This window comes from Mastacembelus armatus, chromosome 14, assembly GCF_900324485.2.
Source record: "Mastacembelus armatus chromosome 14, fMasArm1.2, whole genome shotgun sequence".
Taxonomy (NCBI): Eukaryota; Metazoa; Chordata; class Actinopteri; order Synbranchiformes; family Mastacembelidae; genus Mastacembelus; species Mastacembelus armatus.
In genome coordinates this window covers 8,231,639-8,303,727 of record NC_046646.1, presented here as the reverse complement: position 1 = coordinate 8,303,727, position 72,089 = coordinate 8,231,639, and the positions used below count along the sequence as shown (strand labels likewise).

The 72,089-nt window shown below is 39.1% G+C and overlaps 4 protein-coding genes across 8 annotated transcripts in view; all 4 read left to right on the top strand.

Annotated features, from left to right (window-relative positions):
• The first annotated feature begins 22,434 nt into the window (after positions 1-22,434).
• Positions 22,435-27,025, top strand: LOC113143005 (protocadherin beta-15-like). The gene is made up of 4 exons (XM_026328419.1): positions 22,435-24,966; positions 25,893-25,954; positions 26,312-26,415; positions 26,754-27,025. Exons 1-4 carry the CDS (start codon positions 22,435-22,437, stop codon positions 27,023-27,025), a joined length of 2,970 nt encoding a protein of 989 aa, XP_026184204.1.
• Positions 27,026-30,591: 3,566 nt separating this feature from the next.
• LOC113143469 (protocadherin alpha-C2-like) lies at positions 30,592-39,604 on the top strand. Of its 4 annotated transcripts, none has more exons than XM_026329109.1 (3): positions 30,592-33,189; positions 36,147-36,183; positions 37,156-39,604. In XM_026329109.1, the coding sequence occupies exons 1-2, from the start codon at positions 30,757-30,759 to the stop codon at positions 36,156-36,158; spliced, it is 2,445 nt and encodes an 814-aa protein (XP_026184894.1). In that variant the 5' UTR covers positions 30,592-30,756; the 3' UTR covers positions 36,159-36,183; positions 37,156-39,604. The 4 variants fall into 4 exon arrangements, with proteins under 4 accessions (XP_026184894.1, XP_026184893.1, XP_026184891.1 ...); XM_026329108.1 differs by having other exon boundaries at positions 37,153-39,604; XM_026329106.1 differs by lacking the exon at positions 36,147-36,183.
• Positions 39,605-45,346: 5,742 nt separating this feature from the next.
• LOC113142940 (protocadherin alpha-C2-like) lies at positions 45,347-63,644 on the top strand. The gene is made up of 4 exons (XM_026328323.2): positions 45,347-48,136; positions 50,519-50,577; positions 54,078-54,163; positions 59,337-63,644. Exons 1-4 carry the CDS (start codon positions 45,596-45,598, stop codon positions 59,648-59,650), a joined length of 3,000 nt encoding a protein of 999 aa, XP_026184108.1. The 5' UTR covers positions 45,347-45,595; the 3' UTR covers positions 59,651-63,644.
• A 5,069-nt stretch (positions 63,645-68,713) lies between these two features.
• LOC113143158 (serine-rich adhesin for platelets) overlaps positions 68,714-72,089 on the top strand; it is an 8,313-nt gene continuing 4,937 nt past the window's right edge. For both annotated transcript variants that reach the window (XM_026328632.1, XM_026328633.1), the window contains exons 1-2: positions 68,714-69,051; positions 70,203-72,089. The exon at positions 70,203-72,089 is cut by the window's right edge and continues 1,425 nt beyond it. In XM_026328632.1, coding sequence (XP_026184417.1) covers positions 70,273-72,089 — 1,817 coding nt within the window. In that variant the 5' untranslated portion in view covers positions 68,714-69,051; positions 70,203-70,272. The remainder of the gene's footprint in view (positions 69,052-70,202) is intronic.

The window sequence follows — 72,089 nt, the reverse complement described above, 5'->3', positions numbered from 1 at the left end:
TCTAAGTCCTCTTTAGGGTTACAGGCTCCCAACTCTCTTTGGGCATAAGGCAGGTGTACACCCTGGACAGGTTAAGTGTCACATTTAGATAGATTTAGTTACCAAGTCAGAATATCGACAAAGTATCTCATTATTTTCTATCCCAGTGGCGGAAACAGGCTTCCATATATGCCTAAGTGACTCATATGTTTTTTTCAACAGGGCTGTTTTTGCTAAAAGTGACTTATACTCTGGTGTGACTTATAGTCCAGAAAATACAGTACCAAGCTTTTTGCCTTGTTTACGTCAATCAGTGTGAAATGGTATTTTCTTTTTGAGTCAGAACTCAAATTATTTGGTCAAGTTGCTTTAAAATATTATTCCACTCATCTGGATGTGTACATCACTTTGTAAAAAATACTGCAGTCTCATTATTTAAATCCTTACCTTAGCACACATGCTGAACTATGCTACAGACTTATCAGTTGCTATGTGAAACTGGCTTGTTTTTTGTGAATACATAGGAACAATGGTCCAAAGACATTTTCATATATCTGATAAATCTACTGTATTTGTATATATGCTCTTTGTTTTTCAGCTGCCTGTTATCCAATCAGTGTGATAATACCATGCAATGTTCTACCAGAATTTACTAACAGACATGTGGTATAAGACAAATAATATGGGAGTTTGTGATAGTTTATAGCATTGTTTTAAGAGACAGTGGCTTTTGGTGTTTGACACCTTGACTGAAAGTGAATCGCAAAGGCAAAAATGTGAAAGCTATAAAAAGAACCAATTTATATAAGCCATGCTTAGTTACATAAATTCAATTAACGATAACTGGTGTCCAAGTGTATACTTTATGGGACACCTATTTTGTCCCACTATCTGTATTAGAGGTTCATACTTAAAGGTGCATTTTGGTACTAAAGGAAATGTTGGAACATTCACACAGTACAGTAAAAAAGTAAAAGGTGTGGGAGTCAGGGAGGTGGTTGGATTTATAGTCATTTGTTCTCAAATCTGACATCCCTGGTTTTTGTCCTTCTTATACTATTTGTCAGTGTTAAAAGTTGTTCTGGCATAATGCATACTCTGTTTATGTGTATGTCATCTCCCTTAGCATTCCCAGGAGCACTAGAGCCAATAAATGTGAAAATATAGTTCTATCTGCTTTCAGAGTAGCTTCTGACAGTGCAACAAACACAGGCAAAACACAGGCAAGAAAGAATAAGACTCAGTTGAAAGACAGCCTAAAAAAGCAGAGACAGTGAAGGTGTACCGCTGTTCCATGTCTATGTTATATAAGAACATTTTCTTTCCAGCCTTTCACCAAAATGATTCAAACTAAAGTTGACCTGTACACATTTACACTTGAAAGTGTGGTAATATAATAACCTTCTTAACACAGAGGCATGAGAAGAAAAAAAGACACAGACAAAGTGGGACACAGGCAACCTGGATTGGCGCTAAATTCAGCTGCTTTCTGTCAACAACCATGTCTGACTTAACGCTTTCAATAAGAAAGTAATGCAATATACGCTCCATGATATTGATAAGCTGTTCCAGAGAAGAAAGGAAAAGGCTGCTACAATACAAACTTTTGACAATGGTGGTGCTTCTGTTATCTGCAAGTAAGAAACAATATATTGATGAAACCCACATACGACTCAATAATACACAAGTCTATAGCCTTCTCTTGTGTAATGCACTACAACTTGAAAACTGAACTCAACAGCATATTTTTCTGCTGCTTTGCTCAATAAATGGTTCACAGGGTATGTGATTTTTTTTTTTGTTTGTTTGTTTTCACGCAATCCTACAATTGCTATGTTCCATCTCCATTGTGAGACCTGAACAATCACAGAGACAGGAGCATTATAAGAGTCCTAATTAGTTGCAGGAGGACAATCACTGAACCAGCAAATACATACAGTTTTCATGTGAAATTTGAAAGATCCATTTACTTGTGTACCTTTACAACATAGCCAATATTATTTATTTTTTAAGATAGCCTCGATATTCAGGCTATGCACAAAATACTCCACATAAAGAAATGTCTAGCAAAGAAATATGGATGGATGGAAGAAAAATGTTTCTACAATAAACCTTGTTTGAGAAAACTTTGCTTTCATATACAGAGCAACATCTCACTGACTTCATCCAATACCTAAAAGTCTATACAAACATTTACACATTTTAAAATCCAGTTCTTCTGCATTTCATTTCTTAAAACCTCGCTGCGCAAATCTGCAATAAAAACACTAAGGGGTTTTTTATAATGACTTTAAAGGAATTAAAATACAGTGAAGGATGTCTCGAGAGTCGATTTACCAGTTTGAACTAAAGTGGTATTAAATAAAAGTGTTATATCAAACTTTCTTGATGGCCAACTCAACTGAAAAGTGAAAATCTTGAAAATAAAAATTTGTCCCCACAATCCATTCCATGACATGTGGGCAATTATAAGGAAAAGCGCAGCCATTAGTCACAGCAACTGCACCTTCACCTCCCAGTCTCCAGCCTACACCTTACCAAGGTAAAGGTAGCTATCTATATTCTCCCCACAGTCACTCCCTTTTTAACTGTGGTTGCCTTTACTTTATGTTGGTCACAGGAAACATATTGAAAGACTGACGCACAAGGTGTAAATATGTTGTTTGATTTCAAAAGTTCTGTCCTACACCACCAAATTTCATTGATGCGGGTCACAAGGAGTCAAATTGGCGTTAAGTAATTTAAAAACAGGCAGGGGGTGATGAAATGGCAGATTCAAAACACTTCCTCCAGCTGGAAAGCTACTGGATAGAAACCCTCGGGGCAAATTTTTCTTTCAGGCTATATGGAGGAATTTAGTTTAGTCTTTTCTTCTTTGTTTCTGTTTTTAATATGTGACTATTTGGGTTTGTGAGTTATTCAAAGAAACTCATTAAAAAATGTTTGCTCCCATGTGCAGATATTTAGGGATGCTAACAAAAAAAAAAAAAAACACCAATAACAACAGAAATTAATACATAGATATACTTGTTCACATTATATTTCTCCACCTAACACATTATGGTAATGTATAAGATAATTTGTTGGTGACATGGTGGTTATTTCGCTCTATAAAAAAAAAATTCCATCATGTTAAGCCTTAGAAAATGTTGTTTTGTCTGGGACTTTCAGATGTCATCAAAAGTTATTTATTCACAATGCAATATCCCAGTCCAACTACCTCACCTTGTCATAAGTGTATAATAGAGACATTGTGATGCAACCTGCACTTCAGCCTGTTTCAGACTCCCACAGCTTGTGTGACATGTGACAAAATAAATCCCACAGCACTTCTTTCAAGTAAACTATATAAATGGATTTAGAGAGGAGAAAAAAGATTGCCTGATGATTGCCTGATGGGATGTTAACATCAGGCAGACAAGCGATTTATTGTACCGTGGGGGATTCATTGTGGGCCTCATGAGATAGGAGATATGCTGTTTGTTATTGCTTTGAGTTACAAAGCAAAGCTGCCAATGTCGTTTTCTCCAACTGTACCTCGGAAAAGCACAATGAATCAGCCATCACTGTCCCTTAGCTCAATCCAAGCAGTCACAGTTTATGAAAGAGTAAATGAGTTATAGGTATATAAGTAAGAGCAAGTATTGTGAAAGTAATAATCACTGGCCAAAGAACAATCTTTTGAAAAGAGACAGAAGTGTGATGTGTTGCCTTAGTCTAAAAAAATGTAGATTTAAAACAAACATTATGTAAGTTCCATATGCTTACTGTCTCAGCTATAGAGTTGTAGAGATAGAAGCATTAACAAGCAACCAAATGTTATTTAAATTGATGGAATATGGTGCCATACAATTACTTGATTAATATTTATGTGTATGATTATTGCAATGTTAATAATATAAAGGAATAAAAATGCTTATTTGTCATTTGTGTCCTATTCAAAAATATTTCTTTGGTTATTTTCAATTAACAGTGAAATAACTGGGACTTAACGAAATGTGACTTAATGAGATTTGACCTAATGAAATGACATACTGAGCTACTTATAATAAATATGTGCTACATGGACCTATACGGAAATTCACGGATTTGCTATGCACAGTAGGTGATCCAGGTGGTAATTCATGTCTGTCAGGTGTTGATCCAAAACCTTAACTGCATGTATCCCAACCTGCTGATCACAGGAATTATGGTTAAAGGAAAAACAGGGCAATAGGCCCCAGTGAAAAATCCTCACCCTCTGGCAGTGCCCCATGGAAATGCCACAAACATTGTACAGATTCAAACATATCAGGGATTATTAAGGGACCTGAGAACAAGGTCAAATACTTGCAGAAGAACACAGAGCAAGTTAAACTTAACTTCCACTTCATCCCAGAGGCTCTGAAAATACTTAGGAGATAGTTGAGGCAGGCTCTGTTGAAAGCTCCCCCGCCGGCACGCAAAGCTTTACTTTTGATGTTAATTCCTTGAAAGCTGTTTCTTTAGCTGGGGATTAGTGCATGAAGAGCTAGGCTTACCATGCTCTGGCTAATAAAGATGAAACATCTAACACAGGTGCTCGTACATACACTCGCCTGGGAACAGTGCCTATAAAGTTGCCTTAATTATAGGGAACTCACTTCGCTTCAGTAACTATAAGAATAGGACAACATTTGTACTTTGAAAATACTGTGGTATTAAATGTTGAAAATCCTCTGTATTCTTTAGACACAAGTCTTGAAGTAAAATAATGAGTATATAGGCACATCACTTTCTCAGCTCATGTGATCAAAGCCGTCTGCACTTCATAACATGCTCCCCAGCTTAGGTCTCCTTACCATACAGCAAAAGACTGACAATTATGAAGTGTGTCCATTACAGTTGCTGATTAGCCTCCATGCCTGTTCTAGTTTGGGCGACTGTAATAGCTAATGATTCTGTGGCAGCGTGCATAAAAAAGCAACACTACAATTCATCTGCTCGGCCAAAATGTCCATGATTAATAGGTGTTTCACAAGAACATTCGCCCCTTTGAATATTTGAAACGGTTCTCCCCAACACTGATTCCTCTGCTTTGACAGTTTAAGAAGTAAATTAATCAATCCAATCACTGCATCCATCCTGCTTTCAAATTGAATAAATGACTTTCCTTTCATCACTTATTTGGCTGTTTTACAATGATTAATACCAGCATGATTGATTTCAGTGACCTTTATTTTCTAAAAGCATAGGTATTATTGAGTATCACAGTATACTTATTGGCAAGAAGACAATATTAGATAATTACCTTAATCTAAGATTTATAAAACATGAACCACATATTAAATATGTAACACTGAACCAATATATATTAACCTCAAATCAAAACCTATTATCATAATTGAGCTTAGTGGAATTTCATGAGGAATTAGACCACACTGTTCTTCCACAGTCTGTTCATTCAATGATCATCCTTGCCTTTGCGTCCAGTGAAAACCTTTTTTCTAAGGTATATTTTGATTAGGGATAAATCTATGACCTAACTTGCTCTTATGGGAAATTCATTAATATACTGTGGTCATGGTTGTCAACTTACATAAAGTTATATCATGATGCAGGAAAGCACAATTATGTTAAATCCAATAAGGTCTGCAAGAGGGTGGTAAACCTTATCTATCTAATCTATAATGATTTGGCCTGAAAACACATTTGCCCCACTTGTCACCATGCACATTTTTGTCTAACTAAAAAAAAAAAAAAAAAACATTAAACAGCTGCATAAAAGACTCTGAGGGAAAATGGTCTCAGAATTCCTGTCAAGTTGTAAATATAAAACACTGTTAATTAAATCATTTATTTCTTTGTTTCATGGGGACAAACTGCCTCCCTGGCAAATATTCCCTTAGAGGTTCATAGTCTCTGTTGTAATTACTGATTGTCAACAATATTATCCTAGTATAATTGTCCCAAGTTTGCCTGTCTCTGCAAGAATTCTAACATCAGGCATCTTTCCTGAACGTTGCAATGGCATTTTACATTATACGCTGGACTGTTTCTGAATGCTTAAGCATATTGAACAAAAGGTGATTCACCTGTATAGAGATGACATTAGAGCCCATTTCCTGAGGGCACTGAAGAACAACATAAATCATCCCCCTTCTGTCACTATAAAATGGGTTTTTTGGTGCAATTTGACCATGGAAGTCAAGCACATTTAGCTGGTTTACTTAGTGCCCAAAGCCAAATTTAAGACTGAAAGCTCCTTCTGCCTCACTCAGGTTTTATCAGTCATTGTCACTTAAAATCTTAACATAATAACAATCTTACTGTACCATATACATTTCACCAGACTGGGAGCTACATTACCCATTAGTGTATCAAGGAATATGTCACTAGATAAACACAATCCAAAAGAAATGGTCAAATGCAAAAATCTGTAGATTAAGAGCTCTAGACTTAATGTCTAGTGATGCAGTGGGTGGATAGTCCAAAGCAAATCATGCGGCGTGTGAGAAAAAATATAGGAAAATATTTAATAAGTAACAGTAATAAGATAAGAGTTGCTCTAAGTGTGGTATTTCAATAAATCAAAAAATATATATACTTTCTGTGAACTTTACCAATGAAAGGCTAAAATGATAAGTAAAAAATACTAGATGTAGTTTTATACTGTACAACAAAGTAGTGCACACTTGACAATTTCTGAATACTTTTTCAATAGTATAAAATCCATTGCTATGAATTGCATCACATGAGAATTCAATTCTTACACTCTTACAATTGTTACAAAACAAGGCAGCAAATTGCATTACCCAGTGATGTCATCAGATAGGCTGGCATGGAGCAGCACTAGTAAATGGTGGGGATGAACACATCTTGGATTACTGAGACATGTCATCAGTACATAGGTAGCAGGCACTGTACGTTTTCTATTAGGTGCCCGAGTAAATTCAGAACTGGAAAAGCCAATAAGGGCCAGATTTGTCCCAGTAACCCAGGCTGAACCCATCGGGACAATATTTTTAACAGTGCATCTAAGCTCAAGTTCACCTAGAAATGAAAAGAATTCATACAATCAGTAAAAATGCCAACAATTTAAGCTGCTGTAGTTCCATCTGAACAATCACCCTAACAAGTGTAATGAACTGGGTCCAAAACAGGCCATCTTTTCCAACCATTAAATAATCCAATTAACAGTTCATTGTTATACAGGGAGCTTGAATATTTGTGATAAAATGTTATCCAAGCACATTTACTGAAGTTAAAATAAGTATGTATAATTTGTCGGCTTGTGTTTTTTGTGGTTTTATTTTAAACAACACATGCTTGTGTTATACTGTGTCTTATCTGGTTCAGTAAGTCTGAAGTAGGGGAATAAGTTAAATTACCTTGCCTAATTAGGTTTGAATTACTGTAAGACACTAAAAAACATTGAACAAATTGACCTGCATCCATTAAAAATGCTTCTTGATTTTACTAGACTGCGCCCAGTGTCACATCATGCATACATTAGCTGTTAAAAGGTCAGCTTCCACTTGCCAAAAACATTCACTGAGTGTGGCTTGTTGTTTGAGGACATCAAGCTAAAAGCTCTGGGTCTTATCAAACTGTTAGTGATAGACTGGCAAGGCAAGACATGTGCCTGGCTAGCAGCTACAAAATGCCATTACAGCAACAAACAATAACTATTTGATGGAACTGAAAAATTCTCAATTTCCAATCCACAACAACAGAGTGCAGGTTCATATGTGTTAACACAAGTAAGCTGTCATTCCTTCAATCATCACTGAACAAAAGTCTTATTTTGAACAAGTATCACACTGATAATTAGTTCTATACATGGGCATTACAACTTAGTTTTATCTGAGAATAGTGGAACTGCTGCAGAAATGACATTTGCTTAAATACCTTGTCTGTTAATTGCAGTTGTGTGTTTTATGCTGCACAACAGATTGACTCGTTGAGGAGATTAATGATTTCTTATCTATCCTAGTCCTTGGGCTGCTGTGTTGCTACGAAGTTATTAATAGCATCACTATTGATGAACTGTCAAATGCTCAGCATTTGGCAGATGGACACTTGTACAGCACTTGATAACATGTTTGAGGCTAGGGGCCATGTTCCATTTAGAGAGCTGAAAGATATTGTATGTACTGTATCACACCTGACAGCCGCACTAAATTTAGAATTAGCACATGTTGCTCATTACTGTAGGACCTGTGTTATACTAAAAGATAAATACCAAAGATCCACATAACAATGTACGCGACACTTTTAAGGATGTTTGTGCATATATGCATTTCTTTAACTGGGATTACTTCTTATGTGAAAAGAGACAAGAGAAAGGCAGAGGGAAAAAAAGTGAGCTAACCACCATACCAGCTTCAACACTGTTATCCCTGTAGTAGTGTCCAATAAGGATAAGTGCTTTATATCGATTTAGCAGTCTGCTTCAGCCCCTGCTTTTGATTTTCCCCATTAGGTCAACAGAGAAGGTGAACCCATTATCAGCATGATTCATCTTGATAACTACAATTTGTGTGTTTTATTTTTTTTATTTTTCTGCTTGTTGATACAAGCTGTACTTATCCACCTCTGATATTTACTTAAGTCTCTAAATGGTACTAATGAAACAAAACAAAAGTGAGTAATTTGGAACTGTTATGAAGAAGGTGACTTATCTCATCAAGAGCATGGATATAATCATCTATACATCAGTTCATGAAAAAAAAAATCGAAAGCTTTGTGTTTTTAGCTTCTGTCAAATCACAGCAGCTCATTTTTTGCCATTATACTAAAAAAAGTTTTATGAGCTTTTAATGCAAACATCATGCCATATCAAATAACATTCTAACATGCACATAAATTGTATGTAAATTAGCACAGAGACAGTAAATGCCATATTTGTTTTCAATAACATGTAAACCTATTGAAAACATGAAAAACATAAGTTTTCTAGTTTGGATATTCTGATTATAACCACTACATTGCAGAAATGAAAGAAAGTTTAAATTCACTAAGATGCATAAACAACAGTTACAACTACACAAATGTGCAAAACTATCATCTGTGTATGATGGGTCCTATTTTGACTTTAATTTTTATTAAAGCTCACCAATGAAAATTATTAGGTTCTGAAAACAGATTTACAGTGAGCACGTCAAACAGCAGAAACAGTTTCTGACTTTTGCCATATTATTCTTGAAGCCTTCCACAAAAAAGAATAACACAAATGTTTTTCTCCATAACAAACAAGAAAGACATCAGAGCATATCCTTTTCAGGGATAAAGATCAACAATCATGACTATCCTGATATCCTCTGCAGGCTGCCACAGCTCCATTTCTTCTTGCTCCAGGGAAAAACTGCAGTGTGTCATCCAGCTGAGAGGGTCATTGCTAGCCAGTTGCTCTCCACTGAGCAGTCGCCTAATGCCAGAGCTAAGAGGAGGGCAGGGAGGATTGCCTCCGACACTGCCCACCCAGGCAATCAACTGTTGGAGGATTTGTGGGAGGTGGAATTAGTCCATCTCCACTGGCTCTGCCTGCCGCTTCTGCAGCCTCTTCCCAATACCTGTCCGCCTACACAGCTAGCCCTCCAACCTCAACTACATCTTGCAACTGACTGCCTCCATACAGACCCTACATGCTGAATGATCTTTTCTGTTTATCCACCCTAAGTAGTTGCACCACCATGCTCTGCTTTACAGTTTGTCACCTTTCCAGCAATCAATGGTTCTTAGATGACTGTTTACAGTTTCAGTGAGATTAGGGATCCAATTATACCTAGCCCATTTATTTATTTTTACTCCAAAACTGAATTGTTTAGGTTGCTCCTTATGTTTGTAGTGTTGTAGGTTTCACTGTCATTTAATTCAGTGGTTTCCAATGTTTTCTGTCTGACATTCACACACAGCCTTGTCAGAGGAGCTCAAGTACCCTTCGCTGACAACAATCATCAAGTTCCAATTGATTTTTTTAACTGGATGTTAGTTAACATTATTAATTACATAGCGGTGGGAACATACTTATCCTGTTTTTTTTGTTTTTGTTTTTAATCAGTAGGTTTTGTCAGTAGAACTACTGAACTACCACTCTGAGGGGCAGAAATTCATGCACTCTCATCCTAAACACAAAAATTGTATGCAGATATAAATGTTATTACCAAACTATAACTTCATTTTTTCCGAATAGGCAAAAGTTCGGAGAGCTTGTTTGCTCTATGTAAGTGTGAAAGTGTAATGTCACTGTTGCAGAGCTTTCATAAAATCAGGTGTTCTAGCTCAGCAGTTTCCTGCGCATTTGTTTGTAGATGTACTAGATTATATGATTTATAAAGAATAAAATCCTTGTGTCAGCTTTAGTGGAACTTCATGCAGATACATATGCACTTTGTAACATGATGGTAGAGGAATTTATTGTTTTATTCCCCAGCACTTCAAAAACAAAGTCCTTCTGACAACCGGCAATGACAACTCTCCTGGGGCAGCAAGCTGGCTCAGAGGTAGGGATGCTGACTGATGGCTGAAGGGTTGCTGTTCTGATTTTTGGTAGCAGCAACCTGTAGGTGTATTACACTGGGATCTAGAGGGTGACTGATATTACATCTACATTACACAGCAACCCTATGAAGTGCCTTTCAACATGATAATGAATACCAGACTGCTCCAGCAGTGCTGCAGTAGAGGCAATCCTGTTCTCAGACCTTTCCAATTAAACATGTGTCAAATGGGCTATTTCTGTACGTATCTACAAGGGATATTCCTATTACTCAGAGTAGATTAGACATTATAGTATTCAACTCTGCCTACATCTGAAAAATAGTCTAGTTTGGTATTCAGCTATGAAAATGCCACCTTTTTGGTGCAAATTAATTTGCAAATTAAATTGAAAAGAGTTGTAATTAATTTATATGTTACATGTTTTACCTGAGGCAGTGAACAATTACAAATTTAGATATTAATCCATTTTGGCATATTCTGACATTGATGAATTTCAGCTAATTATAAGTGGTTACATGAAGCAGCTTGGCAGTGGTATGTTAAATACTGGAGAATGTTTCACCTTGTACATATACTCTCTACTCAAATGTTTCACATATCTGATTGACACATATCTTGATGCTTAATCAGGAAATTTACACTGAAAAATGCAAACTGCCAAATGGCTCTGCCTAATAACTGTCAACTCTTTGAACTCTGCACTGGTAGGACCTAAACCATAACATGAACTGCCATATTAATAGTTATTTTGATATTCAGTAGCAGAAATAGCCAGTCATATGTCCAAGATTCATTTTTTAAAAGCCTATTGTACAAAGTCATTATATGATGTGTGATCTGTTTGTTTCCACTGTGTATGTTAACTGAATAAAAATAGTCATAAATCAACATTATGATTTTGGCCAAAAAAACATTTTTTTCTAAAAAACAACAAACAGGGTTAGTGAATCATAAGCACATCTGTCCACATAATATCCATATTCCATTAGAACAAGATTAGACAGATGCTGACCTCTACAGGTATGATTTTGCCTTGCATTCCTGACAGATCAGACCACTGCAAATTATGAACACATTAAGGGTCTTTGTCAAAATTTTTTTTAAAAATGAAAGAAATTGCCACTACTAACAACTTAACATTTTACTATGCAGTACGTTTTTAGACATAAATGTCTGTACGCACTGAAAGGTTATTTTAAGACAGGGTGACACCGTTTAGTAAATTGAGCACCACAATGATGTAGTGTGAGAAAGTTGGTCTTGCTAAGGCTGATAGATAATGAAATGTCTCACTGGAGCCAAAATGTAGTGGCAGAGCAACAAGGAGGTAGACAGCTAAACCAAATAACTGGGCTATCAGCCTCTACTGACAAACAGCCACAAGCCTGTCTGAACTGGGAAAAATAGAGCAGTGGAGAAGACATGGTGGCAATGGAGCACAAAGTGGAGATGACAGCCTTTAGGACACAAGTGACAGCAATTGAGGGTAGACTGAGTACAAGTGAGTGTCAGGCAGAGGGAAAAGTCATGCTGGTGCAACAAGCATTAATGGTGACTGGCACATGAGCTAAAGACAAACACAGGGGTCTCATTCAGAAGGTCCTCTAAGACTGCAACTTGCAGCTTAGTGGTCAACTCAGGAGGACATAATGATGTGTCACTGCAAAGATTTTTAAACCTTATTTAGTTTAGGTTGCGTGCACTTATCTTTTTGCTTTTTTTTTTTTTTTTTTTTGCTACTGCCAAGTCTCTGTGCTACAATAAAAAGGCCCATGGGTGCAGTTTGGGTTGCGTACATTAGTCAAGGACATCTTGCACTGCAAAAATAGCTGTGGTAATTTGATTCTCATGTAATATTTACACAAACAGTGCTTACATATATCAAATCAAACTGCATTGTCATCGAAATGATTTGGTGTAACACTGGATGCTAGGGGACTTTCTGCTAATAATTCTTTATTCTACGCACTACCACTCACCAGAATTAATTTTAGAGGAGCAACTAAGGAGTGCATGACCTCATATGGGAAGACGTATGGGTCCCTGACCAGTTGACAGAAATGACCAACCTGTCACAGTGACATGACATTATAAATGAAAATGGTTACACATTTCCCAACACGATAGGATATAAGGCAATAAATCAAAAGGACATCCAAAGGTGGTAACAGAGGATCTTCTGAGGGAATAGAGCAATCAACTTTTAGAAAACATGTATTATAACCCGTACATCCTAAGACACAGTAATACATCATATCATTTCTCTGTTACTGAAAATCACCTACATGACTGATGTCTGTTTCAAAATGAATGGTGACAATGACACTACATTTGACAGTAAAGAGTAGTAAAAAGACATTGAAAATACATTTCAGGATTATTAAGCCTATCACTTATCGACCAGATCTGACTGTGCCACAGTAAAAATTCAGTTTATGCAACATCCTCATTAAATTAATTTTTTTACTAGTCACATTTATGCATTCATGACAGGCCGCCAACTCCATTTTTAGTGCCACGGTAACCCTGGCGTCGTGCTACCTTACATAAAAATCTTCCCTGTTAATTCCATATAGTGAGCCAGACTGTATCTGGTTTATTATTCCCAAATCTTAACTTTGAAAAAAAATAAAAAGAGAGAGAGAGAGACAGCACAGATATCAGATGGGGAACCAGTGTGCTAAAATCCTTCTACTGCACCCTGTCAAATTGTTTAGCTTTTTCCATATATGGTGGTTATTTTTATTTTATTGTTCTTCTGTGGTGTATATTTGATTATTTGTTGTTTAATTTTCACCATGAACTATAATGACAGCAAATAATATATTTTAACAGCAAAGCAGCTAACTTGAACCATTCTCCTTGTAATGTTTTAGACTTGATAGGGTTGCTCTATATTTTTACCAAGGATCAGATACACATTGTTTTGCTTATTATTTTAGGTAGAATGTCCAAGGCCAGACTTAGCATAAAAAGCACAAAACAAAATACAATACAAGGTTTTGCATTTTTCATACAGTTGACCAGGATAGAGGAGTGCATGTTAAATATCTGGGTTCTGAATTTCTATGAAACATGATACTGTAGAAGATCATGCAGTACTTAGATATTTTATAGTATTGTGGCATAACACAATATTAAGCTAAAGGTATAATAGTTTTGACTTCACTACATCAGTATTTATCTAGTAAGAATATGTGCTGCTTGCAGAATGATTAAATGATAAATCCAGAAAAATCTCTCTAATACTTCACAGTGGCTTCAGAAAATATTCAGATCTTTTAACGTCTTGCAAATTTTTTACATTTTGTTTTAAATGGATAAAATTGTCATTATTGACCATAAACCATACTCAATTCACAAAGATGATGTATAAAGAAGTTTCGGAAATGTTTGCAAATTGTTTAAAAATCAAGAACCGAAATCTCACATTTACAGGAGTAATCAGACCCTTATTTTAGTACTTTACAGCACTGCAAGGTCCTCTGGCAGCAATTAGAGCATTCAGTTTTCTTGGGCATGTTTTTACAAGCCCTGCACAACTGGATTTGGCACATTATCTCATTCTTCCTGGCAAATTCCCCATCAGCTCCATCAGACTGAATGGGAAGTGTCTGTGAACTGCCATCTTCATGTCAGGTGTTCTGTGGGAAAGTCTGGGCTTTGGCTGGGCCACTCAAAGACAGTCAGAGACCTGTCCTGAAAGCTTCGCCACTGTTGTCTTGGCTGTTTGCTTCAGGTCACTGTCGTGCTGAAAGGTTAAACATTGCCCCGACCTCGGGTCACCACCACCACAATTCACCACAGGCATAGTATTACCGAGGTGATGAACGGTGCCTGATGTTGTCCAGACATAGTACTTGGGAGATCTGCCAAAGAGTTCTGTTTTTTTTTTATTTTGACCAGAAAAGATTTTTCCTCTTGCTCCAGAGTCTTTTAAATGGTGTTTGGCAAACTCCAAGCAGCATTAAGTCAAAGCAGATTCTTTACAGTGTCCACAATAAAGGCCAGCTTAAGGGAGAGACCCTGAGATGGTCACGATACAGGTTCCCCCATCTCAGCAGAGGACTTCTGAGGTTCTGTTAAGAGTGACAGCTTGGTTTTTGGTCACCTAACAGGCCAGGGCTCTTCTTTCCCAGTATCTCAATCTGATTGAATGTGCAACTATAGCAAGAGTCCTGGTGGTTTCAAACTTGTCATCAAGGCCACTCTGCCCCTGGGAGCTTAAGAAATGTGTTATATCTTGCCCTGATCTAAGCCTCACTACAATTTTGTTGCAGAGGTCTACAGAGAATTCTTTGGACCACATGTCTTGCTGTTTTTCATGACATGTAGCGTAAATTGTAAGACTTTATATACAGGGGTGTGTGCCTTTCTCAACTACATCCAGTCAATTCAATTTGCCACAGGTGACCTCCTCCAGTACTGGAGGCATCTTAAGAAAAATAAAAGTGAAAAGGATGCATCTAACCAGAGGTTGGAGTACCACAGCAAAGGGTCTGAATACTTTTGTAAAAGAAGATACATGGGCAAAAAAGGCAAATGGATCATTAAAAAAATAATCTAATCCACAATATAAATAAATGTGCAGAATCATAATCAAGGGGTCTGTTCACTTTCTGAAGCTACTGCTTCAATTCCAATTATGTTCAGTTCATGAAAGCTATATACTTTGTTTGCACTGACATGAACACATCAGCCACACTTTGAGACATATGTGGGATTATAATGCACAGCAGAGCCAAACCTAAGCTAGAGGAAAAAACAAACCTTACTGTGGTTGCTTTCTAATTGTCATAAACTGTCTAACGTAAGACGAGTGCACTCTGCAGAAAGCAGATATAATTTCAGGTTTGGGTTCATATGGAATAAGAAGAGAGACTCAGAGAGGGAACCATTGATGAAGTGAGCAGGCAGCTGTATTAAAATGTGAACAGAATATTAGATAAAAAGTCCAATTTAAATGCCTAAAACAAATCAGCATGTAACAGCAAGAAGCAGTAATCTATAAAGACCACCAAAGCAAGGCAGATCCTATAAGTTGTGTTGTATATAAGGCATTTAATATAGAAGTAAATCAAATGCCACAAAACATGGACAACCGACACATTTTCACCACATTAAGTTATCACTTGCCTTTACTCACCAATGCCATGTGGATAGTCTCAGTATAAAATTTCACCTACCTTCCACTCTCCACAGGGTAAGGTTTTCTCTGCAGGCTCAGTAGTTCACCACAGGCCCTCCATGTGTGATGCATGTATCTCCTATGTGAGTGAAAAGTGTGGGTAAAGTATGGAAAAAGAAACTTTCACAAAAAAAGTCATAGCCCGCTGGAATAAGTTAACTTTTACAGTTCGGTCCAGTACAGTTTCTCCAGCACTACTGAAATAATGACAGTGACAATATCTGTATGCAGGATATACCTTCGCCAGTCTGTGTCCGTGCACTCAAAATGACTTCCGTGTTAGTTAGTGCTGTATAAACCTCCTGCTGTAAACAGACTTGGTTTGTCAAATCCAAAATAACCCAGGGTCGCCTGTGGAGCAGCAGATGCAGGATGTAGGAACGTAGGAGGTTTATGCTGTATCTTTGTATCTTTGTTTTTTCTCCATTGTCTTCGTCCCACCTCGGCATCAGCAGCTAAAGAGTGGATGACCTCATATGACCTCACTAATGATGTGTTAATATGCGCTTTTAGCAAACTCTACTTTGGAGGCTCATTGTTGTTGTTGTTTTTACCAAACAACGATAAAATCCACAACTTCGCATAACTTTCTTCTTCTTTTATTTAATTTCCGGCAAGGTGCCTGCGAGGTGCGGTGCCCTGACGAGCACGTGCAGGTTTTGAATAAAGAGGCGTGGTTTCATAGAAATGACTTCTCTTGTTGTTTGTATTTTGCCTTCTTGAATAAATCCATTTTGTTTACTTTAAATCTGATTCTTTATTACATTTTGAAGCAAATAAATATAGCCTAGTCCCTTTACATTCCAGTATATATTTCTGTTATTTTGCTTATCAAGGTTTTACATGCCAAATATAGCCTATATTGGGGTACAGCATGCTGCATTGCTGTAAATTAAGTGGTAAACTAAGATTTACTTTTACTACATCAGTAAAATTCCACATGGCTGTGCCAGTTTAACTGGTAATGGATAGATGGATGGATAATAAGTAAGTAAGTTTTAAAACATATACTTACAAATGGGGGACTTTCACTTTAAGAGAATACTTCCACAAAAATACTGCCACAACACAATAACTTGCTGATTAAGTTTAACACAGAATTAGTTAAGGTCACTGGACTAAGAATGATAAAGGTGAGTGAGGGACATATGACTAATCAGGTCTAATCAGCCAAAATAATTAAAATAAGCGTTGGTTAACCATAGCTACTTCAAGTCAATCCTGTGTAATACTGACATGATGGATCAATTGTCTGATTAGTTATTTGACAGAAAATTGTCACAACTGTCAAAAGATTTAAAAAGAGTCATTTATCAAGCTTGGTTACAGCTTTTCACATGTGAGAATATGCTGCTTTTGTTTGTTTTGTGTTGTGGTGTGTGATTGTAAAATGAACATCCTTTGGTCCAAAAACAAAACACTGTCACTGTCACTGTACCCCTGATATTTAATACACTGAATGACTAGTCAATTTATCAAACAAAAATCTACATATTAGTTTATTGTGAAAATAAGTCACTGAAAACTGTCCAAAGATTAAATTCTCAGTGACCTGAATGACACTTGTAAAATTGCATAAACAGAGATTGGATATTATTATTATTATTATTATTATTATTATTATTATCTTATTTAACTGTCATATCCCACTATAGTGCCTGTATGGTTGTATTCAAGTTGCAGCTCATGTATGAAACAGTATAGGCAATATAGGCCTACAAAATATACATGCTCTATTGAAGATGTAATTGACACTGTCCAGCATTGTACTGTGAATACTGAGGAATTTGGTTAGATAATAGCATGTCCTACAAAACCTCTTGTTCAAAAACTAAAATTTTTAATTGTTTTCTTGTACCCAAACAGCCTGTTTTTCCTTTAAAAACAGAACATTATACAACCCACTATAATATCTACTTGGATTATGGAGATATCCTTTATGCCCATGCTGCTGCCTCTCTCTATAAAACCCCTAGACACTGTCCACCATGGTGCCATTCGATTCATTACACAAGATAGCTATCTTGTTCAGCACCATGAGCCGCATGAAAAGGTCAGATGGTCATCATCTGGCATCTAGAAAGTATCAGAGAGCATACCTGTGTCATCATCTGTAAGACCTTGTTATCTAAGCTGCCAAAATATTTAACATCCTAAGCTGAGTTTGGATTCTCATAACCATCACACCAGACCACAAGAGATACTTGCTTCTTCATAACAGTTGTGACCTGGGGAGGATTTCCAGTACTAGGCATCTCACAACAGGAGTCAGAGACACTCATTTCTCTGAGATACTTTAAAACATTACTAGTTACCATTAATGGTAGGATTTTAATTGCCATATGTGTGATGGAATTGTAATACAAGAGTACAAGAGGAGCTTAACTTGTGCTATTTGCAAGTGAAGTATATACTAGGGTTTTTCTTTATGACAGACTTTGCTCTAATGTAATTTTCTAACAATTGTTTCAATTATCATTATAGTAATAGAATAATGCCATATACAGTAATAATATAAATGCTTCAACTAATGAGAGGTCAACACAGGAGATCTCAGTCAGTCATGAGCAGTCTCCACTCCGGTCTGCAGTCGCCTTCTTCTTTCCTGCAAAAGTAACAATCATAGCAAGAGTGGAGAAGCTCTCAAATTGGCTCTCTAACAAACCCTCTGGCCCTCTTGGGAAAGAAAACCATGCTACACAGACTGGGCAGTCTCTGTACTGATGTTGTTGTTGGTGTTGGCATGTTTTATTGTGGAGACATCTGCTTGTTGGTGGGGTAATTGTTTGCTCTCTCAGTGACCTGAATTGCTCTGTAATCTCTGACTCTTCAATTTAAGAGCCACTTTCTTTCTCATATGCAAAATGTGTTCATGTGTTCATCTTGTGATGTGTGCTTGTATCATTTTTTGTAGGATTTTTCAGTTTGGGTGGCATGAAGTAAAACAGTATTTCCATAATTACATGCTAATAATCTGCCCCTAAATTTACCCATGACAGCAGTCTTACTCAGTGTTGAAGGCACAGGCCACTGGTTCCAATTTGTTTTCTTGTGTGAGTACTGTATAGTTTGACCAATGACTTACTTTTGCTTTAACAGATTTTGATTTCTGGACACTCTTAGAGCTTAGTAATGGGTTCAATCGATTTGGCTGTGGGGTTTTAAACAGTGCTTGGATTAATCGATACACTTAATAGATAATATACTATACAGATTAATAAAAACAACTTTCAGGTTTTTATGGCAAGTTAAGTCCTTCTACAAGACACCTGTTTTATATTATTATCTAGCTCCTAATTAATGAATTCATTATGGAGAAGCATCGAGTGGACTGTTTGACCACTTACCTTGTGGATCAAGGCTGCAGAACATCTGGACCAGAATCCATTTATTAACAGTTTGATTAACATTCACAGCTGCAATTACTGAAACAATCTTTAATTGGCTCTTTATTAATATTCATAATTATAGATGACAGGAAGTGAGAAACCTGTGACCCTTTATCTATTACTTTAACATTTGTGACTGCAGATTTAAGGGATTATTTAGAAGATAGAGCCACTAGCTTTAATTATCGATTTATAGTAACGACATTTTAACTGCTGTCATGATGGCTTCTTATGCATAGAGAAATCCATGAGGCTTCAGTTATAATTGCTAGTAGCTCATTACTAAAGGATCATAAGATTCCCACGTTCTCAAAAATATTTGTAACACATTAAAATTGTAATGGACCTGACTTTTTATAAACCAACATTTCTGTAGTTAAAAATGATAAAAATGTTAGGGGGCACAGGTCTGTTACTTTCAGTCATCTGACAAAAATGTTAAATCATTAATAAATATTTCTTTCAGTATACCATCAAACCTACACTTCTGAGTTGCTGTGGTCCATTTGAGCTATTATTTATGAAGTCTATAAAAAAGACCTTTATTAATAGGTTTGGAGGCTTCAGCTGACACAATATTGACAAGAAGGATACTCTTGGTTTCGAATGGGGAAATCTCAAATTTCAAAGATAAAGCATACAGTTCCCCTGTCAGCTACCTCCTGTGGGAGCCATGACTTTTGATGAAACAATATTTTTGACCATTATGAAAAGAAATAGGTGAAAAGGAGATACAGGTTCTTTTCTTTGCCTTTCACTTTCCTGTGACTGTGTTTTCTCAGGCAAGAATTCAGTGTTTATGACTCTAGAGGCAGTCTGTGTCAGGAGCTTTCCATGTGACAACTTCAATAACTCTGTTCTCACCTGTCCATCTTTCCAGTGACATGAATGTCAAGTTCCAACAAAAAAACCACTGAGCCTAGTTTAATAATGCAGGTGATGGCCTCATGAAAATCCATGTGCTGTTAAATTTACAGGCAGCAGGGAGAAGGATAGATTCACATAAAACTGTGAAGCTACTTTAGACAGCACATACACAAGGTGACTTTTATGTTAGTGACAATACCTGTGAACAAAACATGTCATGTGCTGATAAATATCAAAATACAGGTTCCATAACAATTTCTTTAAAAATCAAATAAGCACAAGAGACTTATCATCTCTTCATTTTCCTAATTCACTGATTTTTCTGTACTCGGAAGGAAAAGATTTACTGGGTGCAACAGAGACTTTAATAATAAACACAATCAACCATGCACATGAGGTAATATCTAAATGGATTTTTGCAGACTATTGAATTGCTTAATTTATTAATGAAAATTTATGTTTACAGATGGAATACCCAAACTGGAGCCAAAATCCCTTTTCCTGGTAATGTTATTTGTGCTACTGGGAGCATTTGATAAACTCAAATCACTTTCCATCCAACCACCGTACACTCAAATGCATACACATTCTCTCATACACCAGCTTTTTATACTTTTCTTACTGTCAGACTGTTGAAATTGATACTGCAACAGTCCCTATATCTCTTTCACACCCCATTCCCATAAGATCTCTATCTAATATAAAAGAAAGTACAAGGTGTATTTGTTGCAAGAAAGGAGAATAGCTGTTAGTATGTCCCTCTAACTATAGCAATCAATCATGCGAACAGTCATCTCTGTTTGCTTTTGGCTTTTCATGCCAGGTCGTACAGAACATCTGCAGTGTTTCACGAGAGCTTAAAAAATAAAAATGTTAATGTTGCTGCATGTAGAAAATGTTCCATGGCAGGAATTTTGCCATTTAAGTGGAGTGCACATCACTATTTCTTTCTAAAACCGCTTAAAAGCTACAGAATATAGGCTAACCTGTTCTAATCCTACAGTTTTAAAGCTGGAAAGTAGTTAAAGACAAAGGGATTGATATTCTGAGTTTGCCCTTGAGTGAGAGAAAGAGGACAGGAGAGAGATAGTTTGTGTGTGTGTGTGTGTGTGCGTGTGTGTGTGTGAGAGAGAGAGAGAGAGAGAGAGAGAGAGAGAGAGAGAGAGAGGGAGGACAAGGGAAAGTGACAGAGATAATCTCTTTTGTATTTTTGATCCCTAAATGTGGTGGTTGTGTCCCCTTATCCCAGCTACTTAGTTTCTGCAGTGTGTAAGTGATGCTATGCACTTAGGCTGTGAAAAGCAGGTCAATATGACTTTTGAGAGAAAACCACATGTGCATCACATGGCTAGCCTTGGGATTATTTCTCACAAAATGTCTTAATTCCTCTGTTCACTAATGATCCAGGGGAAAATGCCCTCTAATCTCCATTCCATTAATTAAAAAGAGCATGAGCCCATGGAAAACCTCACCATCTGCTGCAGCTTCATTCCTGCAGACAGATTGTGTTTTTGGTTTTTAACCAGGGAACTGGTTCAGATCTAAAGGGTGGGGCATGCATTGAGGTGGATGGTAAACAGATACAACTGCTCTATTTCTGTATTAACACACTGAAATATGCAGAAAGGTGCAGCTGTAAAAGGAACAATTCCTGCCAGAAGAATCTCTGGGAATTTGAACTGATTCCTGAGAACAGTTTTACATCTTGCAGACTTCAAATCCATACTGTGTAATCACTACTTAGAGGCTTCATCATAATTTTGTAGTAGGTTAATAGAATCAGTTTCTATTAAAAATATATGGACTTTCATTTTTAATGTGAATGCCATGATGTTTTCATTAGGTAAGGTCTTTTGAAATAGCTTCTCCTCTCTTTTATAAAACTCAATAAAAGATTCAACTGAAAATCTCACTTCTACTAAAAACAAACAAAAAAGCATTTCATATTGATTTCCTCACACAGTTCCAGTTTGTTACAGGAGTAAGTTTCTAATAGAATCTTTCCGTTTTTTTCTTGTGCTGGAAAAATGAAAACAAAACAATTCTTCATTAAGTCAAAATTAAAACCAAATGCAGCTTGATTAAAAAAACATTTGATTTTTCTCTGGTTTTGAGGCTTTGAGTGAATTATGCTGAAGGGGAGTTTATATCCGCTTATGTTCAAGTGTATCAGTTCATGAAACTATTCCAAATCAAGGACGTCTGACCTGCGGTCATAGCCTGGAGACTGTGACATGAATGTGATCAAGCTGGTGGGCAGCAAGGATAATCTGAGCAGATGTCATTTCCCCCTCCTGTTGGGGTAGTAGGGCCAATAATCAACGTACGCACACACAGATACACAGAACTCATACTAATCTGAGAGAAGCTCATAGCCCCATCCCCTTTCCTCTCTTTTCTCTCCGGCAAGACAGTCGCTGTTCCAGTCCCACCAAGTTTTTTTTTTTTTTTTTTTTTTACCAGACTGTATATTTCACAGTTCTGCTTTAATCATCAGTACACTAGGGACATAGTCCTTGGCGTGAATTGCGACGTTGCATCAGCCTACAGATGGACAGACAAGGGGCGCAGAGAAGACTGTATGGGAAATGGCATTTAGTGAGCCGTTTTGCGTTGTTCACTTGTTTCTTGGATGCAATCTGGGGACAGATTCGCTACTCAATCCCAGAGGAACTGGAGCATGGAGCATTTGTTGGCAACATTGCGGAGGACCTGGGCTTAGATTTGGAAAAGCTCGCTGCGCGCAGATTCCGAATAGTCTCGGGTGCCAAGAAGCAATATGTGGAAGTAAATTTAGAAAATGGAGTTTTATTTGTCAATGAAAGAATTGATCGTGAAGAACTATGCGACCTGAGTTTGTCCTGTTATTTCCACTTGCAAGTTGTTATAGAAAACCCTCTGGAGCTTTACAGGGTAGAAGTGGAAATTTTGGATGTGAACGATAACTCTCCTAGTTTCCCTTGGACCGAGTTTAATCTGGACATATCGGAGTCCGCTGCGCCAGGATCCCGTTTCCCACTCGAGAGCGCACAGGACTTGGACGTGGGATCCAACTCGCTCCGCACCTATCTGCTGAGTGTAAATGAGCATTTCCTTTTGGATATACAAACGCGCAGTGATGGCAGTAAGTTTGCAGAACTGGTCCTACAAAACCCACTGGACAGAGAACAGCAAAGTGCACATCAAATGGTCCTAACAGCGGTGGATGGAGGCGCGCCAGAGAAATCCGGCACTGCGCAAATTGATATAACCGTTTTGGATGCAAATGACAACGCTCCTGTATTTGATCAGTCATTTTACAGAGTGAGGCTGGCCGAAAACGCACCTAAAGGCACGGTTGTCATAAAACTCAATGCATCCGATTTAGATGAGGGTCCTAATGCTGATATCATCTATTCATTCAGCGGCCACGCTCCCATCAAAGTGCGCCAGCTTTTCAGCGTGGACTCCCGTACAGGAGAAATCAAAGTCAAAGGAGTAATAGATTACGAAAAGGCCAGGATGCATGAAATTTATGTTCAGGCTAAAGATAAAGGTCCGTCTGCTGTGGCAGTTCACTGTAAAGTATTGGTGAACGTTTTGGATAAAAATGACAACCTTCCAGAAGTGATCCTGACATCAGTGTCCACACCTGTGCAGGAGGACGCGCCCCCAGGAACAGTGATAGCTGTCATCAGTGTAATGGACAGAGACTCAGGTGAAAACGGGAATGTGGACTGTGAGATTCCCCACCAAGTTCCATTTCAGCTCCACTCGTCCTTTAAGAACTACTATACATTAGTAACTTGTGATTTTCTGGACAGAGAGACAGTCGCAGAGTACAACATCACCGTTACCGCGCGAGATCTGGGCTCCCCGCCGTTATTCACTCGGAAAACTATTCTAGTGCAAGTGTCTGATGTGAATGATAACGCCCCTCACTTCAAACAGCCTTCATATACTGTGTATTTGACTGAGAACAATGCACCTGGAGCGTCCATTTGTTCGGTGACTGCACTGGATCCAGATTCTGGTCAAAACGCATATCTCTCCTACTCTATACTGGAAGGTGACATACTGGGGATGCCGGTGTCCACGTACGTGTCCATAAACTCAGACAACGGGAACATTTACGCGCTGCGATCCTTTGACCACGAACAACTTAAAAACTTTCAGATCACAGTTCAAGCCCAAGACGCCGGTTTTCCGCCTCTAAATAACAACGTTTCCGTAAATATCTTTATTTTGGACCAAAACGACAATGAACCTGTTATTGTCTCACCACTCCCGCAGAACGGCACAGCGCCCAGCGGAGCAGTGCCCAGATCAGTCGATGCCGGTTACCTTGTCACTAAAATCAGCGCAACAGACGCAGACTCAGGTCAAAACTCGCGTCTTTTTTATCAAATGCTCCAAGCAACAGACCCCAGCTTGTTCAGCGTTGCTCTGTACACGGGCGAAATCAGGACGATACGGCAGTTTATGGAGAAAGACCCCACGAGGCACAGACTGGTCATTCTGGTGAAGGACAATGGTCAGCCACCCCTCTCGGCCACAGTTTCCATCATTCTGTCAGTGGTTGACAACCTGCCAGATTCGCAGCCCGATTTGGGTGACCTGTCACTAAGCCCACATCACAGCTCCAACGTCACTCTGTACTTAATCGTGTCTTTAGGCGCAATTTCCCTCACATTTCTGGTGGCTATTCTAATCCTGGTTGCAGTGCGGAGACTGAAGGGCAGACCGTCCAACACAGAGTCCAACGTCCCCTCTATCAACCTGTGTTGCTGCTGCTGCTCTCGCTCAGAAACGACCACCACCACCACAGAAGTGTTCAAAAAGTCCAACTTAAATGTTCGGATGTCTAACGGCGCGTCCGGCTGCGCAGAGACAAACAGCAACGGGGCGCTTCCACATGTGTATTGTTATAAAATGTGTCTGACGCCGGAATCGTCCAAAAGTGACTTCATGTTCCTCAAGCCGTGCAGTCCGGTAATGTCAGTCCAACAGAACAATGCCAAGAGCACAGACTACCTGACTTCTGGCTGGAGCGCACTGGACCGTAATGAGCTGACCAACAAGAGAGCAACAACCCCCAACGAGGTAAAACACTGTAATCTTCCTGAAACACACAAATCAACGAAGCAGATTTCTTTAATCTCTTTATAAGTTACACTTAAACCAAACTTTATCCTCTGGGTCAGCCCTCCTATTATTTTCATCCCACATTTCAACTGGAAAAGAGGCGTTTTAAACACCGGGGGTGTTCAGTCACATTGATATACCATAATATTTTAAAAAAGATGTTTTAGAATATTTTGCATAAATAGTATAAAATGCTCTGATGATTGAAGTTTGAAGAAAAAATAGATGGACATCACAGATATGCATACAACTACTGTAGGATAAAGACAACTAACAAAGCAGGTTGGCAATTCATTTAAATAATCAAATGGAAAATAGTTTTAACTAACCCACTGTGACAACAAAACCGTCTGCAGACTGAGCAGATTATCCCAGTGTGTCAAGATGTGTGACACGGGTATAAAAGCTGTTTCAACGGTAAAAGAGATACTTTTTTTTTTTTCTTATCAGAGACTTGAGACCTCATGTTGACACTGTTACAGCAGTATTTGTGCTCCAGTAAACAACAGCAGTACATCCATCCATATTGCAACTCATTAGTCACAAATGCAGATTATTTACTAGCCTTCTGCAATTTTTAGGAGATGTGACAGCTTCTCAGTCATTTTAATGTTGCAATGGGGTGCCTATTATATCAGTAATTTGTCAAAATGTAGTTATTAAGACACATCGCCTCAGGTTTTCCAGCTGCTTCACTAAGATTAACTGTTAACAAAAAGGTCTGTCTATAAAATGTAACTTCACAATAAAGTATCTTCCATATCCCATATCTGATTCCTCTAGCCTTGTAGTTACAGTACATGACTGCATCTAGACATAAACCACCTCTAATTGTTTCACTTGATCTGGTTACTACATTTTTTTTGTGTGTTTGAACTATGCAGCTAAAGTATTCAAACAAAGACTGGACATGGACCAAGAACCAGCGCAACTCAGCATATAAGAGGTGAATATATAGCTCAGCCCATAACTTTGCACACACATGAATCAACACAGTTGCATGGACATTCCCAAAGTTTTAGCTTGCATTTCTCAAAGTAGTTCATGGTGAATTTTGAGGTCTTCTTTGGATTATTGTCCTGTGGTAGAAATAGACCTTTTTGGTTTCCATTTCTTGATTGGCTGTGTAATATGATATTCAGAATCCTATGATCTACTGTAGTACAGTCTTTACTTGACTTTCCCTTTAAGTGCCATTTCTTAGTGAGAATTTGCTGGAAGCACTTTGCTATCAGTATATATATTTACATTACATTCACATACATTTATAAGCTCATATTTATATTTCCTCTATATTTTTTAGGTATAGTACAGCAAATATGGAAGGCACTTTTTCACATCAACAGAATGATGCTGATTCCTGCTCTGTGGCACCACAGTACTGGACCTGGGGAAACCATATGAAAGGTACATGGTTGCAGCTCTGCAATTGAGGTTCATTATTGTTGACAAGAAAGAGGAGGCAGGGGGGTGGGGATCTGTGTGTGTCTGTGCCAAAGGATTTAGTCTGAAATCTGAAATGGTAACCCGCAAAGCTGATAACACCAGGCATCAAAATAGGGGGGATTTTAATGCATCAACATGAGGATTACTTAAGTTGCTGCAAGAGGTGTTTTGCTTTTGTTTGTTTTTTTAAGCTAAACTTAAGAAGATGCCTTATTCATATCAAGCATACTATATGCAAATATGAGGTCTTTGCAGAAATAATCTTCTTATACAAACTGTAATTTATGCACATTTTACAGACTGCAAGATGTCTCTTCAAGAGGGAGCAGTTCCTAAGTACTCATGGACTCCAAAGCACACCAACCCCCACTCAGACCCGCCGGACTATCAGCACAACGTATACATTCCTGGCACCACGTCAGGCTACAGCACTCTGAAGCTGGCACCCAGAGGAGAACTTGATGTGTACAACACCTTCTCCACTTTTGGGAAGAAAAAGAGATCTGTCACTAACTATGAACAGTCCTTTGACAAAGATGATGGTTTCATAAGCAATGGTATCTTTAAATAATATATCAATTATGCTGTATATTCTGTGTACTGTACATATTCCATTAATTAATTCCAATAATAACTAACTTTCTTCTTCAGTGGAGGTTTTGCTCATGGGGGTTATATTTTCACATTGGAAAATTAATATCACTCCTTGCAACATGCATATTTTCCATCTTTGTAAATACTATAATAAACTAAGCCTGTTTTGAGTTATAGGTAGGTTTTCCAAGTAGCAAAGAGGGCTGTCATGAGGTAAAGCAAGCCTTTTAAAACTATAGGGCAATGTGGTCAAGATTGAGAGCAGTGAAGTGGAACATTAGGAGAAAGGTTTTTCTTTCCCAGCAGCAGTGAACTCAGGTAAATGTGATTTGATCTACTTGGAGGCTGCTGGTTCTCAGCAAGGTTATGTTGAATGTAAATAGGATCTCAACAGTTTACATTGTATTACAAAGGGGTTATTCATATATTAGTCACTTTTATGTACACAGACATTTTTGTCTTGTTAGGAGTGCAAAGAAGTAAACCATTTTATAGTCTTTAAAATAGTGCTTTCTATTTGGAATGGACATATTTACAGTCAGATATGTATTTAAAACACTGGACCAACTACACTCAACAATAAAGAATCTTTGTGGACATTGTAATTTACAAGTAGATCTTGGTTGGATGATTAAACTGCGCCACAGAAACAGCTGTCTTATTAGTTTGTTGACTCTCTTCAAATCATGCCTGAGTGCATTTGGTAACAGGTCGTTTGTTCACAAGTAATAACTCTGATTGCAATCCAGACACAATCCAGAAGGAACGCAAAGAAATGTAGATGTAGCAATGTGAAAATAAGAGTATGCAACATAGATTCATTTAAACTAGAAACGAAGGGTGTAACAGTGCATCCATGCAACTTAGTTCATTTAGTGAGTGTGATAGGAATAGCATCACAGCTGCTTTGGCTTGTGCAGCAGACCTTCACACTTTACCTTGCAACCTTCACATTTACATTGAATGTTGATGGCATTTAAAGGCAGGATGGCACAGGTGAAATGATGCAGCTCCAGTAATGTTACAGTAAATACAGACCTATACACATTTCAGATTTATATCTATCATGGGATATCACTTCTATATCTACAGATTATAATTCACTTCATAGTCTATAAATAAGTCTAATAATAAATCTATCCTTATGTCTGTAATTGTAGATAGATTCCAATTCCATATCTGATGAAAATGCTATATATCAGGAATGCAGTAAAAGCAATCTCATAAATTCAAAGATTTTTTAATATATATTTTTACACCAATTTTTATTTACATCAAAAGTTGACATTAAGGAACAATCATGAAAATTCAGAAAATGACAGCAAGAAATACATACCTCACTGCCCAGTTCAAGACACTTTCCAACTACCACTGTAGTCAGTAAACCCAGGATTTTAAACTACTTCTGTGAAGTTTATCCCCAAGACCCCTCTCCTACTAACTGAGCTATAAAATAAATAAATAAATAAACAGACCAGTGGGTTAATCTTGAGTCTGACTGCCTTAGGGAAGTACTTCATGTTCATAAAGTTGCCAAGAGACATTTTCAGATTTATTTTGAACTCTCTGAAGATCAAGTCAGAGGGATAAAACCTTTGAGGAATAAATAAATAATTTCCCTGTCAGTTAGAATCTACCATGAATCCAGATTGAGTCACAGCTTTATCCTGCCAGTCAAGCCAAGATTTATCTTTGACTGTACCACAAGTAGTTCCCTTTTATTTCCACTAGAGGGCCCATTTCCCTCACAGCTACCACCTCTTAAAGAAGGGGATCATCCCTGCACAGTATCTGTGCTTTGTATGCGTGCTGGAATATATGTATATATAAAATTTCCCTTCTCACCCCTATGGGTGGTGTGTGTGTCTTCCTCAATCTCGGGTCCTCTACCAGAGGCCGGGCGTTTGAGGGTTCTTCGCAGTATCTTAGCTGTTCCTAGCACTGCGCTCTTCTGGACTGAGATCTCTGATGTTGTTCCTGGGATCTGTTGGAGCCACTTTCCCAGTTTGGGGGTCACGGCCCCGAGGGTGCCGATTACCACGGGGACCACTGTTGCCTTCACCTTCCACATCTTTTCTAGCTCTTCTTTAAGCCCTTGGTATTTCTCCAGCTTCTCATGTTCCTTCTTTCTGATGTTGCTGTCACTTGGGATTGCTACATCTAGCACTGGTAATACTTCATGTGGAATTACATTATTAAGATACTGTACAGTTCAGCCTGGGTCTGTTCAGGGAGCTGATGCAGACTAGGTGATTTGTTATGTTATTGCATAAGTCTGCATTTCTTTAATTAAAAACAAACATGAAGTATTTAACTACTATATTTTAGTAAGCATCTTTGGCCTTCCTCTATCCCAGACTGGGATGATGTCCAACGGGGCACTAGGTCATTACTGAACATTAAGAACTTTCAAAATTGAAATTTATGTCTATCAAATTTATCTGACAACTAAATATGACTTCACTTTCTGACTGGGGTCTGCCTTTCACTTACAATCATTTTGAAAAGAATGGTCATCATCATGACTTGACAACATTTATAGTGTGTTTAAGAAACATATAACTTTTTTAGAGACAACAGTTTGATCTTTTAAAATATAACTCAGAAATAAATCTTTTAATGCAGCACAGTTACAGCTCCTGTGCAATGCAGACACAACCCAAAGGGAAAGTAGACACTGTCACTGAGTAAATCAGTCCAAAATAACATATTAAACGCATTAAACGTAGCAGATGACACTGTGTGGGTTGCGTGTGCATGTGTGTGTGTGTGTGTGTGTGTGTGTGTGTGTGTGCCTGGTAGGTGAGTGTTCTGTGATTCTCTGAATCGTCACTAGATGGAGCTAAAGGACAGGAATGACTGTCTTCACTTCCTGTAAACACACAATCCCATTAGTTTGGGAAATCAAATGCAATCAACTACAGCAACAACTCTGACAGAGAGTAAAAGCTGCATATGACGGCATGAGCCAAACCGAGGTAGATGCTTCAATGGCGATCCCTCCAAAACAATAAAAAGGTACAGTTTCTTATTAATGATGTTGGTGCAAATGCTACTCTTCTACTCCCTTAATACATTTAGAAAAAGACTAGATTGAACACCAAATGAAATTAAAAAAAAAAACCAATTCTATTATATTATTTTACTAATTAATTAGTTGCATCAGCAATATGATCCCAGTCAGTAAGAGCCTCTTTCAGTATAACTTTATTACATCTTATTGGCAGTAATCACTAAAGGGACTTTGGAGAAGTTGAATGATTTAATAATAAAATAATTCATTGTACTGTACATACTGCCATGTAACATTCGCGTATTATTAAAACACTATTTTAAATGCAGCTTTGCACACTGTCTGCAGAACGTCCACTGAAGGTTTTGTAATTGAGAGTAAACAAATAAAATAATAATGATAGTTTAAAGGATTTGTTTTTTAATATATGTATATTTTCCTTTGGGTAAATTGTGGTACCAGATTAACCCATTTGTGCACCCCACAATTTCAGGCCACACAGATGCTGTGTACGCCCCTGCGGAGCGGTGCTGAGAGAGCCCAGCTCCTCCAGCGGTCCTGTACTGTATGTGGCCTACTGCAGCTACCGCTACAACTCGTGGAGCCAAGAATGACACCGGCGCTGCTCGTCCTCCAGACAGCCTGAGCGTAAGGGCGGATCTGATTCATTTTTATCTTTAAAAAACACCAAAACGATGGCGTTTACCATTGCACCTTTACGGACACGACTGATCGTGGCTGTCTTTACATTCATAACACTATGGGGATTTGCGCTTTCCATCACTCGGTACTCTATTCCGGAGGAGATGGAAGAGGGCTCCTTTGTTGCCAATCTGGCCACAGATTTGGGTCTGGATGTTCGCAGTTTGGTGCAGCGCAGAGCAAAACTCGATGTCATCCACAGCAAAAATTACCTTGACATCAACAAAGACACAGGGGAGCTGATAATCCGCGAGAAGATTGACCGGGAAAGCATATGCATGACTAAAACGACCTCATGTTTTTTAAAAATGGATGTCATACTTGAAAACCCCATTCGTATTTTCAACATTGAACTGGAGATCATGGACATCAACGACAACGCGCCTTTGTTTCGCAGAAAGACAATGCACTTGGACATTTCAGAGGCAACCCCTCCCGGTGAGAGATTCTCACTGACAAACGCCGTGGATGCGGATGTGGGGGCAAATTCAATCAAGACCTACTATCTCAGTGAGAGCAAGTACTTCAACATAGATATACAAACTGGAAGCGATGGATCCAAATATGTGGATTTAGTGCTCAGTGGTAACTTGGACCGAGAGGAGCACGCAGATCATAATTTGATTTTAACCGCTGTGGATGGAGGGGTGCCTCCCCGCTCCGGCACCGCCAGCATCATCATTAATGTCTTGGATATTAATGACAACGCCCCCCTCTTCAGTCAGCCAGTGTTTGCCGTCAATGTTTCGGAGAACTCGGCTGTGGGGACAGTGGTCATGACCTTAAACGCGTCGGACTTAGATGAAGGCACAAACGCCCAGTTAATATACTCATACACACTCTACACCTCAGAGAAGACACAGGAGCTCTTCTCACTTGATCCAAACTCTGGTGAAGTCAAGGTGAAGGGGGTGATCGATTATGAAGAGAGCCAAAGTTTTGAGATGCACATACAGGCTCAGGACAAAGGTGCGAACCCCCTGTCGGGACACTGTAAAGTGATGGTGCTCATCACAGACCTGAATGATAACTACCCTGAGGTGACCATCAAGTCTCTGAAAAGTTCTCTGACTGAGGATGTCTCTGTAGGTACGCTGATTGCGGTGGTTAGTGTCAGCGACAGGGACTCCGGAGTCAACGGGGAAGTGGAGCTCACCCTGAATCAGCAAGAAACCTTACCCTTCCTGCTAAACAAATCCTCAGAGGGTTACTTTGAGCTGCTAGTTTCAAAGCCACTGGACAGGGAGATAATTAGCAAATATGACATCACGCTGAAAGTGACAGACAAAGGCTCGCCACCCTTATCTGAAAACGAGAACATCAATTTAGAGATTCTGGATGTCAATGACAATGCACCCACATTCTCCCAGTCCTTCTACACAATCCACGTTGTGGAGAATAATCTACCTGGGGCATTACTGACATCTCTGAGTGCATTTGACCCAGATCTAAATGAGAACCAATACTTGGTTTACTTCATAATGGAGAAGGAGATTGTTAACACATCAATGTCAATGCTGTTCTCCATCAACCCTGAGAATGGTGATCTTTATGCCCTAAAGACCTTTGACTATGAGAGAGAGAGGGATTTCCTTTTCCACATTGAGGCTAGAGACTCTGGTGTTCCCCCGCTGAGCAGCAACGTGACAGTTCACATCATCATTGTGGACCAGAATGACAACACTCCTCTCATAGTGTCACCTTGGCGAGCTCAGGGCTCTTTAGTAGAGGAGGTGATACCAAGGTCCACAGAGAAGGGGCACCTGGTGGCCAAAGTGATTGCTATTGATGCTGATTCTGAGCAGAACGCCAGGGTCACATACCAGCTCCTGTATATTACTGATACGACCCTCTTCAGCCTGGATCAGTATAATGGTGAAATCCGGACAACAAGGATGTTCAGTTACAGAGACCCAAGACAACAGCGGCTTGTGGTTATTGCCAAAGACAACGGTGAACCCGCTCTGTCTGCTACAGTTACCATCAAGATATCAACAGTGGAACATGTCATGTCCTTCTCAGAGACTACAGAGTTGCCACTAGAATATGACGTCTTCACAGACCTAAACCTGTACTTAGTCATTGGTTTAGGGGCGGTGTCATTTCTGCTGCTGATAACCATCTTGGTTATTATTGTGCTGAAGTGTCAAAAACCAAAGCCAAAGGCCCTTAAGATCCCCCCAGCTAACAGGAACAGTGTGATCAGCAGAAACAGCGTGATCAGCCAAAGAAGCTCCACTGTTGCAGATTCCACGCTGATCTCCAGCGATGCCTACTGGTATAGTCTGTTCCTTGCAGAGACCAGGAAGGGCAAAGTGGTGGTGAGACAGCCCATAATTCCTAAAGGAGCTGGGTATTTTGTGTCCAGTATACCCAGGAGCATAGGGCCAAGTGAGACCACAGACTCCAGAGCGTCCACGCTGGAGGTATGTATAAATGAAACAGCAGTTGGGTTTAGCTGCTGTTTAGGGTGATAAGCCATGAGTGATGGACAGTTGCAGCAGAGGGGAAGCTTTTGAAACGGGATTTACCATAGTATAGAAAGTTCTTACATACCATCATTTCTTTCTCTGGAGGCCCAATATGTTGTGTAGCAATGTTGATTATATGGTTCAAATACAGTGGGTACGGAAAGTATTCAGACCCCTTTAAATTTTTCACTCTTTGTGTCATTGCAGCCATTTGCCAAAATCAAAAAAGTTCAGTTTATTTCTCATTAATGTACACTCAGCACCCCATCTTGACAGAAAAAACAGAAATGTAGAAATTTTTGCAAATTTATTAAAAAAGAAAAACTGAAATATCACATGGTCATAAGTATTCAGACCCTTTGCAGTGACACTCATATTTAACTCACATGCTGTCCATTTCTTCTGATCCTCCTTGAGATGGTTCTGCTCCTTCATTGGAGTCCAGCTGTGTTTAATTAAACTGATTGGACTTGATTAGGAAAGGCACACACCTGTCTATATAAGACCTTACAGCTCACAGTGCATGTCAGAGCAAATGAGAATCATGAGGTCGAAGGAACTGCCCAAGGAGCTCAGAGACAGAACTGTGGCAAGGCACAGATCTGGCCAAGGTTACAAAAGAATTTCTGCAGCACTCAAGGTTCCTAAGAGCACAGTGGCCTCCATAATCCTCAAATGGAAAAAGTTTGGGACGACCAGAACTCTTCCTAGACCTGGCCGTCCAGCCAAACTGAGCAATCGTGGGAGAAGAGCCTTGGTGAGAGAGGTGAAGAAGAACCCAAAGATCACTGTGGCTGAGCTCCAGAGATGCAGTAGGGAGATGGGAGAAAGTTCCACAGAGTCAACTATCACTGCAGCCCTCCACCAGTCGGGGCTTTATGGCAGAGTGGCCCAACGGAAGCCTCTCCTCAGTGCAAGACTCATGAAAGCCTGCATAGAGTTTGCCAAAAAACACATGAAGGACTCCCAGACTATGAGAAATAAGATTCTCTGGTCTGATGAGACCAAGATTGAACTTTTTGGCATTAATTCTAAGCGGTGTGTGTGGAGAAAACCAGGCACTGCTCATCACCTGCCCAATACAATCCCTACAGTGAAACATGGTGGTGGGAGCATCATGTTGTGGGGGTGTTTTTCAGCTGCAGGGACAGGACGACTGGTTGCAATTGAAGGAAAGATGAATGTGGCCAAGTACAGAGATATCCTGGAAGAAAACCTCTTCCAGAGTGCTCAGGACCTCAGACTGGGCCGAAGGTTCACCTTTCAACAGGACAATGACCCTAAGCACACAGCTAAACTAACAAAGGAGTGGCTTCGGAACAACTCTGTGACCGTTCTTGACTGGCCCAGCCAGAGCCCTGACCTAAACCCAATTGAGCTTCTCTGCAGAGACCTGAAAATGGCTGTCCACCAACGTTCACCATCCAACCTGACAGAACTGGAGAGGATCTGCAAGGAAGAATGGCAGAGGATCCCCAAATCCAGGTGTGAAAAACTTGTTGCATCATTCCCAAGAAGACTCATGGCTGTACTAGCTCAAAAGGGTGCTTCTACTCAATACTGAGCACAGGGTCTGAATACTTATGACCATGTGATATTTCAGTTTTTCTTTTTTAATAAATTTGCAAAAATTTCTACATTTCTGTTTTTTTCTGTCAAGATGGGGTGCTGAGTGTACATTAATGAGAAATAAAATGAACTTTTTTGATTTTGGCAAATGGCTGCAATGACACAAAGAGTGAAAAATCTAAAGGGGTCTGAATACTTTCCGTACCCACTGTAAATGCCCTTAGTACTGATTCTACCTCCATTTTATAAATGCATTTTAAATATATGCAAAATTAGACTATTTTGTTACTGTCAAGTATAAAGCTAGCATTTATTTTAAAAAAATGAATATTTTTGGGGGAAAGTGATCATTTGGACAAACTTTGTGCTGGATAATGATTTAGTACAGTGCATTTAGTCAAATACTGTTCTGGTCCCTAACCGCATACAGGCCTTTTGCCTTCCTCAAGTCTTTTTCAATTATACCACTTTTTTACTTCCACCTTGAGAGAGCAGTGTACTTTATACCACACTACATTTATCTGACACTTAGTTCCTAGTTACTTTTCCAAAAACAATCATCCTCCAGGTCATAAACAGCCTTTATTTTCAGTGTATTTTAGGTATAACTGATTCCAAATAAAACCCAAAATGGGATAAAGCATCACTGAGATTGATGGGGAAAAAATAAATACTGCATTTGATCAATTTCACATACATATTAAAATATGCAATGGACAGTAAGGCACATATTATTATTTTTAAAGGTAACACAACAAAACCTGGGAAATTAGTTGCAATGTTTACAATTGGCTATATTGATTACTATGATTAGAACATTGTGATGTATGTGGCTGTTCATCTATGTGCTTCTAACAGCGATTTCATTGCATAATTAAACCAAACAAATACCCGCCACCATGGCAATCTGAAAATGTGCCAGTGTTTGATGTTTTATGAAGCATGTAGGTCATTTATTTCAGATGCATAACACAAAATCAGAGCATAACCAGTGGGTGTAAGAGGGGGAGTACTTCAAAGTAACCCAGACATAAAGGGGGTCTTTTAAGGACATGAAGTGTTGCTGTACCAAGCGATAAACATGGTGCTGGAGGTTTGTAGAATCTCTGGCTCCACTACTGCTGATCCAGATGGTGTTTGCTTTGGTACAGCTGGACCTGCAGACTACTCGGAAACAAGGGCTACTCTGAAAGATTAAACAATATGAATATGCATTATTACACAGGTGCATATGGAGGAGAGAGACATTTGTGCATGATGTGTGTGTGTGTGTTGTCAGAGTGAGTGCGAATGTCTGAGCTTCACACATACCACTGAACTTGTCTCTTTTTTCTGTTCTTAAGTACTCAAAATGAAAGGAAGCCCATTCTACAACTGGAGGTATGCTGGTTGCTAAGTGCATTCTGTAGAGCCACTATGATTGTGTAGAGATTCTTTTTTTTTATCCTTTTCTGTTTGGTGTGGCTCAAAAAAAAAAAAAAAAAAAAAATTGGTTCAATAATCTGTCACACTTTCCCATATAGATCTTTGGTGTGATTCTTTGACCAACATATTTCCCTGATACAATAGACCAAAGTGAAATATTTCCATTTGTCTCCAGTCAGGATCTGTCCCTCACATACCCAACACACTGCTCTAATGCAATGCTATTGTGAGCACTGAATTTTAAATTGGCCAGTCTCTCATGGGAGAAAACCAATCAGCTTATACTAAGAGCTGAGATTAGAATAAAATTGGCTGCAGGTCAGATTTGCGTTGTGCACATCTGGCTATCTTGGCAGAGATTCAGGGCAAAGTGATGGCACAGATAGAAAAAGGGATTAAGCAAGAAATTGTCCTGAATAGGGTCTCGGCATGAAACGTACCTGAGAGCAGTGATTGCATCAACTATCTCCACATCCCTGCACACAAGCTCAAATAGACCATGTATCAAATCTGTGGGCAATGTCCTGAAATGAGATTGAGCCCATTCTTCCCTCCCCCTCTGCAGTTATATTGGCCCACCAAATAGTATATACCACGCTGTGATGCCTGCTTGTGCATGCTTTATTTACCCCGTCCTGCTTCCCTATAGTAGTATACGGTTTTGTCATTTTATTTTGGCTCTGAATGATTTGGTGCAAACTTCAAATACTCAAAAACACTGATTGAAAGAATAGAAGAACATGCACCTAAATATAGAAACTTATTGATTTACCCTTGCATTCAAATGTCCCCCTGAACCCAATGACATATCAATGATGGTGGCAGTAACCAGTCACGATCCACTGTTGCATGAGTGGGGACTTTCTAAGTTTACAGTGATTGGTTGACTTTCTGTTGGGGCTAATTTTATGTTCTGTCTCTTAGCAGGAGCCCAGAAGAGAACTGCCATGATATAATCATCTCTTCATGGGAGTCTCCGGCTGAAATCCTTCCCTGTGACTCACAAAGAAGATGTAAAACTACTGTCCTCCCTCAGCCTCTCTGCTCCAACTTTTCTTTCTCTCCAGTTCCTCTAATCCCCCATATAAACATCGACCATTAACCACATCAGATCTCTACCTTCTTTTCTCTTTTTCGCATGACTCTGCATGAATCCGCAACATGGTACAACAAAATATTTGGGCATAGAACTGAAAACATTTATGGCAAAATATCTAAACATTACTAGAGTAGTAAATCATCCCGCCCTCAATGCTTTGAAGCTCCTCAGTGGATAAATTTGCCTTCTCTCCAGGGTTTATGCTGTGTACTTTTAGAAACCATATAGCTCATCATATGCATCTCCATTACTCAACATCTTTTAAGCAAAGGTTCAGAACACATCTTTTTATAAATACACATATAAATCAGGGTAAATATGTTTCTTCCATAAATCTGATACTGAACTGTAGCTGGTTATGCCATTGAGTCAGGCTTCACACTTTGTGTTTGTCTTTTTACTTTTTAGCTCTAATCGGAAATTTAACACTTCTAATGTGTTATGAGTCTTGCTTTTTTGTGCAGCTCATAGTGTCAGTAACTTTCCAATGAAAATAATCAGTGATCAAATTTTCTTTGTGTAAAATTTGTTTTATAATACTTGGTGTATTCAACATTGATGAATGTGTGGAAATGGTAAAAACAGGAGGGAAAAAAAAGCGTAAAATGAAAACAGACATAGGAGATACACCGTTTCTCTTTAAATTTGATTATAGATTCTGTAGTTCTACAGAAATCATAGTCATTTTTATTCAGATGTACTGTGCTGTCTGGCCAAGGTAGGCACCGATTAAAACACTCAGACAAAATATATTTTTGAAAACAGGGTCAAAAATCAATTCATCTTTCATATAAGCTATTATCTTCTCCAGTTAATTCAAACTGACTTTTTCCAGGCTTATAAAACAGACAATTCAAATATAAACTGCATTAACTCATTGCACACAGAGCAAATTGTAATAATCAATTAAAGATTAAGTAACAACAGAAATTAAAAAAAAATATTTTGTAATGACAAATACTCTGTTACAAATATTAAATACAAATAGTAAAATGTATTTATCTTTGCCATGGTGCAAGGGAAAATAAGCTCCAGACAAGGTGTTGTTTTATGAATATTCATGTTTTTATAGATATTTTATGTATTGACTTTTAATGCCGCTTTTGTGAGCTTCTTTGTGTTGCATATTTGCAGTTTAGTGCATATGATGTTGTTTTGATAGTGTATATAAGTTAAACTGAAACAGGAGTGTTTTTCTTGACCTCAATGGTAGTGCTGTTACACTACTGTGAAGCCCAGGACTTCAATATCTCAGAAACAAGGAGCTTAACATGGCCGCTGATTAGGGTGCTAAATTATTAAACCTAATTGGGTGAGGTAAGGAAATTGGATTGGAAGAAGGAGAACGCAGTGGTATTTATAGTTGCAGTATTCTAGTGCTAACTGCTGCTGAATACATATGCAGTTCAGAAAAGTATTAAGTGAGTGACAGTGCTGATCACGGCACTAGCTCAGCAATGCAGTGAAGATGGAATATTTCTGGATGTATCCAGCTACATATTCTGAGTCAGTGAAATCTAACCTCTCTTCTCCTTTCTCGCTGTTACACAAGGCTGCTCAGACATAAACACTGTCTGTCTGTCAGACTGAAGATGTCACATAATGGGGGAACTCTTGCTGTGGAGTACATTTTGTATGATAATTGATGCCGGAACCAGTTGATTCCAACAGTGTTTAAAGAATTAATAAATTGCACATTTGATGAGCTCCTTGTGTGCCTTCTGCATTCACTATATATATATATATATACATATATATGTGAATGTTGATTAATGAAATAATGGCATTTCGTACAGTGTTACAAATTCCACTCATCCCCATGATAAAATGCCACCTGGAATTGTTTAGGTGTTGTTGAATAGGGGCTCAGCCTTTTGGTTTCAGGACAGACGTTCTATTTAGAACCAGTAGATGCATTTATTGTAAACCGAACTGCTTTATACTTCGTGTTTTTTATACAGTAGAATTTTTTGATATCTTCTGTATTCACTGTGATTGAATGGCACAGGAGGTGCTTGTGCTTGGTATAGTAAAAGTATGTTATTTCTCATTTGTGTATTCAGTTTTCTCACTGCTCATTTTCCAGTCAGATTGTACAGTATGCTGAGAGACTTGCATCAGGCGTAATCCACTTCCAACCCACTTAGTGGATCCAAGACAGTATGGGAGAGAATGGCCTTGCTTTATTTTCAAGTCTAGTTAAGTGTTGGATTTTGATGTTGCTTTTTTGCTCTTCTGCCTGATCATGCTAGTTTGAATAAAGCTTTTTAATCTGTCTTTCTGTCATTTCCTTGATGAAAAATGAAAAGTTACTAAAACTGACTTTTTGGATGAGACACATATACCCCCTCTCTCTCTCTCAGATACACATGTTCTGACCCAGTTTCTCTGTAAAACACTCTGTACTAATTCTTGGAAATTGAAAACTAAATAAAGGAGATGTGCCTGCAGTTCAAATTGCAGAAGCAGACAAATAATGGCTTTGTCAGGATTAGTAAAAGCCTAGAGCCAAATTGCATAGTTTGTATTTCACTGTGACCACACAAGACTTTCAGTGTGCAGTCCTGCAGGAAACTGATCTGTCAGTCTGAAACTAATTTATGTATTAAAATTATTGCAAGAACTATAAGCTCATTTCCTCACATGCATTTTATTTCTAAATATACATTATTATGGTACCAGTGTTTTTCTGCATACCGCATTGCTATCTGGTTTTAGTGCTCATCCGCAATTTCCACATGGAACAGCTGACCTAAGTGATAAATTTGATAGCAGTGTATTATAGCGACAAGCAGTCAAATTATGAACGTAAAATTGAAAACAAATAAATCAGACTATGTTAGGTAGTTGATAAACTAATGTTTATATCACCTGCTTCAGCACTCTAGCACACTGAATTGGCAATACTACACTGAAGACCTTCAGATGTTCTAGTTACTTGTGCTTTAAAAGACTCAGAAGTAGGTCGGTGGAGTAGTGCAATAAGCAGTGCACCTGTGGCTACATATGTGCTGAGTATTGTCCTAATGCTTACAGTCAATTCTCCCTGTCAGAATTTTTCAGAACTAGTGCTGAATCTGTTGTGCAGCCCTGCTGTAAAGACACAGCACACGGGTTAAACTGGGTATATACAACAGCTGCACTGAAAAACCTTCTCCTTTCCACAGTGCAGTAATGTTAAAGATCCAGTTATACATAACCATTTCCTTGTGCAGTGCTTTCATTTTTTGTAGCTGAACTTCATCATAAATAAGTTTAAAATCCATGTTCCTCACAATCACAGATCTGTGTTTCTTTGCATTGGGCTAGACTGGTAGAAAGCAGTGGGCTGAACTTTTAAGTAAGGATTATATTTTTTTTAATGCTGTGATGAGGGCAAGCAGCTTAAGCATATTTTAACCAGATTATCTTGATTTGCTCAGTCTTATCTAGATGTGGTCACCATGAAAGTCTATTTGCATTAACAGACTTATCAATGTGAACCTAATCTAAAGAAACTCATCTTACATTGATTCAAATAATGCTGTTTTTTTTTTGTACTAGCAGTTGTCCACAATATTTGTACACAGATTTCCTAAGTGAAGCTGCAGATGGCAATAGTCAGTTCAAGATTTAGCATATGACGTTTTTTTTTTTTTTTTAGCAGGCAGTATTCTCTGGTGCCCTCTGTCTGTGCACAGCCTGGTGTGTGTGAAGGGTGTGAGGTTAGTGTGGTGTCATCCTGTGGGAATCACATCATTTTGAGGAATAGATTCCACAGCTCTGATGTGATTAGGCCATGTCTGAGCAACTTTGCCTGCTAGACAAGTTTATCAGTGCAACTGTCTGGAAATATCCAAATCATTTTTAGTCACAAAACACAGTTGCTGCAAATGCTGCAGTTACAGGGGTTAAGTTCAGATTGTGGACACCACCTGAACAGAAATACAAACTTTATGAGTTCATGAGAAAAACAGTCAAATGATCACTTCTACCTATCAGTGTTCCTATTACCGACAATATCAGTCAAAGTGTGAGACAGGCTATGGGCGCTTGACCCATTTGTATGAGTGAGTCAGATCAGCAGAGGAGATACCCTGGCTGGAGCCCATGCACAATGGGGCCATGAGTCTTATCACCTAGAGCTTTGGTATGCAACATAGTTGTAACGAAGTGAGGATACATGTCCACTGTGTGGCCCAAATGCAGGTCAGAGTGAAGATTGATTTATCATATATTAGAGACATCAAGGCATTACAGCAGAAATGGATACAAGCAGATTTCCACACCCCAGACAAAACAAGAATACAAATCTATGAATGCATCTGCCAGGTCTGTGGTTTTACACAGTAAATCTCCACAGACAGCAGGCGCCTTTTTGCAACTATATTACATCACTAGAATGATGTTTTAATGAGGGGAAACACTGCTGTAGATTAGAGAGAATTTATGTCTTGGTTATTGCAATATTTATATATTGAAGTGAATACGCGAATAAGGAACAGACATCACATTGACATGGAACCAGTGACTGAAACAGTTTATGCTGATCTCGAGGACAGGATGATGGAGTACCATGATGGAGTTAAGTGCATTTGAGATTTGGTCTCTATCTTGAGTGACGCCTGTGGCGGGTTATTTATATTTGTGGCTGTCCTTGCCATGGGGTCACTGCTGCAGCTTGTGTTGGCCATTCTGTGCCGATTGTTTTAGGTGACTGCATGTGAACTGCAGACTGGCACAAATAATTCAATGTCTTGGAAAAATGTTCACGTTTGTCTAAAAATATACATAAAGGTGGTAATTTCTATCTTTAATTAATACTGCAGTGGTCATAATTGTAAGCTTGAATCGTATAGACAATTTGTATCACATTTGGTGCACAGATGAACTGACAGACACAGACTTGCTTAAGGACAGTGCAGCTGTCTCTACTACTCCATCTTGATACCCAATAACTTGGTTCTTGTTAACATACATATTTGAATAAAGAATATAAAGACTATCACCATGTTTTGTTTTTTTTTTTTTTTTACTTTCATGGTGTTTGCATTATGTTGGGATTTAAAATGTTGATCACAACTGCCACTGAAACATTCATCAAATTGCTGTTGCTATGGAAACACAATTTTCTGAGTCTTATGCAAGAAAAAAATAAAATGGTTCCTACAACCAGGCAGGTGAACAATTTAAATGGGAATGCACATTCTGGGTGTCTTTACCAAAGACTTGCACACAATGTACCTGTATAATCACTAATTTGACTATTTCCAGTCCAGTTCCCACCAGCAGATCTCAGTAACAGGTCATCTGCAAACTCCTTTGAATCGTCTTTCTTGACTTTCTTTTATTTTTCATTCCTTCTATTATTATGACTGTGTCTCATAGTGATCCAGCTGACTCTGCATGGATTATTCAAAAGAGCCATTATGGCTCTCCTCCATTTGATGCATTCAGCTAGTGATCTATTCTGCTTAAGGCTATCAGGACAGCCTTGCCCTGCCAGCTGTTGTGACCAACTTTGCTTATCTGTTTTGGATGGATTTGTCAGACCTTAGCTACAGCTTAAAATAAACATAGCTTCCCTTTCAAAGCGATATGTTTGTATTGACTTCATACTTATAATGAAAATGTTTGAAGCCACTGCTCCATGTTACTCGACCACCAAGCTGTGTGTTTCCTATTCAGTGACATCCTTCCAGTTTCTTTATTGGTACATGAAACCATGATTGCTGATTGCTGTTATCTCCAGGCTCTGCCCTCAAGTTTACACAAGGGAGCCGTGGTTGCTGACCTAGCAATCTGTGTTTAGCCTCATTTTTATGAGACTTGCTGCTTCAATATGCTTCCATAACAAACCCGATTAAAGAATTTAATATAATCCATAAAGGGACATTTTGTACAACTATATGCAGCAACATGGGTATATTTGAAGGTTAATAATTAAAACAGAACTGGCAGTTTAAATGCATTTATCCATCAGAATGCATTTTGGTATTTAGGATATTATACTTGAAGTGATGTTACTTGTATCCATGTTGACATTCTCCTCTTTTAGAAACTACTTTCAGATTATTACTAATACAAGGTAATCCAGTATAACCAGTAATTATACAAGGGTGCCCAGATTTATTTGGGTGCGGGTGAGCTCCATAATATCACCGCACACAACCTGAGACTGGGGAACTGTCCATGGTTCTGAAAGTGATGCTTTTTTTTTTTTTGCTATGCCATCCATTCCTGGTTTGTGTTATCAAGCAGTGCTGAGAGATGAGACACATATAAAGTGCACTGAGTGAGAAACAGTGAAGTCAGTCGGGTCACCAACACACACAGACAATCACATTCACGCCTTTGGGTAATTGAGATCTTCCAGTTCACCCACAGGGGAGAACATGTAGACTTGGGAACACTGTGACTGTAGGAATATCTTGCCTGTGTATCCCTCGTTGGCAATAGGACAATTTGCTTTTACTGAAGAATAGAACATTATAAAGAGGCATCACCTTTATTTGTGGGATCTCTCCTACTATAGACGACAACGCCAAATATTTTCCTACTCCATAATGTACATTGACTAATTTTTGACATTTTTTTTACATTAGAGTATATTTAGCTGACTGTCAGTCGTCTTGTTTCCGTGTCTATATATACTCCTATATCATGTTTCTGTTCGGAATATATTCTGTAGAGACGAAATGAGAGCTCTTTTTTATGGGTTCTACCACGGGGCTTAAATATGATTATGTGACCTGACAGTCAGGTCTACCACTGACAGGGATCCATGTAGAAGGAAGGTTGCGATTGTCAGTGCAATCCGTTCTGCTGCACCTTGCCCAAATGCTCGCCATGCGGTAGGCTGGGGCGCAGAATTGCTACCGGCAAATTAACCATCCTTATACGACTCTAGTGCAGACAAAGGATATATAAGCGAGTCCCCAGACATGTGTGTATGACCACATTTTACTTTAGAACTTTAATTTTGGGGGAGGTGGCGATATTGAGTGTTGTGCAATTAGCCTCGACCTTGTCTTTATGATCAACAGTGAGTCCGAATAACCAGTGAATTCGGGAAATTACGTGTATTTGACAAATATCCCGGTTTTATTCTCAATTACAATAATCCAACTATAATATTTTTTCAAGGATTTTTCGCACAGAGGTTCTGATTTATTAATGCATGGATGATGTCACTGAATGCATACATTTTCTTGTGGCCGTTTTGTGTGGTCGCCATTCTTATTATTCTGGAGGTGCATGAAAGTCCCAAACCCTACACCGACATCGCAATGGAGGGATGAGAGGAGAGAGATGGGTGGAAAGGGAGGGAGGAGGGATGTTGCGCCACAGTGGAGAGAAGAGAGCTGGAGTCTGAGTGCGCGCTAGGGTGGGATACGGTCCTGCCAGGGTCAAGTCAGCTACATTAAATTACTACATTCCGGTTATCCTTTTAAAAAATAAATCCTGGATAAAAAGGGGCTCGAAATATTGTAATTAAACACGTATACACACGGCAATCGTTTATGACCATTTACACTAAACTAAATGCAATGTTCCTATAACAGAGGTGAGGGGTTGTTTATTCTAAATATGAATAAAAAAACTAAAAAAAAATTTTTTTTGCTATTTTGTTCTAAAAATTAATAAGCCCCCAACAACGTTTTTGCGCATAACATAATAAACGGAGGATATTTCTACTTGTTCTGCAGCTACACTTGATCAACGCAATGAGCGACACTTTTTATTACACTAAACTAAATGCAATGTTCCTATAACAGAGGTGAGGGGTTGTTTATTCTAAATATGAATAAAAAAACTAAAAAAAAATTTTTTTTGCTATTTTGTTCTAAAAATTAATAAGCCCCCAACAACGTTTTTGCGCATAACATAATAAACGGAGGATATTTCTACTTGTTCTGCAGCTACACTTGATCAACGCAATGAGCGACACTTTTTATTATTATTTTATTCTGAAAAGTGCACTCTACTTTTCCGGTTTTACTGTAGCCGATTTGGACAGTCTTGACAGATCTCACAGCTCCAGCGGCAGGGAAACACACCCGTCAGCAGCGCGCACTGGAGACAAAAAAGCGCATCACGGACAAAGGAAATATGGGTGCGCTGGAGAGGATTCACCGCAGCCGGGTAACACGATGGATGAGCCGCTTCTGTTTCATTTACAGGGAGACCAATTAGCCCACCTTAATGAGGTGCTGGGATGCAAGATATTGCAAGCTAAAAAGGCGGAAGTGCTGCGTTTAATCCGTCTGCGGATCCTATGAGCTTGCAATGGCTGTGGCGGGGATATGCAACTGGATAGGGAATAATGTGCCTTTTTATTTTGTGATATTTTCCTTATTTTGTGGCCTTTCTTTTGGACAATTGCGATATTCTATTACAGAAGAACTGGAAAATGGGGCAATGGTCGGTGATCTGGCGCATGACTTGGGGCTGGATATTCGAAAGCTCGCCACCCGAAAAATTAAGGTAACCTCCAGCAGCGGTAAACGCTATGTGATTGTCAACCCCAAAAATGGGAAATTACTTGTCAATGAAAGGATCGACAGGGAGGCGCTCTGCGATTTATCCAGCACCTGCCTCCTTAATCTGGAGGTGATGGTCGAAAACCCCACCGAGGTGCACCACGTCGAGGTGGAGATTGTGGATTCCAATGATAATGCGCCGCAGTTCCCCAGAGATGAATATCAACTCGAAATCACAGAATCTGCTTTACCAGGGTCTAGGTATCCAATTGAAAACGCTCAGGATCCAGACATTGGATCCAATTCAGTTCGCATATATCAGCTTAGCACAAACGACCATTTCGCACTGGTATCTAACAAGCCCTCCCTAAATACAAAGCACATCGAGCTTGTGCTCAAAAAGCCCCTTGATCGTGAACAGACGCCTTACCATCAGTTAATTCTAAGTGCTGTGGATGGTGGGACACCAGAGAAAACAGGCACGGCTAAAATCAATGTCCGAGTCTTGGACTCAAATGATAATGTTCCCTTGTTCGACAGCTCAGTGTACAAGGTGAAACTGTTGGAAAATTCACCCAAAGACACCCTAGTAATTAAACTGAATGCAACTGATCTTGACGAGGGCACAAATGGAGAGGTTTACTACTCTTTCAGCAGCTACACTCCAGAGAGAGTGAGGCAGATGTTCAGCATGGACACAAATACAGGCGAAATAAGAGTGAGGAGCAATGTAGACTATGAAGAGACCAACTCCTATGAGATGTACATCCAGGCGATGGACAAGGGCCCTGGAGCTGTGGCAGCACACTGTAAGGTAGTGGTAGAGGTGGTCGATGTGAATGACAATGTTCCTCAGATAGTGTTGTCATCTCTGTCCAGCCCTGTGAGGGAGGATGCCCGTGCAGACACAGTTGTGGCCCTTATTAGTGTTACTGACCGAGACTCTGGCGCTAACAAGCAGGTGAGCTTAGAGATCCCAGCAGGCCTTCCTTTCAAGATCAAGTCATTCAGAAATTACTACACTCTGGTTACCTCAGCCTTCCTGGACCGCGAGACCACTGATGCCTACAATGTCACTCTGAGTGCCACAGATGGAGGAAATCCTCCCCTATCCTCCCAGAAGACCATACAGGTGGATGTGGCTGATGTTAATGACAACCCTCCACGATTTGAGCAGACTTCATATACAGTCTATGTAGCTGAGAACAATGCTCCTGGGGCCTCTTTGTGTACTGTGAAAGCTCAAGATGCAGACATCAAAGAGAATGCACGTATCACTTACACAGTGCTCAATGACAACAACCATGGCATCCCTGTCACCTCGTATGTGTCTGTGAAGGCCGACACGGGGGAGGCTTATGCCCTTCGAGCCTTTGACTATGAATCACTGAGAGAGTTTCACTTCCAGGTCAAAGCCCAAGATGGGGGCATTCCTCCACTCAGCCGCGTCGCCACTGTCTACATTTACATTATGGATCAGAATGACCATGCACCGCTGATAGTCAATCCTCCTGGTAATGGAACGCGTTCCTTGGAGACAGTCCAGAAGAACGCAGAGCCCGGTGCCTTGGTGACCAAAGTGGTGGCATATGATGCAGATGCTGGTCCAAATGCATGGCTGGTATATGTGCTGGAGACAGCCACCGACTTGGACTTGTTCAAAGTGCATGAACACACAGGTGAGATCAGGACCACTCGGAGGATCCTGGAGGACAACTCCACTTCCTTTGCTCTAACCGTACTGGTGAAGGACCACGGGCAGCCGCCTCTCTCCTCCACCGCCACCATCAATGTTGCTGTCATGGAGGTTCCGCCCAAGGTGGTTCCTGATCCCAAGAGGATCATCCGACCTCACAGCACACTGCTTTTCTCCAACGTGACCCTCTACTTGATTGTGGCTTTGAGTGCCACCACCTTTGTTTTCCTGGTCACTGTGGTGGTTCTGGCCATAGTCCGCTGTCACGCCTACTGCACCCAGCCTGGGTCCTGCTCCCCTTGCTGTGTGTCACAGAAGCCTCCGCCAGATGGGGGGAGCAGCAGCGTGAGTGCCGGTGGGGGAGGTAGTGGTGCAGCCGGAGCACAGCCTAATAACAATGTGGTACTACGGAGAGACCTTAAAGTGGAGCCTCACTACATTGAAGTGCGTGGCAATGGCTCCCTAACAAAGACTTACTGCTACAAGACCTGCCTGACAGCCACCTCTGGCAGTGACACTTTCATGTTCTACAACACAGGACGCCCCATCAGTGGCACCTGGGGCAGCGGTGCAGACCGCTTCTTCACCAGTGGAAGTGGATTTGTACGCAGACTGAGTATGCCTGATGCCTCGCTGCAAATCTGCCCAGAGGTGTGTCATTATTTTTTATGTTTACCTGTATCCACATAATTGATCCAAGAGTCATCATGCAATAATATTAGTGACTTTTAATGAAATTTGATTCGCAGACAGTATAAGACCATTTTAATTACATACCAAATATGGCTTTTCATAAAGGTAATTGCTATGGTACGCACTGTTGTCATGATTGCTGTGTTGTGTTTTATGTTACCTCAGGGTAATGATATTCCTGCATGTCAAGTTTGATCCCTTCCTTTAATCAACTGAATCCTTGCAGGCCTCATTCACTTTGTTCACTTCCCACTTGCACTGTGCAGTCACTCAGCCCAGCCCAGCTCAGCACTCACACTGCATTAGTGTCAGTCCTGATGCTTTTCAGGGGTTATTTCTGATGATTCAGAGATTTGTGTTTCAGTTTGAGGTTGTCATCACATCCACACCAAGAACAGGTCATGCAGTCTTCACTACTTGCTCTTTCTCTGTGCATGTGGGATTGACCTGTGTTGACTTGTGTTGACTTGTGTGTGTGTGTGTGTGTGTGTGGGGGTGGGCGTGTGAGTGAGTGAGTGAAACTGCTATGTTGTGGTTTGGGCAATTGGGGTTAATCAACTACATGAAAGTCAACACAACTAGTGGAGAAGCTGCTTACGACTTCTAGAAGAGTGAAACAGTAAATGCCTTTATTGGCTCATTTCTATCCATTTTACTAATGATTATCAATAATCACTGGTTTACAAGAAATATTTTGTGGCACCTGCTGTCCTAGTCATACATGCACTATGTTTCAATCAAGACTGGCAAATATTTCATGGTAGGTGCTTTTATGCAGAGAGGGAAGAGGGATTAGTTGATGGATAATGGTTAAAAACTTGGAAGATCATTTTATTACCAGATTATTGAAGCAAATGCTCCGAAGGTTAGGAGTTTATATCTGAATGCATCATCTTAATGATCAGGTACCAGTGCTGGCACATTAGTTATACAATGAGAACATCTCTTAACCAGCAGACATGTAGCAATGTAAATTAAATTAAATTAACCTCCAGCCTCTGTTCCTCAGCCTTCGCAAATTAGATTTACTCAAAGAGGCTGGGTTTACCAGCAGAAAACATTCTGCTCTGTATTCAGTTGAGGAACACAAAGTGCCATCTTTATCTGGGACACTTGCTGCTGCCTGAGCAGGTTTGTGTCTCAAACACAGATTTTCTTACTCAGTGTTCTAGGGATCTAAGGCTACAACCCGCATGATGCTGACAGAGTTTAGCATTATCTGTTGTACAAATGTTCACAATGATTTCATGCAATGAATGTGTGCAGTACTTACTCATGAGGAAAATAATTATGAAAGGGTCAGTCCTAATTAATGGTCATGAAAGATCATGCTCATTAAATATGGCTTATATATTCATATGGTTCTTTGAACTCGAAAGCATAGTTATCAGCAAAATTTGGTTAGATAGGTCAAAGGTAAATAACCAGGAAGCCCTGATATGTTGAATACCCACATTCTAACAATTATAGCCCTCTCAGTGCTATTAAAAATAGAGCAGACAGCATGGGGTAATTTGAAACACATTTTACATTTATTCAGCCTTTGAGATGGTAGGTTTTATTTTAACCAAACATAAGTGCTTCAGTTTAATTACAGTCAAGTTTTGGCTGAGATACTGAGTGTTTAGAATCAAATATTACATAAATCTTAAAAGCAAGAAAGGATGATTGAATTAATACAAAAAAGATGTGATAACTAAGTCAAAATTTATAAAATATTGTTAATGATTTGTCCCACTTATGGTCTTGTATAAAATCCTACACATTTGCTCTTCACACTGGGGCAGCAGTATAGGATGTGGTTGCCCTGGCGATGATGGCTGGTGCTTATTGGTTTTTAAAGGCAATAATTCACCAGAGGGCTACTGGGAGTTTCAAGCACTCAGCACAGGTTCATCAGGAGTGGACAGATTTACTCCATCAGAACACATGCATATACACATCAGTCTGTACAAACACCCCAGCACTCAAGGAAAGGGCATAACTCTCCCAGCTCTCACATTTATAGAGCCACAGAGTGAGAGACTGTCCAAAAACTCATCAATATGGCTTTCAGTCACTGCCCTTTTTAAAGTCCTTGTGTGAATATGTGTGTGTGTGTCTGTGTGTGTGCAATGTGGGACATGACTGCAGTATGCCTACCACGTCCAGAGTTGCGATGTGTATCATGATTAATTGATGAGATCGTGGCCCAGCTGGGCTATGCACTGTATGAGATCAAACTAAACTCACTCTCTTCTCTCTCTCTCTCTCTCACTCTCTCTCTCTCTCTGTCTCTCTCTCTCTCTCACGCTCTTCATCGTTCTCTCCTCGCCCTTCTTTTTTTCTCCTCCCCCTCAGCCAAAAGCCCCGAATGCTGACTGGCGATATTCTGCATCTTTGAGGGCAGGGGTGCAGAGGTAAGCACTTTCCATCTTTAACTCTTTTGCAACTTTTGATCATCTGGAAAAAGTTACATCTATTCATTCTTCTCACACTGTCTCCACCCGGTGTGTGCTGCAAATGCAGTGACCCTACATGTTGCCATAGACAAATACATTATTATTCTTCCCATAGATTCTTTCTCCTCAAAATAACAAAAACTGTTTAAAAAAAGAACACTGCAATATAATTCTACATATCAGTATCTGTCACCATCAGAAAGGACTGCTAATGGCCCCTGAGCATCTGTTTGAACCTCAGCTCAGTCCTCTTCCTCAGGGAAAAGCAGCTCCCATCACTGGATGCACAGCACTCCTCTGCAGTGTAATACTATATAGGTCATCTAGATTCTGAGCATTGCTTCCCCCAGCTACAGTCTTTAATCAGGAAGCATGAAGGACAAATGAATAGAGTATGACCTTTCTCAGATTATCAAATGCACACATGCATTAGTGTCTGCATGTAGAAGCACCCCACATGCACATGTGTGTGTTTCTGTGCGTATTTATGTATATTTTTTGTCTGGACATTAGGGAATAAGGTGTTAGGACAGACAGCACAGGATGTTATGGACTACAGCCATACTTATTAATTCAGTGGGTGTACTTAAATGCACTCTTTTTTCCAGCTTTTCATAAGGTCTTACAGCTTGACCAAACTCCCATTACAGACAGATGTAAAGAAAGATAAGCTGTAACTAAGTATCACATTGAAACAGGACTTAATTTAGATTTCAGAACAATTTGAAAATGGGGTGAGGTTTACACATGATGCATCACTTGAGATTGGATTGTCAACTCCAAATAACAACAGCTGGAATAATAATGTGGTGAATGTTTTGGTAATGTAATATGTGGACAGCTGGAACATTAGTGACTAATGAGGTTTTCCTTCACATATCTATCCTTTGTACTAAATTTTCATAATTTCATGGTAACAATCCTTACTGCTCAGTTGTGCAGTCTTCTGTGCCATTTAAGTTTGATTTAATTGGATATTAGTGTTAATTTCTATGGTTCGCAAGGGTATCGTAATGTGCATCATGTCATCAAGTCACTGTAACAAGACATGGATTAACATAAATCATCACTGCAATTTGCCGCTGTCGTCTCTAAAATGGCAGTGCTTGTAACACACACAGACACAGAGACAGCTCACATTAACACTTAACCCTAGCATGCATGCTGTAAAGTCTCACACAGCTTGTAGCACTAACATTACTGACCCACATTCCTGGTGTAGTCAGTTTAAAAAACACCAGACCTCTCTTTGCCTTATTAACACACATTCAAAAAGCACCACTGTTTATGTAAAAGCCTGAACCTAAAACTGCTCAGAATGTACATGGCTGCTTTATATTCTGCTCAACGTAACAAGTGTGTTGCAGTTTGAGATAAATGCTGGATGTGCTGCATTGCAGAGGCCCTGGACAGCATAGCTCATGCTATACATTCATTATGATTGTGGGTTGGAAGCTGTATGCACACTTTAAAGGTTACAGTATTACAGGAATTTCACAATGTAAAGACTCAAAGTTTTATTCTAATGTTAGTGATTCTGTGTCCTCATAGTCTCCCCGTAGTGCATGTTTTGCTACTTGCAAATCAATTACATAATAAGAACACATTTCGCTTACAAAAGAGTTAAATGAGAATATTCATGTCGCTCTCACACCTGTCTATTAAATAAAAACTGCAGGCAGCAGCATAAAGTTTAGTAATAAGACTAGAAACAAGGGGAATGCACTTAGTCTAGCTCTGTCCAAAGGTAGAACTCTGTAAATTTCTGGAGTCTTGTTATCCTATGAGGCTGTCACTAAATCAGCAACCTGCAGAGAATATTTGGAATTTGTCTCTTAATTATGATTTTACTAATAATATTTTATATTGCCTGGAATATATAAAACACACTTTAATTAATGTCTGAAGCAAAAAACATCATCAGTTTAAACATGGAAACATTTTTTTCCAGTTAATGGTTTTGTAATTAACTATGTTCAAGTGAGAGTCAGAAAAAATGAACAGTAAAATTAGAAATAATTGTTTCTCCATCACCATATCTCAGTGTTCCCTGCCTATCATGAGTAAGGCTCAAAATAGTATTGTTTCACTTCTAGTGAGGAAAAAACACTGACTCTTCAAGAACTCCTCTTTTGTGGTGTTCTGAGAGTCTGTGCTGAGTTTATAGTGTGAATTTATAATATTATCATACACTGGGTGTGGTAGAGCTGTCCTAGTTTTTATACATGGAATTACCATACATTAAAATGCACTAACTAATATATAATATGTAGTTCAACTGAAAACACTTGCAGAATGCTATTAATAAATTTTAATATGTTACGCTTTTCAATATAAATATGTAAATAAATGTATATGGTGCTTGGAATTTAGATGAACGATGAATCAAAATAGTTTTACCACTGCATTTATTGGCGAGAAGATGCAACACTAGCGGTGGATTTCCACTAAGCGGAAGATCTGCTCTGCACCAAATCTTGTACTGTAGGTACCAAACAATAGAACAATACCACACAAGCAGATGTTGTTTTGTATTCATCCCCTTCCTCCCTGCAATTTTTTAAAAAATCCAATGAGGAAGCATACAGAAAATGCCAAAATGTTGATATTGGCATGCTTCAACCTTGTTCGTTTATAAGAAACTTTCATTATGATGCAGCTGCGGTCTGCATCAACAGAACACAATGAGGTTCAAAAGGGGTAAAAACCAGTAAATTCCCTGTGGTCTAGACCCATCTTCACTAAGGGTGGTGACTGTTAACCTGGCATACAGATAGCTAATGTCTCTGTTGTTATATATACTGTAGATGTAAAGTTTCAGTTCACCACTTTAGTTTCAAGCAGTAAAAGGATAGTGCCTGAACTTCTGTCCTAGTCGGTCGTATTTGTTCTTTCGCCCATCATTGGATCACTCTCCTTGAAGCAAGATTCTTCATTTGCTGATATTTCAAAAACTGGGCTTGACATATACTGTAGGTAATTGAAACGACTGACAGGGAACCAGCTACCTGCTTTTGACCGCCACAGTTGTGTAAATAATCCAGTTAATGATGGCCGAACTGAATTAGATGCTTGTGGTTCTTTACGTAAAAATCCCTTTGTCACATTGTTTTAGGGCAGAGGAGTCACTATAAAGGCTAGGATGTTTTTAGAAAAACAAAAGTGGAACGTGGTTACCAGGGGCAACATGAGAATAGCATCAGTAAGACGTGTGACAGTAGTCCAAAACAAGACTATTGGGCAACGAGGCTATTTCGAATGAGACCTAAAACAGTGACTAATGCTACATGAAATCTTGAGAATGTAAACATTTTTTTTGTCAGATTTCCATTTCAGACAAGGTTTTAAAAACATCTAGACTATCGAGGAAAACAAACCCTTGAAGAATGAAATAATAATGAGCTAGAGGTCAGATCTCTAAATAATCAATAATTTGGCAAATGTGTCCTGTTTTACAGTTCAGTCCACATGGAGGAGTCCTCTGTAATGCAGGGAGCCCAGGGGATGCTCGTTCAGAACTGGCCCACTGTTTCCAGCGCTGCAGGTGAGTGGAGGTGCAGCAGCCAGAACTGGTGAGAAAGCACTCTGAGTGTCAGCCTGTTTGGGCAGTGCTGACAGAAAATTCATATCAAATGTCACAAATTTCTCCCACTCTATTTGCAAATGTAACTGAGATTTAAAAATGTATTGATATTGATTCAGAATGCACCAAGAGTATAGGATGTACAGGAATTTCCTTATGTATGGTATTTGTTGTTAAGCTTCTTAAACTTTTACCTCAAATGGTAAATATATTGTAGCTATTTATTACAATGAATGAGTTCATTTCTTGAGAATTTATAGTCTGCATTAGTGCTCCTGAATATAAATTATGCTATAATGATTATTAGAAAAAAGTGGGTAATATAAGTTACCTTAACTGAGGCAATTTTTTTCTGTGAAACATTTTTATATATTTGACTCTTTTTCTATTCACTAACCTAACTCATCTCCTCTAATTCTGCAGAAAAGCAAATATGTCCCAAAAGGTCAAAGTATGTCTTTAGTTGGCAATATTCAGGGAAGTATTGGCAGATTCCTACAGGGTAGGCAGCACAAGGGATCAAAGAAATACAGAGGCTGAAACCATTTTCTTTTAACAATAAGCATCACTTCTTTATAAAAACAGATATCATCACACCTAAATGACTCATCACAGTGACATGTTGCACATTATAATTTGTCTGTTGCCTAAAATTTTATGTAATATGTTAAATTAGTTGCTAAATTGAAGTTGTTGTGGCACAGTGGGACAGTGGTTAGTTCTGTTGCCTCACAGTGAAGGTTCTCGGTTCAAACCTGGTGACTGACTTGGAGTCTTTCTGCGCTAAGTTTGTATGTTTTCCATGTTCTGTGTGTGCTACCTCTGGGTACCTCCTGCCATACTATAAAGATATGCTTGTTTAATGACTGGCGACTGTAAATAGCATAAAGTGTTTGTCTCTATGTGTCCGCCCTGTGATAGACTGCTCATCTGTCTAGAGAGTACCCAGCATCTTCCCCATTGCGATTGGAGATCAGCTCCAGTTATTATCACAGACAGATGGCTGCATGTTCATATAGAGCTTAGCTGAAATGCCAAAAGCCTAGAGCAGAACCACAAAAAATCACCCATATCTTTGCATAAAAACACGTAGCTGCATGCAGAGCTGCAGATTAGAAAAGGCAGAAATGAGTTGTCCTGAGTAGGCGGCAACAATGAAAATATGTAGTAGTATGATTGTAAATAGAACTGGCTTTGAAAATGACCTGTGCTTCTTCATTCACAGAAAGCTAATGAGCTTATAGTTAATGAGTAAGAAAAACGGAGTACTACTGTAGGTAAAAAGCACTGAAAATATGAAAAAGCACTGAAATATGAAATGTGCAGCTTTCATTGATTGACTGGAAGACTTTTGTAAGTAATATTTTGAGACAGTGTTGCGATTTCACCCTTTATTCAGCCCATCTTCCATTCATTGATTTTCTGTCTAGCTGCAGGAATTAGAACATAGGTACTCGAGGGGGATGGGTAGCATCACAGTCAGTCACTTGACAAGTCAGTGACAGATTATGTCTTACTGCCTATCAGAAAGCACGTACATGCTTTTCTCTCTGTGAAGAACATTGCTGGGAAATTGTTCAAGATGCATGCTGTTTTCAGCTTCCCCCATGCCACTTTTCTGCAGATACTGCATATATGTATCTTCAGAGCAGTACTACTGAAATAATGCATCATTGCATTATGAATAATAGCTCAGTGATATGGAGGTGACATGTACTGGATTGCAGGTTGATCCTCTTTGTTATATATCAAGGGATGGAACTTTTTTTGTGATACATTTTAATGTCTGTGGTCAGTTGTTATCACGATGAAGTTGTCTGGTATGTTGTGATGCATCTAAATGTGGAACCTCAAAACTGTGTTTATGTAAGTGACCCATGGTGCAGAAGAGGAGACATTTGTTTAATGTCATGGGGGAAGAGAAGCTACTATCAGTAATAATAAAAAAGAGACAGATCCAGTAATGTTAAAAGCAATTTTGGAGAGGAAGACTAAAAGGGAGGTGTGGGGGGATGGAGAAAGAGAAAGGTTAAGAGAATTGGCAGGTTCCTGCAGTAGTGTTGTTGCTAGGGAACACCATGTGACCTGTTGCCTGGCAACCCTGTCTAACTGAGAGATTGCTGCAGCAGCCGCACCCTCCATCAGCAGGGAGTGGGCGAAACCAGTTGCCATGGTAACCAGCCATATCTCTGAATGGAAGATTTAGAGACAGAAAAGAGGAGTAGGGAGCAGAAATGTGAAGGGGACTCAACAAGGACAGGTATTAAAAAGGAAAGAGGCCACACAATCATTTAGAGGAAAGAATGTAGGAAAGAATGATTGAGTTCGACGTGTCTCATGCAGCATACATGTGATGTACCTCATATATTTGTGCACGCACTATGCAACTGTCAGATTTGTGCATGTGCTACAAACCACCAGAGGATTCATTTTAGAGGAACCGTATCTTGCACTAGACAGAAAATAACATAGCCTATTTTAAATGTAGGACATTAGGTTACACGAAATGAGGCTTGAAACACCCACATAACTCCATCAGGTGTCATGGCAACCTCCTCATAAGGAGCTATACCGTACTGTTTACCAACTGTTACACCATAATCCACAGCAGACACACATTTGCTGTGAAATACAGGCTAATGTGAAGCAACAGCAGAGTGACACATAATCTCCCATGTTAGAGAAAGAATAGTGCAGAGGAAGCAGTGCTCTTCGTAGTTGTACCAGCTCCTCCAAGCTGTGAACGATGTGACACACACAGACACACACTCACACATAATTATCTCAGATTAGTACCTAAACCAGGGTTCTAATTAACGTTAGAGCAGAAAACCCTGGGATATCCCTCGACTCTCACTTGATTAAACACTACAAGACCAACTGACATTTTAGCTCACTCAGGTTGTGCTTAAAGATATGAGATGCTCCATGTGTCAGTCAAGGCAAAAATCCTTAAATAAAAATACCAGTAGTCCTATAGTTCAATCTGGCATATTGCTGAAACATATAGATTACATGACTGTTCCAGGGTATTGTGGTCTGTGTTTACTTTCAGGCAACTCATGGAGAAGGATTTGAACTGACACACAAAATGAGGTTTATTTGGACAGCTGTAGGCGGCTTGTGCATCATGAATACTTATTAGTTAGCAGGGCCCATAGAGCCACGATAGCAAAATTTATGGAAAATATTCAGTTTGGAAATATGCAAGGATTTTTCTGTAATTACTGCTAGTTCTTCCTCTAGTACCATTTAATTTACCATGTGTAACATGTGACTATGAAGTCATCTGAGTATATGGTGAAAGTGGTCTGCAGCTATTGAATGGCTGCCCTGGATTAGGCTTAATGCTGAGGCTTCAAAACACAGGGTGACATAAAAATGTGAAAAAGAAAAACTATGTATATCTTTAGCCGAGCCTTAAATCACTTTCCTTTCAACAGCAGGTAACAGGAAATATTGGTGTGTCAGTTTTATAAAATGATGGTTTATTGTGTATGGCAAAGCAGGGCACTGTATTATCAGCTCAGTCTGCTCATCCACATTCTGCTTCACAGTATTTTGCACATCGCCTTTAAGTCCCTGGCTGCCTTTTTAGTTTATTTTCAGCATGTTGTCCTCCTCCGCATGAGGAGTAGTCTTTGAATTGAATTGAATAAGGCTTTTACTTAAAAACACCAGAACCTCATCCTGAGTGTAAAACCCAGATTAAATACAGACAGACATAAAATACCAGCAAATGTCCTAATCCGCAGAAACAGACTAGCATTACAGTATTACATCTCTAACGCCACTAATGGTGAGAGAAGATGATGCCATCTGACACCTCCTAATCACTAAACAAGCTCAGCTACAAAGCTGCAGCTGGTTTCTTTTTATTTTCTCAAAAAAAAGATAAAATATGAAACAAATGCTAAGTATTGTATGTTAAAAACAAATAGTTCTTTTTTTTTGCAAGTAGAAGACAATTTTTGTGTGTTTGTGCTTATGTTACAATATCACAATGTTGTGACATTGTAGTGCTGTTGTTCTGTTACCAAATAATATAATATATATACTGTATCTTATATATACTTGAGATATTGATTGGCAGTGAGTCATGCCTCAACAACAGTATATGAAAGCCCATGTGCAAGATGTACAGTGCTCTTTGTGGTCAATATAGTCTCTATCTGCAATAATGCAGAGACAAGTGTGCTAGTGTCCATTACATCAACTCTTATTACAGTTTGTACATATATTTTATGCTCACACTAGATGAACTCATTGTGAGGACTCAGTGGCACACTGTGTGTATTTTCAAAATAGTGTACTTCCTCTGGGACAGTGGTTGAAACCATTTCAGCACTCCAGCAATGCCATCAATAGCCTACAAAGACAAATCAAACAGAATCTTTTTTCCATGGGCCTGTGTCTGATCTAAATAAAATCCAGTCTGAAAGTAGGTCAGCACAAACGGAACTGGTGTGGGCCTGAGAGCACCGTGACTGCAAAACCCATCCACCCCCTCTCAGTCCTGCTATCACTCTCTTTCTCATCATCTCATCTATCATCCTCTCTCCTTTTCACGCTGACACCTTTAACCTTTTGAACTTAATAGCTCTGTCTTATTTTCACTTTACGCAATAATGTTTCTTTTTATAGATCCCATTATTTGACATCTTTTTTTCCAAGTAATATTTTTCAAACTTGCTATCTAGGTCCTCTTCACTCTTCCATCCATGCTTGTGGATTATGGTTCTGCCAACACCCAAACACAAATACACATCACATTGCCAAGTTAAATATCCCTGTGGTTTAAAGGTTAGTCCCCATCAGTCCCTCCTGTGGCCTTGGTTGAATTGCTGTCCTGAGAATATTCGCTCCCTGTGGCTACAGCTCCATTGTCAGGCTATATTACTCTGCTTGCTGTAGCTTTCATTGTTTCTTACATGTATGTATCCGAATGATGACAATCTCGATGACCAAATAATATAGTCTAAGTGAAGTACAATGCCTGTCATTGAGAAATAAAGCTCAATGCAAAAGCTAATAAGATATTTTATCTCTGCTAAGTTTGGTGTTTTGCATAAACATAACAATTAGCCAGATTTGACATCTTTTCTTTATTTTTGTTTTAATCCTACCTGTATAGATGGAGAGGGTGGTGGTGAGCTTTCACCCCCGGTTGGCGCTGGAGTCAACAGCAACAGCTGGCACTTCAGATACGGTGCTGGACCAGGCTACGGCCCTCCTCAGCCACTGAAGCCTGGAGAGATTCCTCCTGAAGCCTTCATCATCCCTGGATCCCCAGCCATCATTTCTATCAGCCATGACGCCGGGCCTGTGGATGACAAAGGTGAATTCATAAGCTTTGGCAAGAAAGAGGAGGCCAAAAAGAAAAAGAAGAAGAAGAAGGACAAGAAGGACAAGAAGGAGAAAGGAAAAGATGAAGGGGGGGAAGAATAGAGGAGAAGAGGTGATTTGAAAACAGAGCTCCCAGCAAACCTCATCCCAATTTCAGAGCCAGAAAAAAGCCAAATGCATATTGTATAATTGAGGGAGCCTCTGGATCATATTTGCATATAAACATTGTACAGTGGCCAAACCCTCATTAGACGAGCTCTGGCTCTCCACTCCATGCAGACTTGCTTAACAAATGTTTCTCTCTCTTGACTCATTTGGCCAACAACTTTGGCCTACAAGGTTTATGGTAAACAAATGTTATTAGTAGCTAGACTTCATCTAAAGGCTGGACCAAATTAAAACAGAAAGTAAATTATTGGATTAGATTAGCCTTTCTGTGATTTGCTGCCCCGCTTCTCAGTGTGTATAATAACAAACAAAAACACCTGAAAAGGTGTACTATTTGTATCTGACCATTGTCAGCTGAGGCTGCCTGCATTGGCATCTCTGTCTTTATGCAGCCTTCTTCCCTTTTGGCTCACCTAGTTGGAGGTGAATTTAAAGCCAAACTAAAAAAAAAAAAAAACATGAAACAGAGGCTTTTGTCTTCAGTATTATGGAGGCCTTGTAGAAATTCAGATAATGTGGTCTTTTGTAAAAAAAGAAAAATCAAAAAAGAAATACGAAATCAAAAAAGTAACAACATACAGTATGTACCATGAGATTAGCACCTATAAGAGAATGAGGTGGCTGAAACAAGCAGGACCACAATCTGATAACGAGCTCTGTTTCAGTGTAACATAGCACATTGTAGAGGCTGGGGACCCAGACTGGGTTGCACCAACTATGCGCAAGTTTGTTCCCAGATTAGGGTATAAAGTACTGGCTTCATAAATGCTAATTGATTTGCAATTAGCAAATAAGTTACTAAGTATGACTTGTATCATGGGTAGTGAGAGGGGACTTCCATGGCTGTAGCTTGTTAATACATAAGGATTTGAGATGAGTAGCTAATCAGTAAGAGCAGCTACCCTGATGGGTAGAATGATTTATAGTTGACTAGATTGGCATAAAAATGATCATTGGTAAATATAATCTATTGTTGACTTTTAAAGGACAGTACTTGTTTTTGCATGTTTTAGTCCATTCTCTACAAATCACATTATAAATAACATTAATACCAACATTTTCCAAACTGTTGCGTTTTAGGAATTTTTGATATGTGTTTCCTATAAACCAGGTAGCAATTATTTCTTTATTTATTGTATTATAGCACAAAAATGAATAACTGAGCCTGAAAAATCACATTAAGAAATCAATCAATGGAAATGCAGCTCCTGGCTTTTTTTTTTTATTATGTTTTCATCACACTGTAATGGAGCTCAAGTGTCAAGTTGTAATGTAGCTCAAATGCAGGTTCATCAAACTGCATCGCATTAGCACATTAACTTTGGCACCCACCTGATGGATTACATGTGACAAGCAAGTGTTGATTTTTACACTGAAAACCAGATTCTCCATGAAAACGAAAGGAAAGAGACAAAAAAATGGAAAAACTCATGTGGAAAATAGTCTTCAGTAATGTGTAACGAGTAGAGAAAATGGACAGAAACATTCAAAATCACTGCTGTAGTCCTCCAAGTTGCAAAATGGCATGCAACTACTATCTAGGAAATGTTCTGTGTGCAGAAAAAAAAAACTGCTTTACTGTTAGTGAGTGCAATTGTGTGACTTTGTATCATTTGCACCTGCTTTATTGCTTGCTTAACTACTTAGTTGTTACTTGAGATTATGTTTTAACAGATTTTTGTGGCACTACCGCTTAGCAATCTGTGAATTGGGATTAGTGGCTATTTCTGATATAACTAGGGAACCTACGTGCAGCTGTTGCAACCGGCCCCTGACCTCATCTCTTGGAATATGGCACAGGTCAATGGGGTCTGAATCCCACTGTGTATCAATACACCCAGTCTGACACACACGTTTTACATGTAGACACTGACTATCATCCTGCCTATTATTCGTACATACACATAAACAAACACACACAGACTCACAGTATATGAATACACACACTTTAAAAATAAAAGAATTCAACACCATTTCTGGAAATAGCAACTCCAAGACTGAAGGTCAGTGCCACCTTTTAAATGGGAGTGTATTATATGGCTGGGATGCAGCAAAGTTGCTTGTTGCTTCATTTCTGTTCAAGCCTGACTCCTCTACTTCTGTCTTTGAATGTTAAGTAGTTGTTCTTCAAGCCCTGCACCACTGCCTCAACTGCTTCAGTGCTTGTAGGATTTTTCTTGCCCGCTGCCTGTTTTCTCCCTCTACTCCTGCTTTTTCAGATCAACACGGTTGAACAATATCTTTCAAGTCACTCTCTTTCAATGAACTGTGCAGTTGCAACACATCAACATTGCAACACACCACACACATCTTTTGTTAGGTTCAACTTCAACTGAGTTTAGGTGCTTCAGCCAGAGTGTCTCTTCTGATTGCTCATTGTTGACAGCTCTGTCGTCTCTCGCGTCGCTTCTGCGCGGTGTGTCATAAGGACATCTGACAGGTTAGCAGAAACTGAGAACATGCTCTGCTGTATATAATGAGGCAAGATGACGGCGGAATAGGAGTCAGAAAAAAGCCATCACTACTTGTAGTGTGGTGTGTAGCTCCTACATAGAAGTTAAAGAAGCCATTCCTCTTTCGCATGAAAAGTTGTATTCCAGTTATTCAGCTATTGTTGACAGTGATCAATCTGGGTCAACTAAAACCATGTACAAAATAAGTGTGGTGCAGTTCAGCAGCAGTAGAAACTGACTGGTTGTTGACTTGGAAGTAGGATATCCTGGAGGAGCAATCTTTGCACATTTGAGAGGTAACAACAAGGAAGACTATTTGAGAAAACAAGCAAAGATTAAAAAAAAAACCCAAGCAGTCAAGCCCTTACAATTGTGTTTTTTATTATTCTTATTTTTCTTCACAATTTTTGCCTAACTGTGTACATAAACATTAGAAACAAGGCTGCTGTGTCAAAGAAGACTGCACAAGTTGCAGTGTGAACTGATCAGCTTCATTGGCCCTGATACTGCAAAACTCACATCTAGCAGGGTAGAGAGTGGGTACTGTAAGCAGTAGATATCAAATCAGCATCAACATCATGAAAAGTACTTTCCAAGAACTTTTTTTTAGACTGTTGTATTAACAGTCATGGTAGGGGTATATAGGTGCTGTTATCAGGCTCAGTCCCTCCCATACACACATTTCCTTTCCTCTGCCCCATCCTTCAGGTGTACTTCTGTGCTGTCAGATCACCAAGTGGCTGTTTGCATGTTATAAGCAAAGAAAACAGATACTATATAGATACTATATATACATAGATATGTTTTTCCACTGGGAAATGTGTATTGGAATACATATACCTCTGATACACATTCTCAACAATAAAACATGCACTCAAAGACCCACACTCATCCATACATTCATAAATACATATATACATGTACACTATTGCAAAACAGTAATTTGTGGAAAAACCTAAAATAATCACATTTTTTTATCCTGTTGAAAATAAATTTAAACTTCTAGATATACATAATGCTATTGTGTTATGCTATGAAATGTTTTTTTTCTTTTTACCCTTTATGATTTTCATAGATAAGAAAAACGATCCTTAAACTTGTGTTAAGCTTTGAAATGATCAGACAAACACTGTTGTTAATTCAAATCATTTACTCACTATCCATATTTGTTCCTTGCCCAGTACAGAAAAAAATGAAAAAGAAGGAAAAAAAAAACTAACAAAATACATAAAACAGTACAAAAAAAAATGAAGTTGGTGTATTCTCTGCTTGTGTATAGTGAATGTTCCTCAGTCCCTGGGTGTGGCAGTGACTGACACATACCAGTTGACTGTGACAGTGCAGATCTGTTAATAACTTTTTTTGTACACCTGCTTATCATTGTAAAGGTGATAATAGTGATTCTTATGATTTCATCAACCTGGTAATGTGTTTTGTTAATAAGTCACAAATAAAGTTTTTCTTAAATATCTGAAGTTACTTGTCTTCAGTTAACAGCTTTGGGCGTTGTCTTCATCTTCTTGCCTTTCCACTTCATAACAAAGTTGATTCTGTGAAACTAATCAAAAGAGTTTGGTGCAACTTTGTTTGGCATTGTTTAGGAAAAATTCAACAACTTTTGATGGAGAAACATAGCAAGATGTCAGAATGTAGTATTGATTGTTACCACAACTGTTATTATAACATGATCTCATTATGGCAAGAGCTAATAACACCATCAAAAACTAACTAGCATCAGGAATCTCCCTGTGTGCGTTTTCTCTAGGTGCTCCAGCTTCCTACTACAGTCCTAAAACATGCAGGGTTAGACTCTAGTTTGTGTGTAGATGTGAATGTGATTGTGAATGTTTGTCTATGTGGTGGCCCAGAGACAGACTGTCGACCCCATGAACTTCTGCAGAACAAATCATGGATAAGTATAGATAATGCAATAGAACATTTACTCTAAACAATGTAATGTTTAATGTTTAATTCCATTGCAGAATGACTTCAAACAAAGAAAATCTTTATTTAAGGGCAAGGCCCAGTCAGAGCCAGAACGTAACCCAATAGGGTTGCTGTGGAATGACTAAGAGAGCAGTTCAAGTCAGCCACATAAGAATATGTCTGAGCTGGAACAGCTGTGTAAGAAAGAGTGAACTAATGATCTCTGATTCCTCCTCAGGCTTGTTTTGCTACAGGAAGAACTTGTTAAGAGATTTATTGCTGCCAAAGAAAGTTCATCCAGTTAATAAAGCTACGGATTCACTTTTTCCACCAGCACTGACAATGTTTAATGGCTGTGTGTTTAATGGCTGTGTTCAATAAAGATTCCAAAATAAAATTATCTGTGTTTTATTAGCTGAAACATATTGTGTTTGTGTATGTTTATGATTTAGACAAAGATTAATTACATTTTATGACAGATTCATGCAAAAAAACAAAACAAAAACAACCAAAAAACAGGAACTTTCGAAGGGTTCACACACTTTTGATTGCTGCTTTATGTAAATTTCCCATTATTCTGGGAAATAAAGAAGCATGGCCTGTTAACACAGACATTAAAATCTTAAAAGTGTTCCTGGAAATCCCTGGCCATAAACAGAGATATTTTTTTCCCTTGTATTTAACTGAAGTGGTTAGGGAGGTGATTGAGTAATAGTGTGACTGTGGCTTCACGTAAAACACAGTTCTTGTTTATTGGCTGGAGCAAACAGTGTTCAGCTGCCAAATCTCAAACAGTATGGGAATAACATGATAGAAACAGTTAAGGGAACTGGATCATCATCCCTGAAGTTGACCTTGTAAATGGAGGGCAAAAATCAATAGACCAAACAACAATTTAAAAAAACAAATTGATGTAGGTAATTTTTAAAAGAAAAAACAACAACCTATGATCTTTGGAATTCCATATTGAACTAAAGGTGAATGATCAACAATATGCAGCACATTTAAAATCGGCAGGACTTCACTAAGGGAATAGATAATAGTTAACAAGGGAGCTTAATTCTTACTTGAACACAGACTTCTCATGTTGAATGCCATCTAATGAGAAGGAATTTGTAGACTCCTGCAACATGGGCTCCATCTGTCTGTGGACTGGAGAAATCATTCATTCACACCTACCTCCTTCCTGTAAGACATCATCTCTCCAGCAATACTGACACCTACAGATGAAAGCTAAAATTGACAAATGACCCACTTTGTTCATATTCTGTAACACTGTTCAACACTTCAACAATGACAGAACAATGGGACGGTGTGCACACATAAATAAATAGAAACACTGACATCATACATAAATGATGGATCTGCAGTAGTGTTATATGTCTTTTTACCCAGTATACAACACTTTCACACTCCAAACTAAAATCCCTCCATCCATTATCTATACCTGCTTATTAATATTTAGGGTCACAGGGATCTGCTGGAGTCTATCCCAGCTCTCTTTGGGTGAAAGGCAGGGGTCCACCCTGGACAGGTCACCAGTCCATCACAGGGCCACATAGAGACAAACAACCTCACACACTCACACTCACTCCTATGGGCAATTTAGAGTCACCAATCAACCCGACATACATGTTTTTGGACTGTGGGAGGAAACCAGAGTACCTGGAGAAAACCCACACAAGCACAGGGAGAACATGCAAACTCCACACAGAAAGGTCCCTGATGGGTGGCCCTCCAAACTAAAATCATATTTCAAATGTTTGTTAGACAATCCGCCCCTTAGTGGCCAACGTTTAGAATGCAGGTTTAAATAAAAGGTAAAACCCAATTCTTTCCATTTTGCTTTTTACTTTTACTTTTACTTTTTTGTGGATCATGAAAAATTGGCCCCTGGACACAGACATCTAAAAGGACCCTATATCTCCTACATTTACATGTATCTTTGTAGTTTTGTGCATTTTTTTTGGAAATTTTCTATCATTGTTGACTCATTCTGCAATTATATTTAAATTTTGCATCGGATTTTTGTGGTTTTTCATATTTTGATCACAATATTTGCAATGTTTGAGGTTTTTTCAAACTCTTTTTAACATTGAGTGTTTGATTTTAGTGTTTTTTTCCAGCTGTTTTGAATTCATCTCTCTATTTTGTAGACTTTCCAGTGGAGAGGTTAATAGTCCCTTCACAGTTCTCCTCTGGGGCCCCCTGACCCCCTTGAGCCCCTGGGCCTGTGCCTAGTAGACACAGCAAGTAATCCATCCATGCTTTCTTCTCTTTAAAAATGTATTTGTCTATTTGATAGTGGATATATTGTCTAAAAAGGTTGAGTAACTGCAGTACAGTACCTGCAGTGAACACATCACTGTATGCTGGTTCACACTTCCAACATCTCTCTGTTGGCCTTGACTGAACCCGTAACCTGGTGTTTTTATTTTCATCTGAGCTACAGTCATGACTCAGTGTCAGCCTGTTTTCACTACTGTAACTGATCAGCGTTCATGGACAAGGGTCAGATAAAGGCTGAAAAACTGAGAAGCAAAAGCGAGAAACAGACTTCTAATATTTATCCATTTTTATACCAACTGTTTTACACTACTTGGCTGAATAAATGCAAACTACACAAAACTCTTACAGTGACAGTAAAACTGTTGTGCCACTGATACAACATTGTGTAATCACTTGAGGCTATGGAACAATTTTTTATTCACAAAGTCAGTCGTATGTTCCCCAGGGCTGCAGTGATGGAATATGAGTGCAATCTACAGAACGTGGCAAGCTCAGGCTTCCTAATGCATGAACCTATTTCAAAGCAGGGATCAGTAAATTTAATTGAATATTAATTACTACTGTCAAATGTCCACTTGCTATTTGAGAAGATCTTCTCATAACAAATTGCGTGGAAATTCTCTAAACATGGTTGAAAACTATAAACTACAAGAACATTAACATATCACCAGTGTCTCCCTTCCTCCTTCCTCCAGCACAATGGCTTAATGGTTAGTACCCTGTCCGGGACCTTTCTGTGTGGTGTTTGCATGTTCTCCCTGTGCTTGCGTGGGTTTTCTCCAGGTACTCTGGTTTCCTCCCACAGTCCAAAAACATGTATGTCAGGTTGATTGGTGACTCTAAATTGCCCATAGGAGTGAGTGTGAGTGTGTGAGGTTGTTTGTCTCTATGTGGCCCTGTGATGGACTGGGGACCTGTCCAGGGTGTACCCCTGCCTTTCACCCAAAGAGAGCTGGGATAGGCTCCAGCAGATCCCTGTGACCCTAAATATTAATAAGCAGGTACGGATGATGGATGGATGGATGGACTTTAAGCTAATATAACACAGCTGAGTGAATAATTACCGTAATTTCCAGACTATGGGTCACAAGTTGCTTTTAGCAAAAACAGCTTTGTTGAACAGAAAACAAACATATATAAGTCACTTCGGTGTATAAGTCGCTTTTCTAATTTTACTGTGTATAGTCTAAATTAGCCTATGAAGAACAAAGACTAGGCATAACAACAAACAGAAGTGCATTACAATATTCATTCATCTGTGTAAAGTAACATTAAACAACTGCACCAACATCTGGGAGAAGATGAAGCGGCAGACTTTACCTACAGTTTGAAGTCTGCAGTATAGCTCTTTTTTGGGGTGGTATTTTCATTTGTGTTACATTAGGATATGTAGTTTAGTGTGAGTATAAGCATTTTTACTTTTTTGACGGTACAATATTATCTTCAACTGAGTCAAGAGTGCCATCTAAAACTAGTGATTACTCAACAAAATGACTGTAAATTAACACATAAAAGTCGCTTTCCCACTGAGTTCCAATATTGTTTACTAATTGAGGTTGAAGCTTTTACTCAGCATAAGTAAAAGTACTAATACCGCAATACAGAAAGTACCAAAGTACTAATGTTCACAGCAGTCCATTTCAAAATAAAGTATCATTAGTTCATAATTCATGACACATCACCTGAAAGCTGGTGTTGAAAAGGTTTCATTATTATATGTAATGATTTGTAGCTTGTGAATTTTCCCCCAAGGATTCTATCTTTTTTTAACTTATAGTAATGCATTATAATTATTGATTAGATTTTAATCATTTAACATGAATCAAAAAGGGTTAATCAAATAAATCTAGAAGAGTATAAAGGACAATACTCGCCTTTGCAATGTGGAGTATGAAGTACAAGCTATCTTAATGTCAAAATAAATTGCATGTAGCAGTAATTTTTTTATAGATTAATGCTCATTATTCTATCAATAAGCAATCAATTGTGCATTTTATGTAGAAATTTCACCAGCTTAGCTTAAATTTCATTTGTTTTACTATTACTGTCACTATTACTCCTGCATGTTCCTCCTTTTTAACTTGCGTGGTAATTTACACACAGTCCCTACCCCACTGATGCAAGTCACTTCCTCTCTCTCCTTCTCTCCCTTGCTCTCTTTCTCCACCCAGCTGTAGATCAGGATGCATGAATTCTGGGAAGGAGGATAGTGGCAGAAATAAAAGAAATGGAGAGGGAGAGGGGGTGAGAGAGAAAGAGAGAGAGGGAGAGGAGGAGGAGGTAAGCAGGGAACACATAGTAGGACAGAATGTGTTGGAGGGCAGCATACTGTAGCATACTGCTGTGCTGTGATTATGGAGTGAGCATGGGAACAGCAGGACCAAAACAAGAGGCGAAGGGGATACAGTAAGGACAAAGCTTGTTTTTATGCCTGGTCAATAAAAGGTAGATTAGTTCAGAGTCTGAGCACTGGAAAAGAGGGTTTATTAAGCAGAAGAACTGACTGCATGCAGTCGGCCACCATGGGATTTTAAATATGAAGACAAAGTCACTTCAAACCTCGAGGACCTGGGAGAAAATAAAACAGAAAGCAGAAAACTAGCTTCTGACATTACGACTCAAAAAGAAAAAAAAAGCATCTTGCAGCAGGATCAATCAAACGCTCAGGTAGGTCCACCAAAGAGAATCACAAAATACGTTAATTCTGCTGAAACTGCTTTTTTCAGTTGTGATTGTTTAGAAAAGTGTGTGGCATTGCAGGAAAAGGTTTATTTTATTTTATTTTTTTTATTTTTCTGTGATCAGGGATTTAATGGTGTATTAACAGGACAGGACAGTTGTCACTTAGAATTAGACAGTGACAACAGACATGGGTCACTTGACTGGGCTCAAGAAACATTAGATGACACGACAATGAAAACAATAATCCCTACAGGTATGGATGAATAAATGTTCATTTTGCCATCGTGCCCTGGATGAAGGTTTTTGGGGAAGATGAAGTGGAAGAAGGAAGCCTTGTCAGGATGTGTTTGCATGAAATTGTTTGTTATAAATCAGTGCTTGCCAACACATTTGCATTGAGTATTTTACTATATAATGATGAAATGTTTGCTCATGTGCAGAAATCCACACATTACTGCCCTGTTGTTGACTACTGAACTGTTGTTGCGTAAATCATCAAAATGACCTCCTGGACACACAAGAATACAGACACATGCGATTTCATGGGTGACATGGACACACACACACACGCACACACACACACACACACAAACTGTCCCCTCTGCGAAAGGGTGTTCCAGTTAAATGCACACAAAGCTTAATGAAGTCTACACTGTAACATTAGTACATTATGGCCTCTTTGCAAGGTGAACTGAATGTGGTGGACAACTGCCTGCTATGACAAATATTGCAATGAGAGAAGAGAGAGTTCACCACAGGAGCTATGTTTTGAATGTTATTCCACAAATAAATTATTCTCTGTGCTGTCAGACATTGAGGGAGGATCTGTGCCATATTTCTAATATAATATAGAACACTTGTTTTCTCAGCAACAGCCTTCTCTTATTACTACCGTCAAAACATTACTATTCCTATTTCTTATTCAGTCACATTATGTTGGGGAAATTTGAAAGTGAGAGCTTATTTTTTCTCTCAACTCAAATCTGCAGCTGATTTTTGAAAATTTCAGTTATTCTTCATTTCCGCAGTCTCAGTTCTAGCCTTGTGTATTGTTTCCACTTGTCCTGCTTACTCATGGATTTCTTTCACATCACTATCTCAAATGCACTGTAAACTTGTTCCTCTCTTACTTTTAGATGGATGAAATGGTGTGGAAACGCTGCCATGGTCTTGAATTATTAGACTTTTGAGTCAGTCAGACAAGGGATGGGGAGAAGAGCAGCTGACCTGTCGACTCCAGTTCCAGTTTTAGGTGTCCCTGCCCTGGTTGGAGTGCGTGGCTGGAAGACAACAGGAGAGAGAACTGGAGGAGCGCTGCTGCAGACGTGGGGACTTCAGTGCAGTGTTGGTGTTCAGACGTCCCCTGGGATAAGCAGATCAGCTACCCAGCACAGCGTACAGCTAACTGATACAACTGCTACACCATCATATAACATTACTCAAACATCCAACAGCGATGTTACCAAGGAGATATTACTGCTGACGAAGAGTGACAAGGAGAGAAGGGCTATTTTAAAACAGAAAAGAGGGGAATGTAAGACCAAAAAGGAAGTCACTTTCGAAGCACTTGGAGGTGAGGCCTCTAAGGATGTGGCCTGCAGTCAGAGGAACAGTGGTGGGACTTATTGCTATGCCAGGGCAATCAAGACCAATCCACATTTTGCAGGGAATGCACCTAATGTCAGGCCTAAACTGAAATCTGCTGCCCGCTACTTCAATGGCAGCGTGGTCGATTCAGACGCTATTGGTGGAATTAGTGTTGATAACGATGAAACTGAGCCTGTAAAGAGTGCAACTTCTCATGAAAGAGATCAAACCAGACTACAAGGTCATTATGCAGAACAGTCTGGGAGGACGCTGTTATCTGCTGTTCGACCTTTTGGTGTGCCACAAAAAATATGCAGCCATTGTGGTGGGAGACAGTCTGTAACCGGAGCTGCCACTTTAGGGGAGAAAAGTCCTTCTGCTCATGCTTGCCCATTAAAGTCAGCCCGCACTTCAGTCCCCACTACCACACATTTCCATTTTGACAGAAATGGAGACCTCAAGCCAATCCTGGATCAAACCCCAGAGAGCATTACAAACACAAATAGGACACACATTACAGTCAATCCACAAATATTACATCTCAATGAAGAACTAATGTATAGAAAAACACCACATCCAGCATGCCCAATACACTCTAAAGGCAACCTGGTCACTCTGTCACATGCACACACTGGCGGTGATGCAATAGCCACCCCACCCACAACCATCCTACATGCTAAAACCATCACTGTCACAAAAGCCACAATTGAAACAAGACAAACTGATGCCACTGTAAAATCCTTTGTAAAACAGCCTCAAGGAAATAAGATTCCCCGACCAACAAGTCTCATATTGACTCCACAAATGGCGACAGCCACCAAACCAAACAACCCACATTCACACACTTATCCCAAGCTCCCCAAGACTGCAAAACACAATGCTTCACAAAATAATGTGCCTCAGAATGCATGCATATCTGCACATGAAAACACACTGTCACACACTACAGCTGTGGGACCTGGAAACACATCCAGTACCAACATACACAAACCAGTCATAACCTTTAACACTGCAGTGACGGACCCTGAGAATGCTAAAGTTAGTCAACATGAACTCCTGCACCCACTGAATAGAGCACAAGTAGACATAGCCACAAATACAACAGATAGCCCAAAGCTGACTCTGAAATGTCCCAAATTATCTAAATCAACCAATGCATTAGACCCGATCAATTTATCAGAAACAACTGATCGACCTACACCTGCAAGTCTACCACATACTTCATGCAGCCCAACTCACGAAGCAAATGAAAAGCCATTCTCAAATGTTAGCGTTAACCCAACTGCATTCTCCACCTTTGCTAATATACCAAACACAACTGTGCCACAATTCAGCACTTTGAATCTTAATGCTACTTCAGATCAAACTACCAAAACCAGCTCTAACCACAAAGCTAAATCTGTGGCTACACAAATTTACTTAATTCAGCCTAAGTC

Bases quoted from the DNA above. Each gene is read 5' to 3' on its own strand.
- LOC113142940 (XM_026328323.2), top strand. From the start codon at position 45,596: ATGGCTGTGGCGGGGATATGCAACTGGATAGGGAATAATGTGCCTTTT. The intron at 48,137-50,518 runs GTGTGTCATTAT...CCTCCCCCTCAG, and splicing joins CGCTGCAAATCTGCCCAGAG to CCAAAAGCCCCGAATGCTGA. The intron at 54,164-59,336 runs GTGAGTGGAGGT...CTACCTGTATAG, and splicing joins CACTGTTTCCAGCGCTGCAG to ATGGAGAGGGTGGTGGTGAG.
- LOC113143005 (XM_026328419.1), top strand. From the start codon at position 22,435: ATGGACAGACAAGGGGCGCAGAGAAGACTGTATGGGAAATGGCATTTA. The intron at 25,955-26,311 runs GTGAATATATAG...TATATTTTTTAG, and splicing joins CGCAACTCAGCATATAAGAG to GTATAGTACAGCAAATATGG. The intron at 26,416-26,753 runs GTACATGGTTGC...CACATTTTACAG, and splicing joins CTGGGGAAACCATATGAAAG to ACTGCAAGATGTCTCTTCAA.
- LOC113143469 (XM_026329105.1), top strand. From the start codon at position 30,757: ATGGCGTTTACCATTGCACCTTTACGGACACGACTGATCGTGGCTGTC. The intron at 33,190-37,152 runs GTATGTATAAAT...TCTGTCTCTTAG, and splicing joins CCAGAGCGTCCACGCTGGAG to CAGGAGCCCAGAAGAGAACT.